Source organism: Mirounga leonina, unplaced genomic scaffold (assembly GCF_011800145.1).
Source record: "Mirounga leonina isolate KUSES-001 unplaced genomic scaffold, KU_Mleo_1.0 Mir_175, whole genome shotgun sequence".
Lineage (NCBI taxonomy): Eukaryota > Metazoa > Chordata > Mammalia > Carnivora > Phocidae > Mirounga > Mirounga leonina.
In genome coordinates, this window is record NW_023270453.1 from 4961236 (window position 1) to 5033324 (window position 72089).

Sequence of the window (72089 nt, forward strand, 5' to 3'; positions counted from 1 at the left end):
TGTTCTAAACATTTTCCATTTTGTAACTCACTGAATCCTTGCAAAAACATGGTGCAGGTAACATTACGCTCCCCATTTTAGAAACAGGGAAACTACAACACAGAGTAAGCTCCTGGCAGAGGCAGGGGACTTTCACTTGTGCTTTTATAATCACTGCTACTTCTTTTTTCTTTTTTTTTAAGTAGGCTCCACACCCAGCATGGAGTCCAGCACGGGGTTTGAACCCACCACCCCATGACCAAGACCTGAGCTGAAATCAAGAGCTGGATGCTTAACTGACTGAGCCACCCAGGTGCCCCATATAATCACTGCTACTTAATGCTCATCATGATTTAATGTTTTCTGTGGTCTGCACCCTCTCTGGAAGTCTCCTGGTGGTGGCCGTTTCTGTGTTATTGTTGTGCTCCCAGTCCTGCCCCCACCATTACATGGAGAGTATGGAGTGCCGTTTGCACAGACTGCACAGAGATGACCTGTGCTGATTTGGGAGAAAAGAAGGGGGATCAGGAATGAAAAGTTCAAAGTTGAGATCCCTTCGATCTCATTTCAAAAAAAAGGGGGGGGGGAATGAAAATTCTAAGGTACTTTCTTTCTGAAGTTAAATAGGTTGAGTCTAGAGAACTAGAAAAGAGAGACTCAACAACGTCTTTGCGAATTGAAAAGCTGTGAATCTGTTCCTCCTGAGTAATCATCAGTCTCGGGGAGGGGCGGGGAGGGGAAGAGGTAGAAAACAAGCGTAAGTCAGTTTGAACAACTTAGAATACTGATAAGGATGAACTTTGTAGCTGTAAAAAAAACTATGGATGATTAAAAAGTTTGTTCACAGAAAAAGACACATTGTGAAAATCTCACGGAATCCATCTTTGGAGGATCATTTATGATCCTTAGACCCACCGTGAAGAAAGACAACAGTGCCTCCCTCCTTTTGGCCAAAAACTTTCAGAAGATATTTATTGGTGGTTAGACAGGAATATTGTGAATTGAAAAGCAGAACACACAAACTACAGAGGAAATGCTTCTAAGAACAGAGCAGGGAAGGAACAATGGGACATGAGAGAAGTCAGGAGGAGACGGGGGTTCTGTGGGGCTGGGGGCCAGGTGGCTCCTCTGGCCTGAGAAGCAGCCTCCCTATTCCTGGTCCCTGGCTTCCAGGAGGAGGCAACTGGTTTCCCCACAGAGCCAGTGGTGCAGGGGACTTTTGCTTTCCTCCTCACCACAGGTATTGAAAGGAATCCATTAACCTTGACCCAAAAGGGAAGGTGTGCCATCGCCCCCAGGCCCCAAGTCAGAAAGCTTCCACTTCAGTCAACTTACCCAACAGCTGTACGGCGACCGGAATGAGAGAGAGGAAAACCAGGAGCAGGGACAGCCTCATGTCCCAGAGTTTATCCTTCGCTTGCACTGATGGAGAGGAGGGGGTAAGAAGGAACCAAAACAATGCAGGCACCCAATCACCCCTTCCGCTACTCTGTTCTCAGAGCTGCCCTGCTGAAAAGAGGTGTGGAGGAAGCTCTCACTTTTAAAGGGCTTCTGAAATTAGGGAAAACCTCCAATAAGGAGATATCCTGTCACATGAGGGTAGTTGGAAAAACAGGAATTCAAAGTTACAACTTTGCTTTGTAAGCTAACTTCTGAGAAGAGCAGACACAGAGGAAGGGAAGAAAGGGACACATGTGGGAGAGGGGTGAGGAAGGGGGGGTGGCGAAAGGGTGATGGTGAGAAACGCAGAGACAGGCTGGCCTGCAGAGAAGGGGAGAAGTGAAACAGCTGTTTGCCTTAGGGCTGGTTCAGAAGGGGCTGTGTGAAGAGCAAGCAGGAGGCCATTACCTGGGCTGGAAAGCTCGGGTTCCCTCTGGGAAGCAGCTGAACCAATGGTCCCTCAGCAGACAATCCCAACCTAGAGTGACAGAAATGGCAGGCACTAAAAAGGACAGTTTCATGCTGGAAACCTTTTCTTGAGGGTTGTAGCTGATTCCCCTCATTATCTATATTCAGTGCTTGGAGTGTCTTTTTTTTCTTGGATTCAAAAGACACAGTTCTCACAGAGCTTTGTTCGTGTAGCCAGAAGAAAAGTGAGAGGCTAAACCTAAAAGGGAATCTCCTCAAGGCTGGGAAGCAGAAAGTTCTAGAAGGCTTTCTATGGTAAGTTCTCCAGAAAAACATAGAAAAGAGTGACAAAAGATCCTTGATGCCCAGCCTCAACAATACTGGTTTTCTTCAACTTCAGAAAGGTCCTCTTAGAGGAGAAAATCTGCTCATTTTGTCACAAGGATGTATATTCATTACATGATGGGTGGAATTCTTTCTTTAAAAATAAAAATTGGAGCACCTGGATGGCTCAGTTGGTTAAGCGTCTGACTCTAGATCTCAGCTCAGGTCTTGATCTCAGGGTTGTGAGTTCAAGCCCTGCATTGGGCTCCATGCTGGGTATGGAACCTACTTAAAAAATAATGATAATTTTAAAAATAAATAAAAATAAAAACAAAAGTGTTCATTAAACACAATATTAACCCCTAAACATCTACTTTATTATTTTTCAGAAGTAAAACATGGATTAAGAATATCTTGATGCAGATATCAATAATTAGATAGCCAACCCACACCTAGAATGTGGTAAAGATTAGCAATTCAAAATGAAGCTGCTAGAAACATTGCATTTTCTTGAAAAAAATTTTTTTAAAGATTTTATTTATTTATTTGAGAGAGAGAGAGAGCATAAGTGGAGGAGAGGGGAGAGGCATAGGGAGAGCGAGAAGCAGGCTCTCTGCTGAGCAGGGAGCCCGACACAGGATTTAATCCCAGGACCCTGGGATCATGACCTGAGCTAAAGGCAGACACTTAACCGACTGAGCCACCCAGGCACCCTTTTTGAAATTTTAAATAAGTAGTTTATCATCAAGTGGAAAGCCCCAAGATTGACCATTTTTGTGAAAGTTCTAAAAGTTATAAACTGCTTCCTAGGAAGAAACGTGATATAGTCTGCTTACTGATTTTTTTTAAACATTCTAAATTTAAGATTATTCAGACAGGATGCAAAAGGCGATAAAAATGTAGGACACAGGACAAAAGTTTGGGGGTTTTTTTCATTAAGCTAAGACTTGACTGACAAAGTTGGTTATGAAACAGATGAGGGGTGCCTGGGTGACTCAGTCATTAAGCGTCTGCCTTTGGCTCAGGCCATGATCCCCAAATCCTGGGATTGAGCCCTGCATTGGGCTCCCTGCTCAGAGGAGGGTCTGCTTCTCCCTCTCTCGCTTCCCCTTCTTGTGTTCTCTCTCTCTGTCAAATAAATAAATAAAATCTTAAAAAAAAAAAAAAACAGATGAAACAAAATGGTTGTTTCTGAAATACTGTTTCACTGATTTATCACACACACACAAAAAATATTTTAAATGAATCATTCATGGCCTTTAAATGTAAATAATTTATATAAATTCAAAAAATTTTGCCTAATTTGGATTTATATCAATTTCAGAAGCAAAGAAAATGTAACTGTATTCTCTCTATACTCACCCTCAAGGTTTTTTGAATTACACAAATGTGTCTGTCACATGGCCAACTAAGATCAGTGGTAAATCTGTGACTTTGAAACAAAAGGAAGCCAACTGTCCCACAAAGAATTTACCCCAAGGCCTTGACCTTATTGAAACAAAAATATATCAGGCTAGAAGGGGTGGACAGGCAAAAAGAAATCCAACACAGAATATGATGGAATAGGAAGCTCTAGGAATACATCATTTCTTCTAAACAACTATTGAACTGGCAGGAACTGTCTGAAGTAACTATTTTGGAACTCTGGACTCTAGTAGAAACCTTGGAACACCCAGTGGAGAGCTGGTAAATTTCAATGAATTTCAACCTTTCCCTTATGGTAGTGGCTACCATCCTCCATCCCCAATCTTTGTGGTTGGTGGTGTGAGGGTGGCATACTGAGTTTCTGGTGCAGCTTGCTAGAGCCAGGGTGGATACTAAGGACGTTGTCCTTCAAAATATCAGTTATGGGTTCTGAAGCTTGACCACTGCTTTTAATTGCTTTCAACACTTTTATTCGACATAGTATTAGAAGTTCTAGCTTGAGTAATTAGGCAAGAAAAAAAAATTAAAAGTATCAAACTGGAAAAGAAGTAAAAGTATTTCTCAAGAAGTGAAATTAACTCTTTTCACAGATGGCATGATTTTATATGTGGAAAACCCTAAAGCTTCCACCAAAAAAATTGTCAGAGCTAAGAAACAAATGAAACACAGTTGAAAGATACAAAATCAAAACACAAAAATCAGTTGTATTTCTATATACTATTAATGAAAAATCTGAAAAAGAAATTAAGAAAACATTTCCATTTACAATAACATCAAAAAGAATAAAGTACTTAGGAATAAGTTTAACCAAGGAGGCAAAAGACTTATACAATGAAAGCTACAAACATTGCTGAAAGAAATTAAAGAAGACCTAAAAAAATGGGAAGATATCCCATGTTCATAGAATTCCATGTTCGTAGATAATAAGAAGACTTCATATCATTAAGATGACAGTACTATCCAAAGAGTTCTATAAATTCATGCAATTTCTATAAAAATCCCAATGATACTTCTTGTAGAAATAAAAACAACCATCATAAAAATCACATGAAATCTCAAGAGATACCACATAGGCAAAACAATCTTGAAAAAGAATATAGTTGGAGAACTCAATTCATACTTCCTGATTTCAAAACTTACCACAAAGCTACAGTAATCCAAATAGTGTGGTGCTGGCATAGGGGAAACATGAGACCAATAGAATAGAATAGAAAGCCCAATTCTCACATATGCAGTCAATTGATTTTTCACAAGGGTGCCAAGACCATTCAATGAAGAAAGAAGTCTCTTCAACAAACTGTGCTGGGAAAACTATATATCCACATACAAAAGAATGAAATTGGGCTTTTATCTTATACAAAAATTAACTCAAAATAGATCAAAAGCCTAAATTTAAGAGCTAAAACTATAAAACTTTTAGAAGAAAACATCAGGAAAAGTCTTCATAACATTGGATTCAGCAATGAGTTTTTTGGGGGTGGTGGCAGATATGACACCAAAAGCACAGAAAATAAAAGAAAAAATACATAAATTGGGCTTCACCAAAATTTAAAAAATTGTACATCAAAGGATACAATCAAAAGAGTGAAAAGACAATCTAGAGAATGGGAGAAATTATTTGCAAATCACATATCTGATAAGGGATTAATATCCATAATATATAAAGAAGTACAACTCAATAGCAACAACGCAATCAATTTTAAAAGTGACAACGAGCTTGAGCAGACATTTCTCCAAAAAAGACACACAAATAGCCAATAAGCACATGAAAAGATATTCAACATCAGTAGTGATTAGGGAAGTACAAACCAAACCACTGTGGCATATCACTTCACACCCATTGGGACAGCTACTATCAGAAAACCAAAACAGAAAATAATAAGTGTTGATGAGGATGTGGAGAAATTGGACCCCTTGTGCACTGCTGGAGGGAATGTAAAATGATATAGCCACTGTGGAAAATAGTTTGGCCCATTCCTCAAAAAGTTAAACATATCATTGTCATGTGATCCAGCAATTCCAAAGAACTGAAAACAAAGACTAACACAGGTATTTGTACACCAACATTCATAGCAGCATTATTCATACTAGCCAAAAGATAGAAGCAACCCAAGAGTCTATCAGCAGATGAATGGATGAACGAAGTGTAGTGTTTGTCACTCACACAATGGAATATTATTCAGTCGTAAAAAGGAATCTGATACCTGCTACAAGAAGTACAACCATGAAAACACTATGCTAAGTGAAATAATCCAGGCACAAAAGGGCACATATTGTATGATTCCACTTATATGATGTATGTAGAATAGGCAGATTCATAAGAGACAGAAAGAATAGAGGTTACCAGGGACTGGTGAGGAAGGGAGAGTGAATGTTCTTGTTTAGTGGGTACAGAGTTTCTGTTTGAGATGATTAAATGTTCTAAAAATAGATAGTGGTGATAGTTACACAATATTGTGAACATATTTAAAGCTACTGAGTTGTACACATAAAAACAGTTAAAGTGGGAATTTTTATGTTATGAATATTTTACCACATTAGAATAAAATCTGTTACCATATTCTTCTACTAAGTTTTGGTTCTGGTTTTTGCTTAGCTGTTGATGATGGTGGTAGCTTTTAACTAGCACTTCCTTCAAGCTAATGAAGTATTTCTACAAAATTAAGAAAATTCTTACTTTTTTAATTGGCAAGATAATTGCTGAACGATTTCATTTCCTCCTAGACATTCTCTTTCTCAAGCATCACATACTTCACACCCACTCAATTCCATGAAAGATGAACTTGATGACTCTTTTGCTCTGAAACAGTTCCAAGAAAATTAGCTCAACACATTCTTTGTAACCTGTTGTATCATTTCTCATTCAGAAGTTTGTTTTGTTTAAGCAAGCCTGTCTTTTGATGGGCAAATTTGCTCAAATGGTATCACAATAATTATGACCCAGAAAAAAAAGAAGATGTAATGATGCAGCTGAGTATAAACTTAAAAATTTAAAGTATGGAACACTGTTTCTTTATGTTCTTATTCCTCATATTTTCCAACCCTTACCAAAATATGTCAAAACATCAATAATGCATTTGCAGTTTAATAGAAAACAATTGCCTTTCTGCAATAAAAAAAAATCTTTGTATTGGATTATTTATCTAAAATTTGACCTTAATTGTAATTCTCTTCAGATAGAATATTTAGATTGATTATAATTTACAGTATATATATGCATATGTATATGTAATGTAGACTATTTGAGGGCCTGTGAGTTTTACAGTTCTCTAATTGGTGTTATATTTTGTTTTGTTTGGCACCACACACATCTTTATAATAAACTTATTTAACTTTGCAAAATAATTTAATTAGAATGTTACTTGATCCATTTTATATTTGAAAAAAAATTTAAGAATAAGATTAAAAATGTACTTTATGGTCTGAAAATGACCGAGACTTTATAGTTGGAAGCCAAGGCAAAAACATTAGATTTCTTCTCCAGAACTACACAAATGTGTAATGTTACCTATAATATTTAGCAATACAGAATGTAAATGTTATATCTATTCACTGAAATAATCTGTGTTCTCTAAGGTATGAAATGTTCTCTAAGGTATCTAAATCTTAAAAAAAAAAAAAAGAAATGCATTGTAGAGGAAGAAGGCATTTCTGAAAAATCCATTAATATTTTAATTTCAACACATGAGAAATTATGAGTTTTTTAATAGGCACACCCTGAAAAATTAAGATTTGTAGATACATAAATGCAAACTTTCACAGCAAATATTACTATAGTAAATATTATCCCAAGCACATATAAAATCATTTTTTTATATATTTAAGACTACACTACCTTTTTTTAAGATTATTTTTTAAGACACTTAGTTTACAATAAAATTGAGAGGAAGGTACACAAATTTTTCATTTACTCCCCTGCCCCTACATGTGCATACCCTCCTTGATTATAATCATCTTCTGTACTCTGCTTGTTCATCTTTTTTTTTTTTTTTAAGATTTTATTTATTTATTTGACAGAGAGAGATACAGCGAGAGAGGGAACACCAGCAGGGGGAGTGGGAGAGGGAGAAGCAGGCTTTCTGCAGAGCAGGGAGCCCAATGCGGGGCTCCATCTCAGGACCCTGTGATCATAACCTGAGCCGAAGGCAGATGCTTAACGACTGAGCCACCCAGGTGCCCCTGCTTGTTCATCTTCTTATATTGTCCATGTAGTTTTGGCTTTCCTAGAATGTCATATAATTTGAATCATACAGCATGCAGCCTTCTCAAACTGGCTTCTTATATTTAGTAATATTCAGGTAAGTTTCCTTCATGGCTTTTCATGGCTTGCTAGCTCATTTCTTTTTAGTGCTGAATAATATTCCATTATCAGAATTACCACAGTTTATTTAACCATTTTACCTACCTATTTACCTATAGGAGGACATATTTCTTGCTTCCAAGTTTTGACAATTATGAATAAAGCTGCTAAAAATATCCATGTTCAAGCTTTTGTGCTGACATAAATTTCCAACTCCTTTGGGTAAATGCCAAGAAGCATGATTGCTGGATGGTATGGTAGGAGTATGTTTATTTTGTAAGAAACCATCTTTCTGTCTTCCAAAGTGTCTATACCATTTTGTTCTCCCACCAGCAATGAATGACAATTTCTTCTGTTCCATATCCTCCCCAGCATTTGGTGTTGCCAGTGTTGTGATTTTGGCCATTCTAATTGAGGTGTAGTAGTTTCTCATTGTTGTTTTAATTTGCATTTCCCTGATGACATATGATCTGGAACATCTCTTTCTATGTTAACTTGCCATCTGTGAGGTGTCTATTCATTTGGTGAGGTCCTTTTCCATTTTTAAATTGGGTTGCTTGTTTTCTTTTTATTTTAATTTAAATTCACATATCATTAGTTTTTTATATAATGTTCAATGATTCATTAGTTGCATATAACACCCAGTGCTCATCACATCACATGCCCTCCTTACTGCCCATCACCCAGTTACCCCATTCCCCCACCCATCTCCCTTTCTGCAACCCTCAGTTTTTTTCCTGGACTCAAGCATCTCTCATGGTTTATCTCCAGGGTTGCTTGTTTTCTTAGTGTTGTGTTTTAAGAGTTCTTTGTATATTTTGGATAACAGTCTTTATCAGATATGACTTTTGCAATTATTTTCTTCCAATCTGTGGTTTGTCTTCCAATTTTGATAGTCTATCACAAAGCAGAGGCTTTTTGTTTTTTTATTTTTATTTTTTAAATTTTTTATTGTTCTGTTAATCACCATACATTACATCATTAGTTTTTGATGTAGTGTTCCATGATTCATTGTTTGTGCATAACACCCAGTGCTCCATGCAGAACGTGCCCTCTTTAATACCCATCACCAGGCTAACCCATCCTCCCACCCCCACCCCCAGAACCCTCAGTTTGTTTTTCAGAGTCCATCGTCTCTCATGGTTCATCTCCCCCTCCGATTTCCCCCCTTCATTCTTCCCCTCCTGCCATCTTCTTCTTCTTTTTTTTTATTAACATATATTGCATTATTTGTTTCAGAGGTACAGGTCTGTGATTCAACGGTCTTGCACAATTCACAGTGCTCACCATAGCACATACCCTCCCCAATGTCTGTCACCCAGCCACCCCATCCCTCCCACCCCCCACCACTCCAGCAACCCTCAGTTTGTTTCCTGAGATTAAGAATTCCTCATATCAGTGAGGTCATATGATACATGTCTTTCTCTGATTGACTTATTTCACTCAGCATAACACCCTCCAGTTCCATCCACATCGTTGCAAATGGCAAGATCTCATTCCTTCTGATGGCTGCATAATATTCCATTGTATATATATACCACCTCTTCTTTATCCATTCATCTGTCGATGGACATCTTGGCTCTTTCCACAGTTTGGCTATTGTGGACATTGCTGCTATAAACATCGGGGTTCACGTACCCCTTTGGATCTCTACTTTTGTATCTTTGGGGTAAATACCCAGTAGTGCAATTGCTGGGTCGTAGGGTAGCTCTATTTTCAACTTTTTGAGGAACCTCCATACTGTTTTCCAGAGCGGCTGCACCAGCTTGCATTCCCACCAACAGTATAGGAGGGTTCCCCTTTCTCCACATCCCCACCAACATCTGTCATTTCCTGACTTGTTAATTTTAGCCATTCTGCCTGGTGTGAGGTGGTATCTCATTGAGGTTTGATTTGGATTTCTCTGATGCCGAGTGATGTGGAGCACTTTTTCATGTGTCTGTTGGCCATTTGGATGTCTTCTTTGGAAAAATGTCTGTTCATGTCTTCTGCCCATTTCTTGATTGGATTCTTTGTTCTTTGGGTGTTGAGTCTGATAAGTTCTTTATAGATTTTGGATACTAGCCCTTTATCTGATATATCATTTGCAAATATCTTGCGCCATTCTGTCGGTTGTCTTTTGGTTTTGTTGACTGTTTCTTTTGCTGTGCAAAAGCTTTTTATCTTGATGAAGTCCCAATAGTTCATTTTTGCCCTTGTTTCCCTTGCCTTTGGTGATGTTTCTAGGAAGAAGTTGCTGCGGCTGAGGTCGAAGAGGTTGATGCATGTGTTCTCCTTTAGGATTTTGATGGACTCCTGTCGCACATTGAGGTCTTTCAACCATTTGGAGTCTATTTTTGTGTGTGGTGTAAGGAAATGGTCCAGTTTCATTCTTCTGCATGTGGCTGTCCCATTTTCCCAACACCATTTGTTGAAGAGACTGTCTTTTTTCCACTGGACATTCTTTCCTGCTTTGTCAAAGATTAGTTGACCATAGAGTTGAGGGTCCATTTCTGAGCTCTCTATTCTGTTCCATTGATCTATGTGTCTGTTTTTGTGCCAGTACCATACTGTCTTGATGATGACAGCTTTGTATAAGAGCTGGAAGTCCAGAATTCTGATGCCACCAGCTTTGCTTTTCTTTTTCAACATTCGTCTGGCTATTCGGGGTCTTTTCTGGTTCCATACAAATTTTAGGATGATTTGTTCCATTTCTTTGAAAAAAGTGGATGGTATTTTGGTGGGGATTGCATTGAATGTGTAGATTGCTCTAGGTAGCACTGACATCTTCACATTATTTGTTCTTCCAATCCATGAGCATGGCACGTTTTTCCATTTCTTTGTGTCTTCCTCAATTTCTTTCATGAGTATTTTCTAGTTTTCTGAGTACAGATCCTTTGCCTCTTTGGTTAGATTTATTCCTAGGTATCTTATGGTTTGGGGTGCAATTGTAAATGGGATCGACTCCTTAATTTCTCTTTGTTCTGTCTTGTTGTTGGTGTATAGGAATGCCACTGATTTCTATGCATTGATTTTATATCCTGCCACTTTACTGAATTCCTGTATGAGTTCTAGCAGTTTTGGGGTGGAGTCTTTTGGGTTTTCCACATAAAGTATCATAGCATCTGCAAACAGTGAGAGTTTGACTTCTTCTTTGTGGATTTGGATGCCTTTTATTTCTTTTTGTTGTCTGATTTCTGTGGCTAGGACTTCTAATACTATGTTGAATAGCAGTGGTGATAGTGGACAGCCCTGCCATGTTCCTGACCTTAGGGAGAAAGCTCTCAGTTTTTCCCCATTGAGAATGATATTTGCTGTGGGTTTTTCATAGATGGCTTTTATGATGTTGAGGTATGTACCCTCTATCCCTGTACTCTGAAGAGTTTTGATCAAAAAAGGATGCTGTACTTTGTCAAATGCTTTTTCTGCACCTATTGAGAGGATCATACGATTCTTGTTCTTTCTTTTGTTAATGTATTGTATCACGTTGATTGATTTGTGGATGTTGAACCAATCTTGCAGCCCAGGGATAAATCCCACTTGGTCGTGGTGAATAATCCTCTTAATGTACTGTTGGCTCCTACTGGCTAGTATTTTGGTGAGAATTTTTAAAGCAGAGGTTTTTTAATTTAATGAAGTCAAGTTCATCAATTATTTCTGTATGGATCATGTCTCTGGTGTTATACCTAAAAAGGCATTACTATACCTCAGGTCATCTAGGTTTTCTCCTATGTTATCTTCTAGGAGTTTCATAGTTTCATATTTACCATTTAGATCTATGATCCATCCTGACTTAATTGTTGTGAAGGGTGTAAGGTCTATGTACAGACAAATGATTTTTGCATGTGGATGTCTAGTAGTTCCAACACCATTTGTTGAAAAGACTGTCTATTCTCCATTTCATTAATTTTGTTCTTTTTTCAAAGATCAGTTGACTATTTTTATGTGGGTTTATTTCTGGTTTCTCTATTCTGTTCTATTGATCTGTTTGTCTATCAGTTTGTCAATATCATATTGTAGGTTTATAGTAAGTCTTGAAGTCAGGCAGTATCAATTCTCCAATATTGCTCTTCTCCTTGAATATGGTGTTGTATATTCTGGACATTTTCTCTCTCCATATAAACTTTAGAATCAGTTTGTCAATATCTGCAAAATTACTTGTGAAAACTTTCATTGGAATTGCACTGAATCTCTAGATCAAGTTGAGAAGAACTGACATCCTGACAATATTGAGTCTTCCTTATCCATGAACATGAAATATCTCTCCATTTATTTAGTTCTCCTTCAATATTTTTGTTGGAGCTTTATAGTTTGATCGATAGTATTCTTGAGTTCAACTATGTTCTTAATTCTGCCTGCTGGAACTGTCCACCTCTGAACAGGGGTGTTGAAGTCTTTCACTATAATAGGAGATTCATCTATTTCTCTTTGCAGTTCTATCAGTTTTTGACTCATGTAGTTTGATGTTGTTTTTAGGTTGCATACTGTTAAGAATTGTTATGTCTCCTTAAGAAATCCACCCCTTTATCATTATGGAATACCTTCCTTAATCCTGATAACTTTCCTTACTTTGCAGTCTTCTCTTTCTGAAATTAATATAGCTACTGCTGCTTTTTTTTTGTTAGCATAAACATGATGTATTTTTCTCCATCCATTTACTTTCAATCTATCTATGTCCTCATATTTAAAGTGGGTTTCTTGTAGACCAGATAGCTGGGTCATATTTTTTGATCCACTCTGACAATCTCCATTTTTTTTTCAAGATTGTATTTATTTATTTGAGTGAAAGAGAGAGCACGCATGCACACATGAACGGGGGAGGGGCAGCGGGAGAAGCAGACCTTGGGATGAGCCGGGAGCCTCAGGCGGGCCTTGATCCCATGACCCTGAGATCATGACCTAAGCCATAGGCAGAGCTTAACCATCTGAGCCACCCAGGCTTCCCTGATAATCTCTGTCTTTTAAATGGTGTATTTAGACCAATGACATTCAGAGTGATTATTGATAAAGTTGGATTCATATCTATTGTATGTATTACTGTTTTCTTTGTTGCTATTTTTGTCTTTCACTCTTTTTCTGCCTTTTATGGTATTAATTGAGCATTTTATATGACTCCATTTTGTCTCCTTTCTCAGCGTATCTGTTATGCTTCCTTTTTTAAACTGTTTTTAGTGACTGCCCTAGAGTTTGCAACATACTTTTACAGCTAATTCAAGTACAGTTTCAAATAATGCTATACCACTTAACATGAAAGTATCTTAAAATTTAAAAAAATTCCTAATTCCTTCCTCCCATCACTTGTATCATCACTGTCACTCATTTTACTTACATATAATTTTATAAAGCATGCATGTATATACTATATACATAAGCATACATAATTGAATACATTGTTGCTATCATTATTCTGAACAAACTTACCTATTAAGTCAGTTACAAAATTTGTTATAATTTTTATTTACCTTCATCTATTCATTTTCTGATGCTCTTCCTTTCTTTATGTATCTCAGTTTCTGACCAATATTTTTTTTCCTTCTAAGGACTTCTTTAAGCATTTCTTGCAAGACAGGTCTGCTGGCAAGAAATTTCCTCAATTTTTGTAAGTCTAGGAAAGTCTTTATTTCTCCCCACCTTTGAAGAATGATTTAACAGGGTACAGAATTCTAGGTTGTTAGTTTTTTCTCTTAACCCTTTAAATATTTCACTGCTCTCTCTTCTTGCTTGCATGGTCTCTGAGAAGGTGGATGTTAGAGGCAAGGTGATTTTTTTCCTCTGGCTTCTTTCAAGATATTTTGTCTTTGACTTTCTGTAATTTGAAAATGATATTCTGAGGTGTAATTCTTCTGCAGTTTATCCTATTTGGTGTTTTCTGAGCTTTCTGGATCTGTGGGTTTGGTGTCTCACATTAATTTGGGGAAATTCTTAGCCATTATTGTTTCAAATATTTCTTTAGTTCCTTTCTCTCTTTCTTCTGTTCTAGTATTCTATTACTCATAACTTATGCCTTCTGCAGCTGTCCCACAGTTCTTGGGTACCCTGTTCCATTTTTTTCAGACTTTGTTTTCTTTGTTTTCAAAGATTTTATTGCTCTATCCTTTAATGCAGAGATTCCTTCCTCAGCTGTATCCAGTCTACTAATAAGTCCACTGAATGCAGTCTTCATTTCTGCTACACTCTTTTTTGCTTCTAGCATTTCTTTTTTGGTTCCTTCTTGAGATTTCCATTTCTCTGGTTACACTGCCCATCTATTCTTGCATGCTGTCTACTTTATCCATTTGAGCCCTTATTATATTCACCCTATTTGTCTTAAATTCTTGGTCTGATGATTCCAACATCCCTGACATGTCTGGTTTTGATGCTTGTTCTCTCTTTTCAAGTCATACATATATATATATATATATATATATATATATATATATATTGCCTTTTGGTATGCCATGTAATTTTTTCTTGATAGCTAGACATGGTATAACAGGTAAAAGGAGCTTCTCTAAACAGGGCTTTAGTAATGTGGTGGTGAAATGTGTATGTGGGGGGCATTTTATAATTTATGACCAGGTCTGAATCTTTAGGGAGTCTATGCCTCTAGACTGTGACCTTCACCAGAGTTTCTCTGTTTTGTTTTGTTTTTTCTCCCCTTATCCTTAGGTCAACAACATAGCTAGAGTGGGCTGGAATTGGGTATTTCCCTTCCCTCAGGTCAGCTAGACTCTGATGATTACCCCAGCATATTAGGCTCTGGTTAGCTAATTTCCCCTGAGGGCAGGCTTTATTAAGAACAGAGTGCTCTGGCTTATTTCAAAAAGGTTCCTTTCCCCCTCCCCTTGGTGGAAGCATGAGGGAATTTTTCTCCAATATTTACTATGGAAACTTGGTCAAGCTTCTGGAGGTTAATCTCACAATATTATGGGGATCCCCTATGACTGGGTACCTCTGGAGATTTTAACTCAGTTATCTCCACCGAGCCTCCAGCAATTCATCAATTATAGTTGAGGTTTTCCTACCTGGGTGCTGGTGAGTATTTCCTTCAGGAAGCTGTGACTCCCTGTCTCTCTCTCCAATCTTGGAAAAATCCCTGATGTTCTTCTTCCTTGTTGCAGGTAAAACCCTTTCTTTTCCTATTCTTTGGATTGGTTGTATCTTTTGGCTCAACACTCACCAAGAGGGGAACCCACTTTGGAGTAAGTTTCTTTTTTTTAAGGCCATTGCATAAGGATGTGCAGATGGTTCACTGCTAAACCTAAAGGGATGCCCTTCTAATTGGCTACCACAATCATACATGGCAGTCCTGAAAAATACATGGAACAGCATGATTTAGAGTTCATGAATTAATGTCTCTTTGTGATATAATGACACACCTTCCCAATGCAGGTACAGCAGGGGGGCCCACCCACTAGTATGCCCGCGATAGTTGCAGCTGGACCTTGCAGCCAGCTGCATCAGGGGCTAGCTTTAAACACAAGCATACCCACAGTAGCCACAGTTGACCTCTTATTCAGCCACATTAGGGCCAGGCTTGCCCACCAGTCACAGCACAGCCATAACAGGAGGGCACATGCAGACCACACAGGGGACACCTCTGGAGTATTTAGTTCTGGTGACTGGGAGGATTGTACTTCTGAGTCTCACAGGAAATCTGCATAAGGCCACCTCTTCAAGGCCAGGAGATGAAGCTGATCTACCTAATACATAGAAACCAACAAGGAGAGTCAGGGAAAATGAGGAAATTGAGGAATTTGTTCTAAACAACAACAAACAACAAAAAAGACAAAACTACAGAAAAAGTACTGAATGAAATGAAGATAAGCAAGCTACCTGATAAAGATTTGGAGGTAATGGTCATAAACATGGTCACTGAACTAGGGAGAGATTGAACGAACACACTGAAAACTTCAATAAAGAGATAAAAAAATATAAAAAGGAATCAATCAAAGCTGAAGAATACAATAACTGAAATGAAAAATACACTAAAGGGAATCAACATCAGATTACAGAATGCAGAAGAACAGATCAGTAATCTGAAAGACAGGGTAGTGGAAATCATCCAAAGTGAACAACAAAAAGAAAAAAGAAAATTAAAAAATGAGGATAGTTTAAGTAACCTCTGGAACAACATCAATGATACTAATTTTTTTTATTATAGGGATTCCAGAAATAGATGAGAGAGAAAAGGAGCAGAAAACTCATTTGAAGGTGTAATAGCTGAAAACTTCCCAAATCTGGGAAAGGAAACAGACATCCAAGTCCATAAAGCACAGGGAGTCCCAAACAAGATACCCAAAGAAATTCACACCAAGACACATAATAATTAAAATGTCAAAAGTTAAGGATAAAGGAAGACTCTTAAAAGCAGCAAGAGAAAAACATCTTGTCGGGGCACCTGGGTGGCTCAGTCGTTAAGCGCCTGCCTTCGGCTCAGGTCACGATCCCAGGATCCTGGGATCAAATCCTACATTGGGCTCCCTGCTCAGGTGGGAAGCCTGCTTCTCCCTCTCCCACTCCCCCTGCTTGTGTTCCCTCTCTCGCTGTGTCTCTCTCTGTCAAATAAATAAATAAAATCTTAAAAAGAAAAAGAAGAAGAAGAAAGAAAAACATCTTGTCATGTACAATGGAACCCCTATATGACTATCAGCTGATATTTCAGCAGAAACTTTATAGTCCAAAAGGGACTGGCATGATATAGTCAAAGTGCTGAAAGGGAAAAAAAACCTATAACCAAAAATACTCTACCCAGTAAGGTCATCATTCAGAAATGAAAGAGAGATAAAGCACTTTCTGAAGAAACAAAAGTTAAAGTTTATCACCACTAAACTGGCCTTTCAAGAAATATTAAAGGAAATTCTTTAGGTGGAAAAGAAAGGCCATAACTAGAAGAAAGAAAATTATGAAAGGAAAAATCTTACTGGTAAAAGCAAACACATAGTTAAGGTAGTAGATAAACCACTTATAAAGCTGGTATGAATGTTAAAAGACCAAAAGTAGTAAAACCAATTATATTTACAATAATTAGTTAAGGGATACACAAAATAAAAATATGTAAAATATGGTTCAAATACATAAAACATTGGGGAAGGAGTAAAAATGCAGCTCTTTTAGAACATGTTCCAACTTGTGTCCATCAACTTAAACAGACCTGTATATACAAAGGGTGCTAAATATAAATCTCATGGTAACAACAAACCAAAACCCTACAACAGATACCAAAAAACAAAGAGAAAAAATTTCAAACATAATACTATAGAAAATAATCAAAACTAAGAGAAAAGATTAAGAACAAATGGAGAATAACTATAAAAACAACCAGAAACAATTTTGAAAATGGCAATAAGTACATATATATCAATAATTACTTTAAGGTAAATGGACTAAATATTCCAATCAAAAGACATAGGGTGACTGAACAAGGGGAAAAAAAAAAAAAAAAAAAAGACCAGGGAGCTTGAGTGGCTCAGTCAGTTAAGCTGTCTGACTCTTGATCTCAGCTCAGGTCTTGATCTCAGGGTTGTGAGTTCAAACCCCACACTGGACTCCATGCTGGGCATGGAGTCTACTTATAAATAAATAAACAAACAAATAAATAAATACAGATATCTACAAGAGACTCACTTCAGACCAACAGACACACAGAGACTGAAAGTGAAGGGATAGAAAAAGATATTCCACGCAAATGAAACCAAAAGAAAGCTGGGGTAGCAATACTTAGACAAAATAGACTTCAAAACAAAGAGTGTATCAGGAGACAAAGATGGGCATTTACATAATGATAAAGGGATCAGCCAAATACGGATATATAACACTTATAAATATGTATACTACCTAGTAGGAGCACCAAAATATATAAAAGCAAATGGTAATAGATCAAAGGGAGACAGTAATACAATAGTAGAAAAATTTAACACCCCATTTACATCAGTGAATAGTTCATCCAGACAAAAAAATCATTAAGAAAACAGTGGCCTTAAATGACATATTAGACCAGATGTACTTACCAGATATATACAGAACATCCAATCCAAAAATATCAGAATACACATTCTCTTTAGGTACATATGGAACATTCTCCAGGATAGATCACATGTTAGGCCACAACACAAGTCCCAATACATTTAAAAAGATTATAATCATATCATCATCTTTTGTGACCACAATGGTATGGAACTAGAGATCAATTACAAGAAAAAAAAACTAGCAAAACACAAACACATCCGGCTAAACAACATGCTACTATAAACAACCAATGAGTCAATTAAGAAGTCAAGGAGAAAATAAAAAAAATACCTTGAAACAAATGAAAATGAAAATAAAATATACCAAAATCTATGGGATACACCAAAAGCAGTTCTAAGAGGGAAGTTTACAATGATATGGGCCTACCTCAAAAGTCTCAAATAAATAATCTAACCTTACATCTAAAGGAAATGGAAAAAAGAAGAACAAAAAAGGGGCACCTGGGTGGCTCAGTTAGTTAAGAGACTGCCTTAGGCTCGGGTCATGATCCCAGAGTCCTGGGATCAAGTCCCGCATTGGGATCCTGGCTTGGTGGGGAGCCTGCTTCTCCTTCTGACCTTCTCCCCTCTCATGCTGTTTCTTTCTTTCTCTCTCTCTCTCACAAATAAATAAATAAATAAAATATTTTTTAAAATTTAAAAAAAAAGAACAAAAAAGCCAAAGTTAGCAGAAAGAAGGAAATAATAAAGACAAGAGCAACAATAAATGAAACAGAGACTAAATAACAATAGAAAAGATCAATGAAACTAAGAGCTGGTTCTTTGAAAAGATAAATAAAATTGATAAACATTTAGCCAGACTCATAAAGAAAAAAAAGGCGACTCAAATAAAATCAGAAAGAGAAGTTACGACACCACAGAAATACAAAAGATTATAAGAGAAAAACATGAGCAATTATTGTACAACAAATTGGACAACACAAAGAAAATGGGTAAGTTCCTAGAAATATACAATCTTACAATCTTCCAAGACTGAATCCAAAGGGACTAGAAAATTTGAAACAGACTGAGTACTAATAAGGAAATTGAATTAATAATAAAAAAACTCCCAACAAACCAAAATCCAGGACCAGATGGCATCATAGGTGAATTCTATTGAACATTAAAAGAGGAATTGACATCTATCTTCCTGAAACTGCTCCAAAAAATTGAAGAGAAAGGAGTGCTTCCAAATTCAAGAGTCCAGCATTATCCTGATATCAAAACTAGACAAAGATAGTAAAAAAAAAATTACAGGCCAAATATTCCTAATGAATGTAGATGCAAAAATCCTCACAAAGTATTAGTACATTGAATTCAACAATAAATTAAAAGGATCTTATACCATGATCAGGTGGGATTTTTCCCAAGATGCAAGGATGGCTCAATATCTGCAAGTCAATCAACATGATACACCATATTAGCAAAATGAAAATAAAAATCATATCATCTCAATAAATGCAGAAAAGGCATTTGACAAAATTCAACATCCACTTATGAGTAAAAACTCAACAAAGTGGGTATAGGAGAACATATCTCAACATAATAAAGGCCATATATGACAAACCCACAGCTAACATCATACTCTATAGTGAAAAGTTGCGAACTTGTCCTCTAAGATCAGGAACAAGACAAGGAGGCCCACTTTTGGAACTTGTATTCAACATAGCACTAGAAGTCCTAGCCACAGCAATAAGACAAGAAAAGGAAATAAAAGGCATTCAAACTAGTAAGAAGTATAACTGTCACTATATTCAGGTGACATAATTACACATACAGAAAAGGCTAAAGACTCTACCAAAAAATTGCTAGAACTAATAAATGAATTCAGTAAAGTTGCAGGATACAAAATTAATATACACAGATCTGTTGCATCTCTGTACACTAATAATGAATTATTAGAAAAAGAAATTAAGAAAACATTCCCATTTACAGTTGCACCAAAAAGAATAAAGTACCCAGGAATAAGTATTTTAAAATACCTATTTAACCAAGGAAGTGAAAGACTTGTACTGTGAAAAATATAAGATGTTGATGAAAGTAATTGAAGATGACACAAATAAATAGAAAGATATGTCATGCTTCTGAATTGGAACAAGTAATATTGTTAAGATATCCATACTACCCAAAGCAATCTATAGGATCAATGTAATCCTATCAAAATACCAATGGCATTTTTCATAGAAATAGAACAAATAGTCCTAAAATTCGTGTGGAAGCAAAAAAGGCCCTGAATAACCAAAGCGATCTTGAAAAAGAACAAAGTTGGAGGTTCATGCTTCTTGACTTTAGAATATACTACAAAGCTTTAATAATCAAAACAGCATAGTACTCACTCACATACACACACACACACACACACATACACACACAAAATGGACACACAAATCAATAGAATAAAATAGAAAGCCCAGAAAAAAGCCTACAATTATATGGTCAATTTATCTATGACAAAGGAGGCAAGACTATATGATGAGGAAAAAGACAGGTTCTTCAATAAATGATGTTGGGAAAACTGGACAGCTACATGGAAAAGAATGAAACTGGACCACTTTTTCAACACATATACAAAAATAAAGTCAAAATTAATTAAAGACATAAATTTAAGACCTGAAACCATAAAATTCCTAAAAGAAAACATAGGCAGTAAACTCTTAGACATAGGTCTTAGCAGTATTTTTTTTCTATCTCCTGAGGCAAGGGCAACAGAAGCAAAACTAAACAAATGGGACTACATCAAATGAAAAAGCTTTTGCAGAAAGCCATCAACAAAATGAAAAGGCAACTTACCGAATGGGAGAATATATTTGCCAATGATATGTCTGATAAGGGGTTAATATCCAAAATATATAAAGAACTAATACAAGTCAACACCAAAAAAAACCCCAAAAAACACAATTTAATTAAAAAATAGACAGAGGAGGGAGGTGAAGAGGCATCTTCCAAAGAGGGCATACAGATGGCCAACAGACACATGAAAAGATGCTCAACATCACTAATAACCAGGGAAATGCAAATCAAAACTACAATATCACCTCACACCAATCAGAATGGCTAGTATCCAAAGGACAAGAAATAAAAAGTGTTGGTAAGAATGTGGAGAAATGGGAACCTACAGCTGTTGGTGGGAATGTATGTAATATTGTTCAGCCATTATGGAAAACAGTATGGAGATACCTCAAAAAATTAAAAATAGGACTACCATACAATCCAGTGATCCCACCTCTGGGTATTTATCAGAAGAAAATGAAAACACTGATTCAAAAAGATATGTGCACCCCTATGTTCATTGCAGCACTGTTCACAATAACCAAGATACAGAAGCAGCCTAAGTATCCATCAACACATGAATAAATTTAAAAATGTGATATATATACAATGGAATATTACTCAGCCATTAAAAAAATGAAATCTTGCCATCTGTAACAACATGGATGGTTCTTGATGGTATGATGCTAAGTGAAATAAGTCAGACAGAGAAGGACAAATACCATATGATTTCATTTATATGTGGAATCTAAAAAACAAAACAAATGAACAAACAAAACAAAACAGAAATAGACTCTTAGATACAGAAAACAAATTGGTAATTGCCAGAGGGGAAGGGTGGGGGTGGATGGGTGAAATAGGTGAAGAGGATTAAGAGGTGTAATTTTCCAGTTATAAAATAAATAAGTCACGGGGATATAAAGTACAGCATAGGGAGTGTAGGCAATAATATTGTAAATACTGTGTATGATGACAGATGGTAACTAGACTCATTACTGTGATCATTTTGTAATGTATGTAAACAAATTACTATGTTATACACCTAAAATTAATATTGTATGTCAACTATTCTTCAATTAAAAAAATTTTAATTAAACAAAATACTGAAAAGCATTAAATATAAAAAAATATAGACTTGAACTTTATAAACATGTGTATACTCTTGAAATAAAATACTAAATTAAATTAGTTACTCAATAATTTTCCCCCTACATGTACATGACTTTACTATTTGGATAAAGTGTTATGACTTCCCAATATATCAGGTACATCCATATTCAAATATTAGACACAAAATGCATTCTAAACTCAGTAATATTTAGAGTTTGAGCACTGTTCACTCTACAAATTCCAACATAAAGATAAATATAAATGTATGTAAAATACTTCATAAATAAGAATATTACAAATCAACTACCTCATCATAGGTTTTCCTTAATTAAAAAAGATTATCATAGCATTATTTGAAAGAAATGATTTCAATTCTCATTTTTTAAGAGTTAGAAGTATTAGAAGTTCCTGTTGGATTGACAGATGAGGTGAGAGATACATTGTTAAACAAGATTAAGGACTTAAACATTAATGGGGAACTCAATAAAGCCAATCCATAATGAAAGTCTTAACCGAGTGCTACAATTAGGCTCTATGAAAACTCAGGAGGGACAGTCAAATGCCTGAAGAATCAATAGCCACAACAACTTTAATCTGTATATTTGCTCATTTTGAACCTAATACTACTTGGTGAAAAATTATAATCTGAGGTAATCTTAAAACTTTACATATTATTTTTCACAAATGCATGGTTAAAATTTTTATTCCCAGACAGTAAACAGGGATGCAGCAAAGAATGAGACAGGAAAATTAAAACAATGCATTTAGCTACTTGTTTCTCTGGGATTTGGTATATTTGAAATATTGAGAATTTATCGGGTTATTATTGTTTGCCAGACAATGTCATGAGAGCATTTCCTATCTCATATAATCCTCTCAATTTTCTTAAAGTACAATTCTAACCTACTAAGGTACTGTTATTAGTCTTATGTTTTAGATGTGGAAACTAGGGCTTACGGTGGTCAAAGAACTTGCCCCAAGTCATAAAACTAGAAGCTAAGCTTTTAATAACTGTGAATAGATCTTTTTTTATAGTGTGAGGAAAAACCATAAAGCACAGGGGGCCACTGAGACTGGGGAATTTGGTGGAGAGTAGGGGTGGCAGGTAAGTTATCTATCCTTAAACTATTTGTTGCCACAGATCACTGAAGAGACTTGCTAGTTTAACACATTACTCTGCACACATAAGCCTCCCAAATTTTTCTAGCAGCTGAATATCCAAGAGTGTCCCAATATAGTGAAAGCAAATTTCACAATTATGTATCTAATCACTTAATATCAAGATATTCATTACATATTATCACATAAAACACTAAGCATTTGCTGCTATGTTCATAAGCTGAATGTCTAATTCTAAACAGGGTGTGCAACTGTTTTTAGGATGGTCTGAAATTCCACAAACAAAATATTCTTTGAAATCCACATCTTCAGTGTATGGCTTCTTCCTATTATAAAACTTCAGGTATTACTGATGTACCTAGACTTCATTCTACTAAACAGTATTTGCATTAATACTTCAGTACTAGTGAAGGAACTGTGCCTCAAACTGAACCAAACATCTGTTAATCTGAATTGCTGTTTATGCTGAAATTCGTCGATTACATAAAAGTCACTTGCCACAGTGTATTAAAGAACATAATCCCATGTGTGAAGAAGACCCTAAAACTACAATTCAAATTGTTAAAAAGTATAATCTAAAAAGTATTCAAGAACTTGAGGTGTATTTTCTAAAAAAACAGTTCTCACTAAGTCTTGTAATGCTCTTTAATTTATATAAATGATAAGAATCTCATTCTTGGGCTAACTTAGTGGGAAAACACGTTCTAATTTTTTTAAAGCTTTAATGAAGAGCGTTTTGAGAAAAAGTGTGGTATACATAACTAAAATGACTCACATTTTCTAGAGAAAAAGGGGAGTTAACATCAGAATAAAACTTTGCTTAAATTTAACATCATTTGAATATATTTTTTTAAAAGTGATATGCTACAGTTATTTAAAATAGTGTATTCTCTACAATGTATTCATTTCTTTACACAGTACAAAAACTTATGCCCCAGAAAAAAAAAATTACAAATGTGTACACATGCATAATGCAGAGGTTTGACTATATTACATTTTCTCTTTAAAATGAAGACGTTTCAAAAGTAGAGAAAGCCCTGAATTTGGTTACGTGATTGAAGTACACATAAGAGAGAGTTACCAGTATGTTTTTACAAAGGCCCAGTACAGGTGTGATAGTTCCCAGGGCAATGACTAAACTAAGTCTAACAAAAATAAAGGGTAAATCCTGGAGAAGGATGCCCAGGGAATTCAGAAGAGGGTTCTGAGGAGTTAATATAATTCGAAGGAGAGAAATAAAACTGAATATGTAGACTGGGTATAGCCAGCCTGACTTATACACGGCGGAGTGGCCAGCCACGCGCACCATTTCTATGGTGTCAGACCACAGCACAAAGCTCCACAGGAAGATCTGGGCACGGTCGTCCTGCCGGGACATATTTCCCAGGACTCCCGAGTGAAAGGAGGGCTCTTGGGGTCTCGCCAGCACTGGAGCGGGGTTCTGCATCCTTGTTGCCGATGGCCATGATGCCTCGGTCCTCCTAGCCGGCTGAGGAGGTGAAGTGCTTTCTTCATTTTGCTTCACTTGGTCCGTCACAGTTTTTATTTCCTGCAAAGTAGCTGTATGACCGTGCCTATCATCGTTACCTGCAACAAATGGATTTATTTGAATTTAAAAATGGTTTAAACTGTATGTAAATTAAAATTTTATTTCAATTTTACTTAAGTTTTAAAATTTAAAGATAAAATTGTAAGTGTTCTCTCGTTTGACACCTGTTTTACACATGGAACTTCAGACAACAATGGGAGGCATATGACGAAAAAATAAAAAACAAACAAACAAAAAACCAGAGGCAGAGAAGGTTCTGCATATTTTTGTATTTTTCTAGATATGGATTCCAAGTCATTTCACACTACTAGCCATGACTGGTTAGTGAGCTAAGCACTTCCACACATTATCTCATTTAATCCTCAGAAAAAAAGTGGACAGATGGGGATCACTATCCCATTTTATAAATATAGAAACTGCAGCCCAAGAGGTGAAATGACACACCAATTCAAATACACAGTTAGTAATGGGCAGAGTTGGAATTTACACCCAGATCCGTTTAACCCCAATTGACAATCTCTTAACTTTATGGCTACTATTACTGTCTAGAGGCAATACATCATGTACTAATTATAAAACATACAAATATCATAAAATCAAATGACTCTAAAAGTCCAATGGTCCAATGCTGTCATTTTTACAGGAAGTCCACAGGGATCACTACAATCCAGATCTCCCAGCTTGGAGTTTGGTCTCTCCTGAGAGGGAATCTGATGGACCATGAGAAAGTCTTCATGAAGGTTGCCACTCAATCCAAGTTTCTTTAAACTGTACTATCCTCAGGGTTTTTGAACCAGTCAGTACAATTGATCAGACTAAAGCAATTTGTCTGTGGCCACAAGGCTATCCCTGATCAACACAACAGGCATCTGAATAAGGAGGATATTTTCTCATGAACTTCACATCGTGTGTGAGTGTGTGTATGCACTCACACACATGCCTCTCTGTGCACACATGGGTGTTGAGGTTGGGGAATTATGGAGGGATCCTCAAATCTCAAAACTTACTACCAGTGTTGATGTTGATAGTGTGGTTCTTATGCATAAATGGTACAGCACATTATTTCTCAAACATTCACCTAGTGAAGCACCATTTTTTTTTCTTTTTGCTAAGAATTTGTTAGGTCTTAACAAAGCTTACTCAGCAAGCACGCTGAGTTGTCATATTACTTGATAAGACAAAATAGCTCTAAAGGTTAAAGACACGAAGTCAATAAATATTTGTTGAACTATATTGAACTGATGTGAAACATTTTAAAATAAATAAATTATTATGATTAATGACTAATAAAATGTTTGATTACTATAAATAGGAGCTGTTTAAAGAACAAACAAACCTTGGTTTTCTTCTTTAAAATTTTAAGTGTGAATTGAGTAAATCAATAAACTAAAAAGATAATCTAAATTCTTGATGAAATAGTATTTTTTTTAAAAAAAGATTTTATTTATTAATTTGACAGAGAGAGACATAGCAAGAGAGGGAACACAAGCAGAGGGACTGGTAGAGAGAGAAGCAGGCTTCCCACAGAGCAGGGATCCCGATGTGGGGCTCGATCCCAGGACCCTGGTATCATGACCTGAGCCGAAGGCAGACGCTTAATGACTGAGCCACCCAGGCACCCTGAAATAGTACTTATTTCTGATATGAATCATTTATAAATAAATGGTAGGACCCTTAGAAACTTCTTTACCAACCTTAGCATGAATGAATATCATTTTAATAAATAATAGTCAGGTAAGAAAGAAAATTATATACTAATTACTATTATTTTAATATTCATAAAATCATCTCTTTTTAAACTCAGATGCTCACTGGCAGCAGTTATATCTCTCATTTTACAAAAGAAAAAAAAACATGGAAATTATGTTTCTTAGAGTATGTCATGTCCTGGAGAACTCTCCTTCACCTGTCTTAGTAGATAAAACTGTTTGAAGGGAAATCCAAATTCCTTTGTCAACACAAATAATGCAGTGTATAATGTGGGCTTTGGAGGATGATTGCAAATTCAGCACTGTTTCAATGCCAGTAAGTGGCAAGCTAAGACATGACACTTTAACATTTTTAAACAGTAAGAATCTTAATATCTGTGGATAAGAGCTGTGGGATGAACAATGAATTCTTAGCTAGAGTTCATTTTTAATAAGCTACTAAAGTCCCAACCCATGGGTATTTGGTGAAATTGGGGCTGGGAGCTTCATATCTCTCCACAGCTCAATAGAAACTAGCTTAGATTTGGGGGTACAGGGACTCTGTTGTCTTCTTTCCAAGGGAGAAGTACTAGAACTATTGGCTGGAGAGTTCTGCTGGCCTGCCAGAGGGCAAGGTAGTGTTGAAGAAGCCAAGAAACGGTTGGTCATTCGAGTAGACCCCAAATTTACCCCCAAGTAATGTAAACTTTCATGTACTCAATACTATTCCATTTGATTCAGTAACTAGTTCCCCTCCAAATTCTTATTTTAATTTCCACTTTGTTCTTTTGTTGTTGTTGTTGTTAGTGTTCTATTGGGGTAAAAGGATATTTATTTGTGCAAAATCCATAAAAGATCTAAGCATGAAGAAAGAGATCTACTCACTTTCCTAGAGGTTGACATTTCCCTGCAAAAAGTAAAAGTAACAGCCATTCTGTAGCTCCCTACATCTGATGCCAGTCGCCAAAACAACATTGTCTTCACTGTGCAAGCTAAATACTTAAGAACATGTAATTTTAATCATAGGTAAATGTTTAAGTAGGTAATTCACATCTATTTTTTAAATTACTTATTTATTTGAGATAGAGCGTGCATCAGCGGGGGGGCGGGGTGCAGCAGATGGAGAGGAACAAGAAGACTCTGCACTCTGCACCCAGAGTGGAGCCCAACAGGGGACTTGATCCCACCACCCCGAGATCATGACCTGAGCTGAAACCAAGAGTCAGTCGCTCAACCAACTGAGCCACCCAGGCAACCCTTGATTATTTCTTTGTATTGATGTATTTCTACCTCTAAATTGTTCCCCAAAGTTTTAGATAGTTTACAGGGAAAACCTAAGAACAACATAACAAATCAGTAGTGGAGAATTTTCTAAAGTGAACGTGTATGCCTCTTGCAAAGAGAATAGGAAAGAAATAAGAGTTATTTAAATATAAGAGAAAAAGAATCATAAGGAAAGGCACCTAAAGCCAAGACAGGAATGGAGCTGATACTAAAAATGCACTAATGAGGCTCCCAGTTGTCTGTTAGGAGCAGACAGATTTTAGAGCGCCATACCAAGCTTCAACCGGACATAGAGAATGGTAGCAAATACTGTGAAAACAGTCCCACCTTCACCATGCTGTAACCTGTGATCACATCAATAAATACAGAAGAATAAAATGTGGCAGGGCTTTAAAAAGAAGGTCAGTTCTGTGATGAGAGACTCTCGTATGGGTCTGAGTGAAACTAGAGGTCAGGAAGGCTCATTCAAGAAGTGAGAGTTAAGCAGCAACCTGAAGAATAAGTAGGAATGAATTAGGTGAAGAATGGAGAAAGGAATATTCCTGGTAGTAGAAAGAGCATGTGCAAAGATCTTTCAGCCAGAGTGATCGAAAGAGGGAAAGTTTTGTAAGGAGTTGGGGAAGCAGAGGGGGAAGAAGAGGAGAGGAGCCCAAACCTAGTAAGTGCTCTCTATATACCAGGCACTGTCTTAAGCCCTTTCTATGCATTAATTCACTTAATCCTTAGAATAACTCTATACCATAGATGCTGTTATTTTCCCACCTGAAAGATGAATAAACTAAGGCACAGAGAGATTGACTATTGTTTCTAAGGTCACACAGATAGCAAGGAAAGAGACCAGAACTTGAACCTCAAACGCTTTGCCCCTAGATCACGCTATCAGTGGCAGACTCAGACTGTGTGGCACCTTATGGGCCATGATAAAGGCTTTGTACTTTCTTCTGAGCTCAATGGAAAGCCGTTGAAGAGGGAGAGTGGAAGGCAGAGGAACCAGAAAGGACATAGTCTTGATTAACAGTCCCCCAAATCTATTTTTCCTGAGAGAAAATGTTCTAGAGAAGGTGAAATGCTAATGAATTAGAAATAACACTCTGAGGGAAAAAAAAAATCTAGAAAAGAAGAAAATTAATAGTCATTACAAATATCTTAAAGTATTTTAAGCACACAAAGCACTTTTGGTCATGGAAAAAAATGTAATAAATTAAAATACACAACAAGGCACTTATATACATTGTTATTTTGATGCGATCTACCCACTAAACTCAACTGGACTGTGTATAGTTTGTTTCCTTTCAGCAGCACATCTGAGCTCTGGAAGACAAGTAACTTCATTGCCAAGTAATAAATGATGAAACCAGCATCTACTTCACAGGGTGGTTATGAGGACTGAGCAAGTCAATATATATAGAACATTTAAAATGGTGCCTGACACACAGCAATAGCCATATGTGTGTTAAATGAATCAAACACAGCAATCACTAAATATAAGAATGCAGTAAATAGTAAAAGTGATTACAGTTTGTTAAACTTTGGTTATAGTTACACTGTTACCCTCATCCCATTTATGGGGGGGGCGGGGGTCAAAAAGTTTGAGAAACTGTGTCATACTAGAGAGCCTTCATGAGGTCAGGACTTTAATTCTCATATTTGCCTGCTCAGATCACACAGCTTACAACAGCTAACAAGAGTCTATCATGTGCATCTCTTCCCAGTTCCATGATCAGTGTTCAGTGACATCACCTTGGTAGCTTGAAAATGGTCATGGAAGGAGTAATTACACCAGAGAAATGGACAAAGGCTACAAATCAGGGCCTTCCCCTGCATTCCCTGAAGAGACGGTGGTTTAAACATTGACCAGCATACTACTGCTTGTGTTCAAAATGGTATGCAAGTTTTCACCAAATAATAATAATTCATAATAATAATGAATTCAAGACAAATATTCAACCCATCATCAATTTTGAAAGAACTCATGGACTTTCCTTAGAAAAAGCATTATACTGTTTTCCAGTACATTCCAAAGCCTATTCACTGCCAGTTCCCTACCAGGCATGAGAATAAATAAACGTATCATTTCTGGATTTTAGGCAATGTAAAATATTAAGAAAATTCTTTTGTCTGCTGCAGCTTGAAGGCTGGATAGTTTAAAGACCACCTTCCTGGACAAGATATTATATTATATATAATAATATAACCATTATAATATATTAAATATATGGACAACTATAAATATATGATATATATTAATATATGATAATTATCTATTATATAATATTGACTATATTTAAATAAAACATAAATAGTAAAGTAAAATGCTGAAAAGCATATGGGTATCTTATTTCCAAATATAAATAATTATAGACTTTGAAATGCCTCTACTAGTAAGTGCTTGGATATAGAACAAAGCGTGGAATCCCAGCAGGAACACAAGCTGGGTGACAGAAATGGACACACATGGGAATGAGCCTATTTTTAGCCTTCAGAGCACTTGCCTCAACTTTAATTATATACATTTGCTAGTGTAATTTATTGATGTGCTATTATGTCCACTAAACCGAGAGCTCCATAACAGGGGGACTCTGCCCGTTTTCACTCACCACTGTATCTGCAGGACCTAGCAGAGTGCCTGGTATGCAATAGATCCGCCCTAAAGATTTGCTGTATAAAAGATGGGAGACATTCCTGTTCAGGAGTCTGTTCACATAAGGGAGCAGTGGGCATCTTGCCGGGGGAATGTGCATGAAGGCAAGTAAGCCAAAGCATTAAAGCCAGGTGGAATAACAATGCACCCCCCCCCCCCCCCGCCCACCTCCTCCATTCAACAGGAAGAAGGTCTCCGGAGTTCTGCACAGGGTCTGCCCTAAGATCGTGGTCTAGATCCTAGAGAGAGCTCTTTAAGTGAGACCATGCAACTGACACAGCTAACAAGCCCTGGAGAACATTAGGAGGTCATGCTCAGCTCACCAGTGAGAGAAGACGTCACACATGGCTTTGGGCCCAGGATCACAGCCAGAGCAAAGTGTCCCCAGCATCGCCCAGCAGGACCGGGACAGACATCAGCGGGAGATGGCTCCTACAGCAGCAGGCTGATTCAAGACATTGCAAAGGCTTCCCAGGCACCGGCGGCATCTGGGGTCACCAGTCAAGGGACAAAAATGCCCACGCGTGATTCTGAGAAGACAGTGTTTCTGAGTTCATAGGACACAGACTAAGAACACCACCCCCATGCAGAAACAGGGGGACTTGGGGTTCTGAAATAGCAGGTACAAAAGCAGAGCCACAGCAAAATGGTGCTCCATACAAAGGACCCCATGATGTTTAACACAAAATGACCAAGAACATCCATACCTTATGCAGACCATCAGCTCAACAACCTACTTTATTCTCTCTTCACTCCAAGACAAGAAAATCTAGATTTTTTAAAAAAGATTGTATTTATTTATTTGACACACAGAGACAGAGAGAGAGAGGGTACACAAGCTGGGAGAAGAGGAGAGGGGGAGGGAGAAGCAGGCTCCCTGCTGAGCAGAGAGCTGACATGGGGCTCCATCCCAGGACCCTGGGGTCATGACCTGAGCTGAAGACAGACGCTTAACTGACTGAGCCACCCCCAGGCACCCCAAGAAAATCTAGATATTGAAAAACAACGACCTATGCCTTTACTTTCAATCTGGGGCCATAATCTTTGCTGACTAATAATGATAGGAAGAACAAGGCTTGGTATTGTAACAAGGTAATGCATGCTGAGTTCTTCATGCTCCCTTATTTCTATCAGTCTCCCTAAAATATTTACTTTGAAAATATCCTGCAACTCTCAAGAATCTCACTTGAGATACTAACATTGTTCATAAATTTTCCCCATGTAGGAAGAAAGTAACAATTAAATGCCGAATTGCTATAACCATGTAAAGTTGTCCTAATCAAAGGGTCACAATTTTTTTTTAAAGATTTTATTTATTTATTTGACAGAGAGAGAGACAGCGAGAGCAGGAACACAAGCAGGGGGAGTGGGAGAGGGAGAAGCAGGCTTCCTGCCGAGCAGGGAGCCCGATGTGGGACTCGATTCCAGGACCCTGGGATCATGACCTGAGCCGAAGGCAGACGCTTAACGACTGAGCCACCCAGGCGCCCAAAGGTTCACAATTTGATAGCACCTGATGTCTTATGTCTTTTGGCATGAGGATTGCTACAATATAATTTCTGGCCCAATACCCACTGACCTAATCCTGACAGCTGGTACTTCATTAGAAGGTATAAATCAGAAATTCTACTCTTCTCTCATCCCAGTCTGGTAAATGGCTACTTACTTCTTGAGAAGGGGAAAAATCCTAGAACTAATGTACATACTTTTCTGAAACTTCCTTCTTCTAAGTAGCAAAAGGAGGGTGTGAAGGAAATACTCCCCCTTTTTGGCATGGCCCTGAACACAGTGTTCCTCATACGCACTCTCTAAAGCCATTGCAAAATACATTATGGAAACCCAGCTCACACGCTGGGCTCATATTGTATAATAAGCTTTTTCTTAAAAAGAAACAAAGGGGAACTCAAAGTGCCATTTATTTTATTCAGAGAAAAGCAGCATCCCTTTTTCCCCCCCTTTACTGTCTGTGGCATCTCTTACATTCTATCTGGTTAAAGTGTGTTGCATTCCATTTCAAGGAAATCTGGAAAGCAAATAGCTTCAGGAATTTGGATTTGGGCTCTCAGCTTTTAACCTGGTATATGTCACAATTCCCAATACTTCCTATCATGAGGGGCTCTCTGTCAGGGTGGGTATCAGAACTGTTTGCGGAACTTTTAAAAGTTGCGGATGCCAGGCCTTGCATATACTTCAAGCCAGAAATTGCTGGTCTAGGCATATAACCTGAAGAAGTGAATTGTATATGCTGAGACCCCAACAACTGTCCCCTGGTGTACTGATCAGTAGATAGTGATCACGCATATGTATTGTGAAAAGATGCCTCTGGTGAGTACCCAACAGGTGAGTCCCTGCATATATGTCCACAGGTGGCCCATGATTCACCGGAAATAGCTTAGAAGTTCAATAAAAATCATCATTGTCATTCGTTTAAGAAATTGTATAATTCAATAAGAAGAAATAACTAATAAAGTAACAGATCCTTTTCCTTCTTCCATTCATGCTCTGCAAACCCCTAAACCTGTATCAGCCCTCCACTTCCAACTTTTCTACAATCAATGCCCAGATTTCTCAGTATCATTGAAGAAAGCTCTCATAATCTTGATTGGTCACAGGACAAATTCCTGGTTTCCATCCTTTGCTGAACCCTATGCATCTCTCATCCATCCATCTCCCTGCCCTTGACCCTCAGCAATTATTCCAAACCTTACCCATCCTGTTACAGATTCTCTCCCTTCCATCCATTCCCAGTGCTCTCTGCAGGTAATTTTGCTTCCTATTTCACAAAGACATTGGGGTGTTAACAGGTATAAACTGCCCCTGCTTGCTTTCTGCCCATCCACTTGAATAACATTCATAAGTGTAAATCACCTGGGGAGTTTTAAAAATTACTTGTGCCTGGCCCTATCCTCCACCAAAATTATGATTTAATTATCTAGGGTTCAGTCTGGGAGTCAAAAAAATTTCAAGCCCCTTAGGCAATCTGAATGTGTAGTAAAAAAGTGAAAACCACTGCTCACAATTGGGGATACCAATCAGAATTCAATGAGGTTTTGTTTTTAAAAATTTAAATATGCCCAAGTCCCATCCTCAGAAATCCTGATTCAGTTTATCTGGGGTTGCTATGACTGGCACTGACATTTTTAAAGCACAGTATTAAGTTCTTCTTTTTATGTTGGAAATATCAGGAGAAATGGAAAGAAATACAATAAAGGCAGGGTCTAAAAGCTTTGCCAGATCAAGTGAATAAATATACTGATTATCATTCCTGATTTATTGGTTACCTATAAATTAATGAGTTTATACCCTACAGAGATTCCAACTTCTCTTCATGAAACATTTAAGTGTACAAAATTTTTGAGAAAATAATTGGTAAATATTTATATCAGCTTGGAGTGAAAAAAAGATTTTTAAAGCATAACTTCATAGAGTCCAGAGAGGAAATATTTATAGATTGGATTATGTCAAAATTAGAAATTTCCTATATCAAAAACAGTATAGTAAAATTAAAAGACAAATAACTGAAATATATATTTCTGACAGGGAAAGTTTAATGTCCTTACTATTTTTTTTATTTTTTATTTTTTTATTATGTTAGTCACCATACAGTACATCATTAGTTTTTGGTGTAGTGTTCCATGATTCATTGTTTGTGAATAACACCCAGTGCTCCATGCAACGCGTGCCCTCCTTAATACCCATCACGAGGCTAACCCATCCCCCACCCCCCTCCCCTTTAAAACCCTCAGTTTGTTTCTCGGAGTCCATAGTCTCTCATGGTTCATCTCCCCCTCCGATTTCCCCCCCTTCATTTTTCCCTTCCTTCTCCTAATGTCCTCCATGCTATTCCTTATGTTCCACAAATAAGTGAAACCATATGATAATTGACTTTCTCTGTTTGACTTATTTCACTTAGCATAATCTCCTCCAGTCCCATCCATGTTGATGCAAAAGTTGGGTATTCATCCTTTCTGATGGCTGAGTAATATTCCATTGTATATATGGACCACATCTTCTTTATCCTTTCGTCTATTGAAGGGTATCTTGGCTCTTTCCACAATTTGGCTATTGTGGACATTGCTGCTATGAACATTGGGGTGCATATGGCCCTTCTTTTCACTACATCTGTATCTTTGGGGTAAATACCCAATAGTGCAATTACTGGGTCATAGGGTAGCTCTATTTTTAATTTTTTGAGGAACCTCCACATTGTTTTCCAAAGTGGCTGTACCAACTTGCATTCCCACCAACAGTGTAAGAGGGTTCCCCTTTCTCCACAACCTCTCCAACATTTGTTGTTTCTTGCCTTGTCATTTTTTGCCATTCTAACTAATGTCCTTACTATTTACAGAACTCATGAATCAGTAGTAGAAACAACAAAGGAACAAACATATCAACAGAAAAACAGATCAAGGACAGAAAAATATGATTTTTAAAAAATACAAATAGCCAAGAAACCTATGAGAAAATGCTCAACACAACTACTACCTTAAGTAAATTATTAAAACAATAAGATACTGTTTTTGCCTATGAAATTGGCAAAGATGAAGAGGAATATATTATCCAAAGGTACAAGGTTGAGAAGAAACAGGTGTTTTCTTACACTACTGTTTAGATGGCAAATTAGGGCATTCTTTATAGGGGGTCATTTGATTGATTGACGCCTGTCAAAAACCTTAAAAGCTTGCATATACTTGGAGCCAGAAATTGTACATCTAGGCATTTAACATAAAGAAGTAATCATCTATGTTGTTAAGATCTGGCAGCACTTGGCCCCAGTCTCTGGGTATTAAAGAGACTACACAGTAAGAACTGGACTAAGGCCACTGAGAGCAGATTTATTTGAAAACCTTACACTGCCAACATCATACCTGGCACTTCTGACTGATGTGACAGTGGAAACCACCTCCTCTGCAGAGCTCTGATGTTTTCCACTCAAATATCCTGTTGATCTCACCTCTAGCAAGTCGTCTCTGACTGTGCAGATATCCCCAATGCAGCCAAACCATCTTGCTATCCCGTTTGTACAATCCCCTATGAATGACCCCCTCTGTATTTGTCTGCATGTGCAGCCAGTCCATAATAGTCCCATTTCTTCTGGCAAGTGTTGTTGCCAAGGAGTCTGGGCATGTGCAGATGCTCAGGGTCTTCCGAGGACACTCTGTGGTCATCCTCCTGGTATCATTCGGCTGTCATCCAGTGGCCATTAACTCTCTCTGTCCCTGGCCACTGCTTGGCCAGTCACCTACAAGTGGCTTCTAACTCTCATACATAGCACAGGGTCCTGCAGACACTGACCACCTCTACCATCCATGCATGTGCGCTCCACACATGGCTTGCCTCCCCTGCTCATTCTCACCACATCCTTCTCCTTTTTTCTGCAACCCTTTTTACTTCTGCACAAGAGTCCTAACAATAGTGCTTTTATAGTTAAAAACTGGAAAAGAATCTAGTTGTCCAACAACAGCAGTTAGTTAATGAATCATGGTTAAATAAGTTAGGGTTTGTTAGTATAACGGAATATTATTCAACCAATAAAAACCATGTACTGAAGAAGATACAATAATAAGAATGATATCCACCACAAACTGTTAGGAAAAAAGATACAAAATAGGTTTCCTTAAGTGAAGTATGTCCACGAAGATGTTATCAGTTCTAAATCTCTAGTCTACAAGATCATGGTTGATTTCCATTTTCTTCTTTTTCGCTTATGTTTATTTGACAATCTTTTTAAATGAATATGTATTATTTTGGGAAAACAAAACATTAGAAATAAAACAGTTCGAAATGGAATGTTAAAAATTTTATCTGGTTTTTATATGTTGAGCCTCAAAACCTGTGTGTGCTCTACCCTGATGAGCCCGCTCTACCTGCAATGCTGTATTGTAGTGCATTTTAGTGTGTTGTATTGTTGTATTGTATCACATCCCAGAGCAACGGAAGTCACAACACCTCGGATGAGGGTACACTTTGTCCTTTGGGGGTGAAGTGTCAAGATTCCCAGGAAGCCATGGGCTGGAGAGGCCGAGAATTGGCCACCTGAGTTATGGTACTGCCTTAGAGAAAGCCAAAGCCTATGAATCTAAATGAGGTCCTGGGTTAATGGTTTCTAGACAGTTAGCAGAAGAACCATTCTTTTTTTTTTTTTTTTCCAAATGAAATCTTACATAAAATATCAGCTCCTAAACAGACAAATGTTGTATTGATCTGGTTCAAGTAGGAATTGGGGCAACCAGTGACTCCAGTTAAGCCTCCCCTTTCTGCCCACACCCCCCTACAAAGCAACTTTGTAGGTTTCCAAATTCACTATTTGAGAAACAAACAAAAGTTGGTTTTAATAAGGCAACTTCCATTCCAGCAATAGGTTTCTCCATTCAGAGTATGAAATCCAACTGGTTATTTTTGCACATTTATTACATGTATACCTAGATTTCTTGAGGCCCAATCTTCCTTTCCATGTAGAAAGCTTTCTTTACCATGCCTGCCTAAACTCCTACAAATCCCAGATATTCCCTTTAGATTTTTCTGACCTCCAACACCCTAGATTAAATGAAGTATTCCTTCACGTGTCGCCCCATAGTACTTTAACTATTATACGCTGTTATACCACTTGTAATGTGGCGCCTGAGCTAGGCTTATGCTATTCAAGTGAGTCCTTGTAGGTAGAACTGAAAATCTGCATCCTAACCATGGACTTCTTTGTGGGTCTGTTTGCATTACTGGCTTTTATGAAAGTTAAGGAATCTATGTGGGGGCAGGGGGGTCTAATGGTGACCATGATTTGGGGTTCAGACAATATAGGTAAGGCTGATGTAAGGAAACTGAGATCCCATGGGAAAAAAAAAAAAAACTACCTCAAGAGAAGAAGGAGTCTGGCTCTACCAGAATCAGCCACGAGAACTAGTGATAGGAGGGGAAATGGTGATTTCCACTGGAGTGGGATGGCCATTACTTGAACTTGTCGAATCCCAGCCAATCTGTTGGAACATATACATTCTGGGCATAAAAGTCTTGTGTTCCCAAAAGAAAATCTATTGTTCTGTTTGGGAGCTCTCTAAACAAGTAGATCTCTGTGGAGGGAAGTCAGTATTCCAAATGTCAGAAGAAAGGCAATCAGTCTAAAGCACCAAGAGAACATCAAACAATATCCCAGAAGCAAATAACAGCAGTACAAGCATTTAGAGGAGAGTCAGTCCGAGAGTGGTGGACAAATAGCATATGCCAGGTTGTTTGTGCGTGAGAATGATGACTGAAAAAAAAGCAGGAGCAATGGAATACTTAGCAGTCTGGACCAACAAATGAGACCACAGGAGATCACCTTGGGTCTGGCTTAAAAAAAAAACGGGAGAGGGAACAATATGGAAGAGGAAGAGGGATGGAGGTCCAGTCATTCATTGGTTGGGACTGAGCTAGCAAAATTCAAATAGAAATATCAAAGTGTGCTCCTCAGGACCCACACACTAGTAAGAGCTGGGGACATTCAGGCTATATATTGTATTCCTATTATTTGTTCCCATGGCTGGGACGTGACATTATTAGGTACGACATACATCTGTGAGGCGGCTGTGCCTCAGGGATCTGTGTATCAGAAAATATTCCCTTGTGAGGCTCAGGCTATGTGAAATGATGCGCTTGGATGTTATGACATAGTAATCGCTTGATACTGAGATGTTTCAACTGGTAATGGAAAGTTAGCGGAAAGGACTCCTTGATCCAGTGTGGATTGCTTTAAGCATAAGCATATTTTTTTATATAGAATAACTTTTATTTAAAATTATAGAAAAGGAGGAGCTACACAAAGATCAAGCTTTTCTAGCTTAGAATTGGGATGGTTGAGATAGCACGAGAGTGTCCAGAAATCCAAACATTGTAGATGACCTTAGTTTCTTCAAGTAGAAGGTCATAACTGCTACAAGCTGATGGGTAGGCATTTCAAACTCTCTGGATAGAGCACAGAACAGAATATATTCCATTTCCTAACATTTTTTAAAGGGAGCCAAATGTTTCTAAAGCTTAGTCACCACCCACTCCTACTGTACTTCTTGGATTCTGAAGTACCACATGCAGTGACAGCATATTTTTAGCATACTGGCTTATGTTCAGATTTATGTACTATAACTTATATGTTTATGAATTTATGTATTAAATTCCAGAGAATGAGAATATGCCATACATTCAAAATTCACATAATCTATTTTGTTAGTATGCATATTCAAAAGCTTGCAAAAAATTAAATTGACATAAATTAATATTTGCAAAGGTATTTTGAGGGAATGCTAGTTTTTTTTTAAAGCATGATTTAATCAAATGGTAGAGCTATTAAACCAGATATTAACTCTCCCAAGTTTGGGCAGAGAAGCTCAAGAAGAAGGCTTTTCAAATAAGAAAAAGCAGTTGTGCAAGATGTTCTCAAGTCTTGTCTCCAAGACTGACTTCTTTGGGGTTTTCTTATTTCAATTCTGAGTGTCATCATCATTGCTGGATACGGGGAAAATGCCCCTTTGACAATCCAACTCATCACTTAAAATATAAGATGCCAATAACTTATTCCCAAAAATATACATGTGTATTTTTTAGAAAGAGAATTTTCACTAAGAAAGTAAACAGAATGTCCACATTAACAGGGAAGGTACAGCATTATCAAAAACAATCCAATTTCAAAACAGGGTTGCATCAAGGAAGAGTCTAGAGAAGGAGCAAAGGATGTGACAATCCCCAAATCTCCTCAGTCTGAGACAAATACACTTGGCTCTGGAAGGCAGATATAACTTGAGGATACCCTGTCCTCAAAAGATGGCCACTAGCTACCATCTTTCCTACCTCGTACCCTGCGTTGTTAAACATCACAACCGTCATTTCCTACCTGAGGACAGAGTGCAAAACTTGAAACTCAGAGTCTCAGATTTCCTGGTGGCCTCCCAACTTGGTTTTATTTTTCAAATTTGAGGAGTAAGAGTGACTGGAAGGCTGGTGGCTCATGATCCATACATGATTCTCTAGTCTTTTCCTTCCTGGCTGTAGTAGTCATCCCTATTACTGTAAAGCATTCCCCAGTGACTCACTCAATCTAACCCCTCCACTCCACCAGGAAGTGATTAGACAAAACCTACCCATTTCAAATATAAACTCTTAGTCATACAAGAACTATCGCATATATTTACTATAAATTAAACACAGATACTATCACATGAAATTAAGTGAAAGTTGAGAAAATTTAAGACCAATCATAATATTCAATTAGCATAATACCTTTTTCCTTTTTTTAAGGCCAACCTAAATTTAGTTTTGACTAATCCCTTTGGAAGAGTATTTGTGGCACATCTTGGTTTTGTTAGTGTGATTGTTAGCTTTTTGACAATCCACAATTAAAAACACATAATTCTCTAAGACATAACTGCAGTAGTCACATTAATTTCTGTATCAAAGGTATCTAAACCTAAACTATTTATTTATCTAAACTTAAGGTTTTAAGAGCGTTCCTGAAAAATATAAATCTATAATAATTTACTTAGATAATTTTCTTGTTAGAGTAAACATTAAAGTTTTTGGTATTAAATATTTGGTAAGTTTATTCATTTATCAGTACTACCAAAATACAAATAAGAATAACTGCCTATCAAAGTAGGTTTTAAAATAACTATATTTAGATATCTTCATTTCTGATCTTCTAACTATAATGTTAGCTGTCAGAAAGGGTATCATTAAACATGTCAACAGGTAACAGGGTGACAGAAAGGTGAACAATCTGTCAAACTTCTAAAAATATTTATATTTAAAAGAATACTTACTCTTTAGCCGCCCTCTAAGAGGATATATCCTGAGTTTTTCAATAATATCAACCACAATCAAGGAAGTCAGAACCAGAGAAACTGGCAGGTCAGGTAAATTATCAGGTAAGATATCCACAGGACCATTAATATTTTTTTGAACCTGTTTTCAGAAAACCATTTAGAAGAATTATATTTTTGTGCTTTCTTTATTTAAAATTCTTTTAATAGTCTGAAAGTAGCAATAAATTAATTATAAAGACATTTGCTAAAAGACTAGAAGGATGATTTCCAGATTTTCAGGTGTTCAACCCCATAAGCTTTTGAACAATTTGTAAAGATGTAACAAAGATTCCTATCAGTGGAAGAGCTTTCAGTTCAAGATAGAGCTTGGTAAATACACACAAAAATACAATGGCAGGCTCCTGGTAATGGTGGGATGTGCAATTTCTTCCAACTCTTCTGCTAAGCAGAGCTTTTGGGAGTCCTTAGGTCAGAGAATGAGGGGGACAGATATTGGATGGAGTTCAGGGTTTTCCAAGAAGGGAGAGCCCAGGTAAACCCAGGCAGGTTTTGGGATACTTCCTTCATCTGATTAAGGTATCTACAAAAAAACCTATGGCAAGCATCATATAAGTGGTGATATGTTGAGTTTTTCCTCTGAGATCAAGAAGAAGACAAAGGTGCCACCATGACCAATTCTATTCAGCATCGTACTAGAGGTCCTAGCTGGTATAATGAGGGAAGAGAAAGAAAGAAACACTGTTCATATATATATATATATATATATACATATATATATATATAATTATTCCACATATATATATATATTTCCATAGACTACATAATTGTACATGGGGAAAATCTCCCCAAAATAGATAAATTATTTCTAAATACCAATAAAGCGAAAATGCAATTTTAAAAAATGATACCATTCAATGCAACCTCAATCAAAATTCAAAGTTTTTGTGGAAAATGACAAGCGGACTTTAAAACCCATATAGAACTACAGAGGGCAAGACATTTAGATGAAAAAGATATAAAGATTTACTCTTTTGGCTATAAAGAGCTATTCTACAGCTAGAAGAATTAAATCAATGTGATGTTGGTAGAGGTATATAAAAGTAGGCAGTGGACAAAACAAGGCTTGAAATAGACATGTATATATACACGCCTGATTTACAACAAAAGCAGCACCACAGAGAAATGTGGAAAGACAGACTTTTTAATAAATAGTGCTCAGTCCATTAGACATTAATTGGGGGGAAAAACAGACTCCCCACTACACAACATATACAAAAATTAGTTTCAAATGGACTGTGAATCCAGAAGAGGATGTAAAATAATACAGGCTCCAAAATATAATATAGGAGGACATCTACAGGTCTTTGAAGTTCAGATTCACAGTATGACAAAGTCTTTTCAAGTTACCAAAATTATTATCCATGAAAAAAAGAGACTGATAAACTGCACTGTTTTTAAATTAAGAACTCTTCATTCAAAAATGGCATGAAAAGTATTGTCACAAAGTGTGAATATATTTGCAATACATATGATCAACAAAGGGCTTGAAATCTGAATATATAAATAACTTCTGAATCAACTCCAAAAAGATAAATAACACAATAGGAAAAAATTGGCAAGATGAGAAAACACCCAATTTCATTAATTATTGGTGAAATGCAATGTAAAACTACAATGAGATTCAAGAATATACCCATCGGAATGGCTAAAAGACTTACAAGGTAAGGCTAGCGAGGATGTGGAACAATAGGTATGCTCATTCTCTGCCAGTGTGAAGTCTAAATTAGTAGAATCTCTTTGGAAAACTGGCATCTTCTGCTACAGTTGAACATTTGAATATCTTATGACCCCTCGATTATACTCCTGCATATTTAACCAACTGAAATTCTTGCCTATGTGCATCAATAGACACATTCAAAGATGTTCACAGCAGCATTATTTGTAATAACCAAAACCAGACACAACTGAAGGTGGGCATCAAAAGCAGAAATGTAAACTGTAATATATTCATAATAAGAAATACTCTACAGAATAAAAATGAATGGAATACAGTTGTACACAAAAACTCGAATGAATCACACTTTTGAATAAAAGAAGCCAGACATAGATTAGGTAGATAAATAGAAGATAGATAGATAGATAGATAGATAGATAGATAGATAGATAGATAGATAGATAGATATTATATATATATATATATATATATATAATTGTATTTCCTTTTATGAAAGATTCAAAACCAGACAAACCAATATATGGCATTAGAAGTTAAGACAGAAGTTACCTTTGAGGAGGAGGGAAATGTTGTCATTGCAAAAAAACATGGGGGTGGCTTTTTGGGAGCTGGCAAAGTTATTTTTTGACCTCAGTAGTGTTTACACAGGGTTTTGCTCTGTGCTATTTCATTAATATTGTATACCTTGTGCTTTGTACACATTTCTGTTTGTGTGTTATATTTGAGTGAAAAATTAAAGAAGGAAAAAATGTGCAACAGTGGATAAGGACATAATAGAAAAGAACCAAAAAGGTTCTTTTTGCCCCCAAAAGGTCAATCAAACTACAAATACACCATCACTTTATGATAATAGGGTTCCTTAACAGGTTGTAAACTGAATTTTTAAGGGTCTTGGGGACCTCCCAAGTGCTTTACAAAGTCTTTGGGGAGGAGGGAAGAGAAAAAGATAAATCTAGATAAAAATATTCACATATTGTTGTTTGATGGAAAGTACCTCTGTGGAGCCTTCTGAGGTTATTCTAACACATTCATATATTGTCCTAATGTAGCATCTAGGACATATTCCAACAACCATGTATTTCTAATGATATCATACACTACCCAGTACTCACTTCTTTCACTAAGCCTAGCATAACTATTCTGATTGCCTGTTTATTTTTCTCTCTACTGTTGATAAATTATTACTGAAGGCCAGAGACTCCATCAAATTTCCTGAGTGTTTTATCCCAGTACCTAACACACGGCCTGGCATGTAATATGCACTTAATAAGTATCTATTCAACATATTTCATCTATGAAATATAAAGTAATTTAGGTCACTCACTTTGGGGAAGTGAAAATTATCTTTCACAGCATCATCCAAATTAATAAGGTTAATAGGGCATTCTTCTTTGAACCTTTTTTAGACAATAAAATTCTCACAACCTAAAAGTTCTGCCTATAATATTCCTGTCCTGTAGATGCTCATCTATCAGAGTCCTTTTGAAGCTTCATTAAGTCAAAACATAAAGTCAAGTTTATTTTCAAACAAATATCATGTGCAAATGCTTTGCCAATGGATACATTATCAAAGGTTTTAGAATGAGTGGTTGTTCCTTTGGATATTGTTCAGGACTGAGGACACTCAAAAGACATCTAGTTAAAAGAAACAAATGTGGGTCTACTTTCAAATTCCTTGCTTTTTTATTATTTTGAAATTAACATTCCTGTCTCTCACACACAAACACAGAAGGCATTTTTTTTTAATTGGCTGCTAGACCTTCCTTCACAATTGCAGAGGTAACAATGATCTTAGTACTTTAAATATATACATTATAACTTGGAAAAAGATTAGATAAAATAAACTTTAAGAAAATTTTCAGGCACACTGTTCTATCAAATTCCAGTAACAGAGGAAATTTTAAAATCTCAAAATCTTGCATCAAAAGAAATAAAAATTCCATACCTCGGTCATTGCGATAGAAAAGCTGAAGCTGGGAAGTGTGGTGAGTATAACACACATCATCATAACAGGTCTCCTAGCAAAGGAGAAAAAAAATAAGCAAAAGCAATAATGTACCAGATCAACAGTTCCTGTTACATTTTGCTAATTTTGCAGTTCCTGTTCCATTCATCTATAGTTTTTCTAAGAAACTACTGCTTCCTTATTTCCATTTCCCAAATGTTTGAGTATGGCAAAGGGCAACACACACAAAAACCGGAATATTTTTCTAGAACAAAGGGGTGAGAGATTTCCAAATAACTAGCAAACCATGGACTTCTAAGAGCATTTCTGTGCAAGACAAGACAAGTGACATTCAACATTTTCATTATTATTTGGAATCCTGCCCAAGAGTTTTGGCTCCAGTGACCAACTGAAAAAAACAAAACAAAACATGACTTTCTTAAGTATTATATTATATCCTATGTCTAAAATTGATTTTGCAAAAAAGACATTTAGAGATTGTATACCAAGAGTGACTTCAAGTGAAAACATTTGGATATTTCTTACTTGAACCAAAAAAATTATATATATATAAATATATATAAAATGAAATGTGTGATTTTATATATCATATATATACATATATAAAATCACATATATCACATATATATTATATACACAAAGATATAAAATTTTATGTCTATCGCATATATATAAAAATCACACATATATGTATGTATATATACATATATATGATATATAAAAATCACATGGGGCGCCTGGGTGGCTCAGTCGTTAAGCATCTGCCTTCAGCTCAGGTCATGATCCCAGAGTCCTGGGATCGAGCCCCACATCGGGCTCCCTGCTGAGTGGGGAGCCTGCTTCTCCCTGTCCTTCGCTCCCCCTGCTGGTGTTCCTGCTCTCACTATCTCTCTCTCTGTCAAATAAATGAATAAAATCTTTAAAAAATAAATAAATAAATAAATAAATAAATAAATAAATAAATAAATAAATAAAAATAAAAATCACATAAATTTTCACATTTGTTTTTTGGACCACTTCTTAAACCTTACATGATCAATTAATCAAATAGTTATTGTTATATAATACATATATAATACATAAAATACGACCGAAAGAATTAAAATATATATTTAGCATCATTAATTTATGGTAAGACAAAATATACTCAAAGCTTTTGTATAATGAAATACTTACCTCCTCTTTCCTTAAATATTCATTTCACTAATTACACATTTTACTAATTACATTTATATGATAATGTGTTTCTAAGTACAAAAAGTGTTGAACTCTTTCAAATAACTAAGGATTTCTCCTTGGTACTACCATGTTTCCGTCGATCCCAGCCTTCTAGGTATAGACATAAATTAGAGGGCAGGGTAGACACCTCTCCCAACCAGACCCAATATGACCTGCTAAAACCAGAGGTACAATGGGGCTTTTAAAGGGTAGCTTTGCCTCCTTTTCTGAGCCCAGATCTAGGTTCCTGCAGCACCTGGTTCTCTAAGACTAGCTAGAGCCTTCATGGAGCCCTCTTCTTCTCAACTTGTGCTCAAAAATAGACAGGAGTGCTCCAGGGATTACTCCCATTGCTCTTCTCTATCTATATTTTCTCCCTCAATTATCTAAGCCAATCCCATGGTTTTAAATACCACCCACTTATCCATGACTTCCAAATATTATATATTATTTATATGTTATATAAATATTTATATAAATTATTATATATAAAATATATATTGATATAGAAATTATACAAAATATAATAATATGATATATAAGATATAAATTATATGTGTGTGTGTGTGTGTGTATGTGTATATATATATATATATATATGATTTTTTTGGTTCAAGTAAGAAATATCCAAATGTTTTCACTTGAAGTCATTCTTGGTATACAATCTCTAAATGTCTTTTCTGAAAAATCAAAATCAATATTATATATATATAAATATTCCTGATTCTGGGCTTGTATGCCCAATTCTGTTTGTTACCTCCACTTGGATGTCTCATAGGCAATCCAGATTCAACATGCCTGAAAAAGACTCCACAACCTTCTCCAAACCTGTTCTGATTATCGTCAAATGCTGTCTGGTTTACTGCAAGTAGATTTACTGAAAACACATTTCCAATCCATCCTTTGCTAACACTGTAGCTCATCCGCTGTCATCTCTCATCTGACTTCCTAACCGATTTCCTGTTAGTGTTTCTATTCTTGCCTAGCAGTGTTTTCTCCACAGAGCAAACAGTTATATTTTTAAAATGTAAAACACATCTTATCACTGCCCTGCTCAAAAATCTCCAATGATGAGGGGTGGGGTGAATGGAGAGTTCGTGTTTGGTGAAGACAAAGTTTCAGTTTTGCAAGATGAAAAGAGGTCTATGGATGGACGGTTGGTGACCGCACAACAGTGTGAATGGACTTAATGCCACTGATCTATACGCTTAGAAATGGTTAAGATGGTCAATTTTATGTTATGTGTATTTTTCAAAAAACACACACATTTGTGCATTTTACATAATTTTTAAAAATCTCTGATACATGAGTAATGGAATTAGAATAAAACTGGAACCTATTACTCTAGCCTACATGTTCTATATGATGTGGTTTCTCTTCTTTCTCCTACTCGTTCTCATTTAGAATGGCCTTCCTCTCTCCCAAAAACCACTTAACTCCAGCCATTATGGCCTTCTAAGTTATTTCATGATCACAGCAACCTCACCCCACCTTCAAATTGCATACTGGCTACTCCTTTTACTCCCAGATCTTCCATGTCTGACACCCACTGTCATCCAAATTATATAAATTTACAGCCCTATGACTATCTGAAATTCTGCTGATTATTTCTTGTTTACCATTTTACACATTCTTCTTTGCCAATCCCCCAAACTAAGTTCCATGGAAGCAGAAAACTTATCTCAGTGGTTTCACTACATTATCTCCACTGGCTAGCACAATGTTTTTGAACCATTTTTGTAGCAGTGAAACTTCTGGGAACCTGGTAAATCCTACGGGCCTTTCTCAAAACATAATTTTTAAAAACAAAACAAAGCAATTATGTTGAAATACAGTTATCCAAATTCTTTTAAAATTTTGATATAGTAATATATGTCCCTATCTATGAACACATTCTCTTCTTATTTCCTGTGGAGTACTCAAGATCTAGTGGAAACTGAAATCATTCATAAACCATAATAGGAAGTACCTGCAATGTGATATGAAAAGACCTATGTAATGAAATTACAGGTTCTGGTAATACTACTGTGGTTTGTTACCAACATTCAAAATGGAAAGAAATGATAGCTTTCAATTAAAGGTTAGTGAAAATAAAGATGTAACCTGTTTCTAATCCAAGTTCTGTGTTTTATGTAACCAGAAATAATGATAATTTGTATTTAAAAATCTTGACTTACTGCTAACATGTGTTTATAATTTATTAATAAGTGTTGTGTGGGTTAAATTCTGTTCTCCTCCCCCGCAAAGATATGTTGATGTTCCAACTCCTGGTACCTTACAATGTAATCTCATTTGGCAATAGGGTCTTTCTAGAGGTAGTAAGTTAAAATGAGGTCATTAGGTGGCCCCCAATCCAATGTGACTGGTGCCCTTATAAAGTGGGAAATTTTGGAGAATGTACAGATGAAAGGTTATGTGAAGCAACATAGTGAGACACCACATGATGATGAAGGCAGAGATCAAGCAGGGTGATGCATCTCTAAGGCAAGGTATGCTGGAGTGCCAGCGAACCACCAGCCCTCAGAAGGAACCAACCAACACAGTGATCTCAAGACTTCTAGCCTCCAGAACGGGCAGACAATACATGTCTGTTGTTAAGAAACCCACTTAGAAGTTCTTTGTTATGGCCACCCTACAAAACAAATGCAGATTGTGCTGTAAGGAGGTGGGGTACCCCTGTAACAAATACCTAAAAATGTGGAAGCAGCTTGGAAGGGGGTAATGGGTTATCTGGAAGAGTCTGAAGATTGGTGATAGGGAAAGGCTAGACTGTTAGAAAAACATGGGTGTTACAGAAGATTCTGGTGGAAGCTCAGAAAGGAAAGAGGAGAGCTGCAGAGAAAGCCTCTATCAACCCTAGACAGTACGCACATTGTCATGAACAGAAATGCTACAAATACGAATGTTAAAGGTGTTTCTGGTGAAGTCTCAGGCAGCACTCAGGACCATGTTATTGGAAACTGGAGGAAAGGTGATCCTTTCTATAAAGTGGCAGAACACTTGGTGGAACTGTGTTCTGCTGGGTAGAGAGTGGAACTTAACAGTTGATGAACTCCGATACTTAACTGAGATTTCTATGCAAAGCACTGAAGGCACTGCCTGGTTTCTCCTTGCTGCTTAGAGCAAAATCCAAGAGGAGAGAGAGAAATTGAAGAAGGAATTGTTAAGCAAAAGGGAACCGGAACTTGAATATTTGGAAATTTCAGTCTATCCATATTGTAAAAAATGAGAGGGGCATCTGGGTGGCTCAGTCGGTTAAGCATCTGCCTCTGGCTCAGGTCATGATCCCAGGGTCCTGGGATCGAGCCCCACGTCGGGCTCCCTACACAGTGGGGAGTCTGCTTCTCCCTCTCCCTCTGCTCCTCCACCCCATTCATACTGTCTCTATCTCTCTCTCAAACAAAATCTCTAAAAAAAAAAGAGAGAGCATGTTCTAGAGAGGATACTAAGGGTGTGGCCTGTGAATCCAATCAGCTATCTCAACAGAAATACTGCCACTGACAGTCAGCTTGGACAAAAAGGGGACAGAGATGGGACAAAAGGAAGGAAAGCTATTAGCCTTCTGGGATTCAAGAGGCAGGAAGTGGGCTGCTAGAGCTATTTGGCCGTGAACATGTATTATCCTTCAAGAAAAGGGAAGAATGACTCTGACAGTGCTTTAGAGGCCCAAGAGGCCATCACTGCCACCATGGGCCCAGAGGTTTCCTCCTCGGACGTGGAGGCCAGGAAAAGGATGGAGCCCCCAGCGCCTGATACACCCAGAGGACACAGTGTCCAGCCACAGAGGATTATTCTCAAGCCTTAAAATTTAGTGACATTTGCCCTGTTAGATTTCAGTGAATCTACTTTGCATGTGAGAAGGACATAAATTTTGGGGAGAGCCGGAGGGTAGACTGTCATGGGTTGAAGTATGTTCCCCCAAAAGAGACATGTTGAAGTCCGAACCCCCAGGACCTCAGAATGTGAGTGTATTGGAAAGAGTGTCTTTCCAGAGGTAATAAGTTAAAATTAGGTCAACAGGGTGGGCCCTAATCCAATGTGACTGGTGTCCTTACAAAAAGGGAAAATTTGGAGACAGACATACACAGAGGGAAGACTATGTGAGGAGACACGGGGAGAACACCATGTGATGATGAAGAGATCAGGGTAATGCATCAATATGCTAAGGAAAGCTGAAGAGTACCAGCAAACCCCCAGAAGCTGGAAGAGAGGCCTGGAACAGATTCTCCCTCACAGCCCTCAGAAGGAACCAACCAACACCTTGATCTTAGATTTTTAGTCTCCAGAATTAGGGGATAGTACATTTCTATTGTTTAAGCTCCCAAGTTTGTGGTACTTGGTAACAGCAATTCTAGGAAATTCACACAATGAAATTTATGTTGGAAATCCCATAGACAGACACATCTTTGAAGGTGTACTTATGCTAAGACTAGTGTAAGGCTGTAACCAGAGTAGAGAACTGCTGAGGAGAAGTACTTGTGGACATGGTGTAAGTTCCAGATGGAAGGATGAGTCAGGGCACTACCAGGAGAGCTCTGTGGGCATCTGGAGTAAATTAGAAAGAAGGACTCCCCGAGAAGTAGGCCTACAAAGGCCTACTTCTGAGCTCAGCCATGGTGAGTTAACGATTCATATTTGTGCAGCAAGAATTCTGGCCCTGAGATTTTTCACAGACAAAGCACGGTGAGTGGAACAGGTCAGATAATGTGGGAAACCACTCTATGCTCAGAAACTCATACACATTCTCTATCATTTAGCTCTTCAAGTCCAAGTTCCCTTCCTTGTCTTTCAAGACTTCCCACAATCTGCCATTAACTTCCCAACAAAAAATAACCCTCCTACTTGACACTAAGCCCAGTGAGCTCATACTATAAGCCAAGCTCTGCATTCATCCATTCACCCATTCATCTAAAATGTTGTTAAATGTGTGAACTACACTCTGTCCTGGGATGGAAGGCCACGTAAGACACACTCTGACTTTATGGCACTTACAGGCTCGTGGAAGTTGCCTAAGCACAAGATGAGGTAACTGCAATGACAGCAAGTTTTTCGAGAAGTCACACCCTCAGTGATGAAAGTGACACAGCTGTAGTTGAAGTCAATACATCACACCAAGAGCTGAAGTTGACAGCTGTATCCATAGGACATCAGAGTATCAATGAGATCACCTGAACATTAACAACTCAGCCATCATCCCAAGGAAATATCCAAAAGGGTAAAAGGTCCAGAAATTATAGAACAAGAATACCTGATGAAACCTGCACACCATAGAAGACTTAGCAGAGCGCTTGAGATGGCAGAGTGATGTAACTACTTTTAATATTAGAAATACTTTAATATATACACTTTCCTCTGAGGTCACTGATGTCACTCAGAGGAAAGTCACCCCCAGAGACACAGTTTTGGGAACCACCATCATATAAGTGGCAGTTTATATTTTGAGCCAATGAGAACACTTGCAAAGCAATAAAAAGGGGAAGTGGGGGGGGCACCGGGGTGGCTCAGTCGGTTAAGCATCCAACTCTTTTTTTTTTTTAAAGATTTTATTTATTTATTTGACAGAGAGAGACACAGCAAGAGAGGGAACACAAGCAGGGGGAGTGGGAGAGGGAGAAGCAGGCTTCCTGCCGAGCAGGGAGCCTGATGCAGGGCTTGATCCCAGGATCCTGAGATCATGACCTGAGCTGAAGGCAGTCGTTTAACCGACTGAGCCACCCAGGTGCCCCAAGCATCCAACTCTTTACCTCAGTTCAGGTCTTGATCTCAGGGTTGTCAGTTTAAGCCCCACACTGGGCTCCATGCTAGACATGGAGCCTACTTAAAAGGAAGGGGGGGGGGGTTCCTAGAGAATTGGGTAGAGCTCCTGGCCATGGCCAAATTCACTGGCATATAAAGGGAGGGCAGAGGACACGAAGTCTGAAGAAGATGGGGAGGAACTTTCATGGTGGCAGATTTTATTTTCATATACAGAAATAAGGAAGACTATTCTCAGAATGAGAGACACAAAAACTAGTGCATTCCCCTTAAAATCAGAGGTCCATTGTCTATCTGTATTGTGAGAAATAGCACAGGAGAAGAACTCTAAGGTGCCTTCTAGCTTTAGGATTCTGTGGTATAATGTCAATACCATTGTACAAGCAAGAGGGAGATTAGATTTTTAAGGGGCAGGACTAATGTGCAGAGAACATTTTTCAAGAAGATTATTATTCTGTCAACAAAGACTGTAAAGGAGTGGGGGGGCTGTGGGGAGAAGAAGCAAAAGACAAGGACACCAGCTGGTGAAGGTTATCAGAGCCACAGCATTAGTTAATAAAATGTTCTTCATGCTTCCTTGAGCAAAACAACCAGGATAAATAATCTGATAGTGGATTTGAACACAGGAAAATTTGGGGAACCATGTCCATGTATGATGGCCCTGGAAATTAGTGCCTAACCGGGGTGAGGTTAACAGTCATGGAGAACAAAGAGGTGATGCAAGAGAGATGAAAGAGGAAGAATTAATGGAATCTGGTGACTTATTGCACAAGGTGGGAGAGAAAAGCAAAAGTAAATATATTCTTGATTTACTGGGTATGGTGGGGCAAGGAAGAAAAAGCCTATAGTCAAGTATCACAAAATTCTTGCAAATGAATAGAAGATGGACAGATCCACTGAAAGAAAGAGGAGTGCTCTGGGAAGAAGTAACTTAAGCACCAGTGTTGAGTTCATGGTAACTTACTGATGACCTTCCCAGGTCTGAAAAGAGCAACCTCTACCTTCCTTCAGTTTAACCAGCCTGTCCAGCAGTGCCCAGGCATTATTACCACTGTGCACATGACTTGTGTATGCCACTGTGGAATAGTAAGGTGCTCAAGAGACCAGGCTCTGGAGACAGAACACCCCATCGTCAGTGATGGCTCCACAGCACACTGGCTGTGTGGTCTTGTAATTTCTGTGCCCCAATTTCCTCATTTGTAAGATGAACACTGTAAGTGTTTACTTACATATAAAGGTCAGAGAATTGGGGCACCTGGGTGGCTCAGTCATTAAGCGACTGCCTTCAGCTCAGGTCATGGTCCCAGGGTCCTGGGATCGAGCCCCGCATCGGGCTCCCTGTTCGGCGGGAAGCCTGCTTGTGTTCCCTCTCTTGCTGTGTCTCTCTCTGTCAAATAAATAAATCTTTAAAAAAAATAAAAAGATAAAGGTCAAAGAATTAACTAAAATAATACAGGCAATGTGTTTACCACGATGTTTGGTACATAGTGCTACTATTGAAGAGCTTTCAATAAGTACTTCTCTTATTTTACTATGACTACAACTACTACTACTATTACTACCACTATCTTAAACAAATCAACAGCAAATCATGTCTAATAGGCTAAGAACTTAAGCAAGTAGAATGCAGTCCAAAATGTTGGCATGTTTCAAACATGGCACTGCCTGGAATTCATGACATGTCATGATTTAAGTAATTGTACTCTGAAAGATGAGAGAATTCCTGAAATGCAGCCCTGGGTCCCAAGGCATTCTGGGAATCCCCACAAATCCTCCATTATTATCCTATCCCCAGGTACTCTCTTCATTGAGATAGGCTCCAGTTGCAGACTAGTCTTGTAGCTCAGTGGTTTCACTCATTCACTGATATCCCAGGAAAGGGATTTCTCTTATTTACTGGGATATACAATTTGGTGTGTATATAAATAGCTTTTCCTCATTCCTCAACCATCTCCCTAGTCTATTATGAATTATGACAGGCATCTCTAAAAAGGAACAATCATTCTAAAGAGAATGAGGAGGTGTTTCACAAGAGTAAAGGAAAGAGCACTGGATTAAAGTTGAGACTCTACTGTTGATTTAGTGTGCATGTCTTAAGATCTCTGGCATTGTTTCCTCCCTTACAAAATAGGAATTATATCCACTTGGTCAACTTCACAACACTGGCATGCAGGTCAAGTGAAAAAATAAAACATAGAAGCACTGTATAAGTGCCAAATACTTTATGAGATATTCATGATATCACTATATTGGCCTTCATTTTTCTCAAAGGATAAAAGAGACCTACAAGGTTTTCCAAATTCAACGAATATCACTTTTAGCATATAATTTTCTTCATCCTCACTTCTCAGAGTCATTCTGAGGATTAAACAAGATCATGTTTTATTTATTTATTTATTTGGTTTTTTTAATTAGAGAGAGTGCACAGGGTGGGGAGGGGCAGAAGAAGAGAGAGAATCTTAAGCAGGCTCCACACTGAGCTCAGAGAATCATACGCAGGCTCCACACAGGGCTCAGTCTCACAACACTGAGATCACGATCTGAGCCAAAATCAAGAGTTGGACACTTATCCAAGCCACCCAGGCGGCCCTAAACAAGATCATGTCTTAAATGGAAATAATAAATTCAGCCTGAGGTAATAACAATAATATTCATTGAATCCATACTACGTGCCAGGCATTATGCTTAGAACTTTATGTGCATAATTTTATTCAGTTTCTTAAAACAGCACTCAAATGAAAAAGATATGGTTGTCCCTGTTACGCTCATGAGAAAATTAAGATTCAAAGAACTTAATTAACACACAAATCCTCACAGTCAATGTCAAAGCTGAGATTTGAACTTAGGTCTGTACCTCTCAGCTGTATGGCCAGGGCACACTCTTTACTAGCTGTATGACTCATTCTCTACTGAATACCAGCTTCATGGGGTTAATAATGCCATCATGAACTTACAGGGATGTCCTCAAATAGGCTCATAACAATCTATCTGTGAATGCTAAGGATCTTTAAGATTTTGTGTAAACAACTATTTAAGCATTCTTTAAAAATCATTATTTCAATCCCTACCTTCTATAATACCAATTGTTTTTGCATCATCTTCATCTAGCAATTAAGATAAACACTCTGCCTTACCACATATATTAAAATATCCATATACACAATGTTGAGAATCATATAGAATATCCAAATATACATCTTTGGAGGGAATATATCTTAATGACACCAAAAGAGTTGCGTTGATCTTGAAATACACTTGGCATTCAAAGACAGAAAAAAAATAAAGGAAAAGTTACACAAGATAAAGGAAAGAGCACAGATTCAGACCAATCTGGGCTTAAAATCCCAGCTCCACCACTTATGAATTTATTACCTGACAAAGTTGATCACTTGTTAGAGTTTCTGTTTCTTTATCCCTAAAATGAGAACACTAGCACATAGCTTGCCAGGCTGTCATAAAGCTTAATTTTAATAGTACAGAATGTGTAAAGTTTCTAGAATAGTGCTAGGTAACTCTTCTCTTCTATGCCAGTAAGAGATAGCAATATGACAGTGCTCACGAAGGAGGCCATGAGGAAACAGTTTCACAGTTGCACTAAAACTAAACAACCTATCGTATATTATTTAAGAACACCTGTGGCCAGTCACACCTACAAAGAAAATGAAAGACCAGAAGAGTATTTCCCCAAAGAATTCACTGGAACATATAACTGTGACACAGCCCAAGACTCATTAGCACAAGGGGAAGACATGGACCAGACTTGTAAAACAAAATGTGTACTGGGGAGTAGAAATGAAAGACTACTCTCTTCCTTACCCTCAATTTACCCCAGCAGATTGGGATCTTGTCATTCAAAGACACAGATTAGGAGAGTGGTTAGAAGTACCGATTATGGAGTCAGATGGATGGAGGTCCAAAGTCTGGTCCTCTCACTCACTAGTTAAATGACCAGGGAAGTTGCATAACCTCTCTAATCATAAATTTCCTCTTGGGAATAATAATGATGAACTCAGGAAAATACCTACTTTACAAGGTAGTATAGAAGGAAATGAAATTCACATGTAAATCTCTGAGCACATACATGATCGGTAAAGAAGCAGTTATAACTTAATGATGATGATGATAACTCATATGGCAGGTTTGCTGCCTGAATGATATTCAGAACTTAGAGTCCCAGAGATTTGAGTCAATGTAAAAAAATATATGGAGTGCCTTTCTGGGCTGGAGTAAACCAATGGTTTCTACAGTTATTTGGATATTCCATCCTTCCCTCAAAACTCCCAGCCCAGCCAGGAGTCCTGAACCATCAAAGTAACTTCTAGGTGCTGTGAGGAGTGAAGGGCCCAGCTCAGCTCCAAACCTACTCCATAGGTAATCCTGAGACTTTGGGTCAAGGTTTGGAAAATCCCTAAACCCCATTCATAAATGCAGTGTCAACCAAATGGTTTATTTCCAGAAACCCTTCAATATATTTGCCCTCAGGGAACTGAAAGTCCCCTGGCAAGGTTCGTGAAACCACATCTAGAATAGGCACCCAGAGAACACCTGTGAACTCCACACTTCAGTTTTCCCCTTCTGTACCCTCCTGATACAACTAGACTGCTGTCTCTATGACTTTTACATTTCTGCCCTTGTTAAAATTCCCAGCTGCTTGCTTTTCAAATGTGTTGATGTTTTTTTACTTTAAAATAAAAGATCAGTATGAGGGATGCCTGGGTGGCTCAGTCGGTTAAGCGTCTGCCTTTGGCTCAGGTCATGATCCCAAGGTCTTGGGATGGAGACCTAAATCAGGCTCCCTGCTCAGCAGGAGCCTGCTTCTCCCTCTCTCTCTGCCCCTCCCCCTGTTGTGCTCTCCCTCTCTCTGTCATACGAATAAATAAAATCTTTAAAATAAATAAATAAATAAAAGATCAGTATGAAAGAAGGTTTAATGAAGCAAAGAAAACAAAAAAATCTCAGATGAGTAAAAATCAGATCTGAAGCTCTAAAAGGAAAAATATATTAGTACCAGAGATTATTTGTACTTAATCCATATAGGTGATATGGTCATCAAATTACTGCTGAACCAACATTAAATCTTAATTTATTTAAAATATTTCTATATTATTATTGAAGCAGTTCCCCCCCTCCCCCCCCCACACACACCAGGGAAACAGAATTTACTAACATAGTAAAGTATTATTTTTTAAATCTGAGTAAAGAGACTAGTTGCTTAAAAATCTCAGTTGGTTAAGAGTCAAAGGATGCTTTAGACCTGCAAAACAATGCAATATAAACATTTCAGAATAGACATTACTTTGTTTTGCACAAAAGTAAAATTCTATGTTATAATCTTACGATTATGATTTCTATAAATTAACTGTGTTAACTTTATGCAGTTCAGTGTACAGAAGAATTAGGTCCAACATTTAGTACTCAGGATATCAGACTCATGCTAACTGCAAGCTTATAAACACATGTAACATGTTGCTATCAGTCAGGAAAAATGCCCCCCCCCCTTTTTTTTAAAGGAAGATACCATAATATCAACACATTTATAGAAATGGTACTAATTACTTCTCACTAATCATAATGCGCATACATTATGTACATTTGTGCTATGCTAACATCCTTACCTGTAGTACCTGAGAAAGTATCTTTGAAAGCATCACAGAGCTCCCCTGCTTTAGAACGCTTTTACTTACCATCCTTTAATTTTTTTGGAAAGGTGATGCTTCTTGTATAAGAAAACTTTTATGGGAACCCAAATCAGTAGAGTTACCAAAGCCACATAGGCGATTGAAGAGGAAACAATCAGCCAATAATGCGTTTTCTCGGGGCTGCCCTCTCTGCTTTGATAGGCAGTGGCAAACTGTTCCACAATCACGAGCGTGGGAATGGAGAAAGCAGCAAACTCAAGAAGTTCAAAAGCCAGGAGCTTGATTAGTCTTCCAGAAGCCATCCTGAGGAAGGGCAAGCTGCTGAGGATCAAACACTCCCCCTCTGGTTGTAAGCAGCATATGGACACCAATACTGAGCTGGGATCAAGTTCCTTGTACTGAAATCACTAACCAGTGACTTTTTATTCTTTTATTGACCCTCACTGGGTTCAATGATCTTCCAACTGAACAAGCGAGGCCTCTTAAAGAAACAGAACAGTTGTGGAAATGATCACTTAATGTGTTTGCACGCCCATTATTCAAAGTCAAATGAATTCCTGAATATGCTTTGCAGCACTGGTAATAAGCAGGGCTTTCAGTGTAAGCTCGGATTGCCAATTGGAGCACCCAAAAAATTCTGTGCAATATTTAACATTTGTTCAGTAGAACCACTGGAATTATATAATTTTAGAGTTAAAGGAGGAGGAGAGCTATAATCCAATCCCCGATTTCTGTATCTAAGCAGATCCAGGCAAAAAGAGATACCCAAAACCTGGGTCTTCATCGTGGAAGACTACCCCTTGTTTTTATTCAAAGTGCTTGAAAAAGGAGTTTGGATTCACACTGCCAACCTCCTAACCAGATTGCTTCCTGGTACTCGAACTATTTTTCTTGCACATTAATTGTTATGTAACCCAGATTAACATTTTTATTTTGCTGGTGAGGAAACCAACATATGTTGGAAACTTGTTATCAGGATTGACATATTAAGAGCTGTCTATATCTAGTCCAAAAGCATATCAAATATTTAAAAGACAACAACTGTCTCCATGATTATCCTCCCTTCAAACACTACTTGTGAGCACCTGCAATGAGCACTTTGCCTTTGCTAGGTGCTGGGGTGTGAAGGTGAATGGACAAAAGATTTCTGCCCTAAAAATGCTCAAAGTCCAATAGAGAAAACAAACCTGTGAACAACGAAAATCGCTGAGGTCGGAAGTACAACTTAAGTGCTATGGTAACACAGAGGAGAACTTCCTCTTTCGGCTGTGGGAGGGGAGGGAGAGATAGGGATGAGGAAGACAGATGGCAGGTTTTGGGGTGTCGGTAACATTCCAGACACAAAAAAAGAAGCCAGGAGGCTGGTGTGGTTATGAGAATCTGGTGTCACATGGCAGGAAGTAGAGACAGGTGATGTTAGAATTGGCTGGGGTCAGAATGTAAACGTTCCTTGAGGGATTTGGGTGTGGGATGGGGTGGGGTGGGGTGGGGTGTGTGTGTGTGTGTGTGTGTGTGTGTGTGTGTGTGTGTGTGTGGCAGTCAGTGAAAAGGCAATGTTTTCTGGACAGAAGAGCCACTTAACTTGATCACGTGGAAAGCGTAGTGAGTGCTGCTGGTGTGGAGGAAGGACGGGAGCAGTGTTAACCTGGAGGTGGGGAAGCCAGGGGGGAAGCCACAGAGCAAACTGGGCAGGAGGGAGAGACTTTGCTGCAACCAATGAAGCAAGAACCATGAGGGAAGCACTGATCCTGATCCCTTCCACATGCTTGCTTCTTTAGATGGCTTCCCCTGTGCCTGCTGGCAGCCTGACACATGCCAGTATTTCTCTGGGTTCCTCTCTGCACAGGCAGAAGGAGCCCTGCGCTGCCTGGCTCCCCGGTGCACCTAGGATTCTGGTAGCGGCTCTGAGGATTACGGCCTCCTGCCCTCCCACTGCAACACAATTAGTCAGCCGGTTCCTCAAGCTATTTCATTTGAACTTGAATTTCCAATCTGCTGATGTTTAGCAGATGTCCTCTCAAATGAACGAAGAGACCTGGAAGACTGATACCAAGAACAGGAAAGGACAAGGTAGAAAAGCCATCCAACCCGTAGTTCTGTCACCAACTGTTTCTAATATCACATAATTGTCATTGATTCTCTGTATCATCCCTGACAAAACTTTCAATTTAAGAGAGACTGGATATAAATTAGACTCTAACCTCCTAGCCCTCTTGAGTCATCAGTGCTATGTTGTGTTATAATTTCTTCTACAAATTCTGTGTATTAACAGGAATTGTGACCTGGGCATTTGAAGACAGTTGTTGAATAAAATTGCCTGGCTCCAAGCAAAAGGACTCTGGCCCAGGTCTTTAATTCCATTTTAAATACTCAATTTTTATTTCCATGTATGGGAATTTAAAAATGGCACTCACTTTATATTTCTCACATATAATTTTCCTCCAGTTCCTAATCTCTCTTCACCTTTACCTTCAAAGACAGCATTCATGTGATGTGACCTGCAGTTCTCTATGGCATGGAAAGCTCTGAGAACTAGCTGTGCTTTCTCTGAACAGGAGGGAGGTTGTGATGGTCGCCCACTACCCACAACAAGCCCACCTCCACGTAAAGGAAAGAGCACCTGTGTTCACATTGTTTATAAACACTTCCTGTGAGCAGATCATGGTAGAGATACAGTCCTTCCTGACTGATATTCCGGTTAGGGATACGTCACCAATGCACAGGTAAGACCTGAGAACATTGATGGAGTGAACTGGGCATGTCAGGGCTGTGAAGGGCTCTCCCAGCACCATCCTCCACGCCCCTCTCCAGCCACATCTGGTTGAATAGGCCCTGGGCCGCAGAATGTCCCTCCGTAAACTGGGCCACGTGATCCAGCTTAGAAATTTGAACCAAGAAACGTGGGAGAATTTGGTAAGTGGAATTAAAGGAGGCCATGATTTGAAGTCAGGATTAAAACGACCCAAACTGTATGTGCTAGAACTCCCCCTGGCATGTTGTGACACTAGGTACTTATTTGCTGAATGAACCAAGAAACAAATGGAAGCCAAGTGGTGAGGGAAAGGAAGAATGAGTAAAGAAGCCAACACAGAGAGTGAAAAGACTGGAAGAGATCAACAGGGAGAGGCAACCAAAGGGCTTACAAAACGGGCTCTTCGGTCTTGGCAACCAAAAGGGCTTGAGTACAAGAAAGGAATATGTTTATGAGCAGAGGCGAAATATTATACAAAAACAAGATGTAAGGCTACTGGATGATTCAGAAGAAGGGACTGAAAAAAAAAAAAATCAGAGTAGAGTTGATCAGAGAGGGCTTCTCGCAGGAGGTAAGTTTTGGCCAAACTGATTTTTCGATTGACTCAAAGCAATATCCATATATTACTACAGCAACCTTCTCTGTGTCATATAATGACATTTTCTTTGAAAATTAGTTCTAAGACTGTTCATGATATAGTGAGTCAGGAGAGGGGTAGGAGAGAGAAGCAGGCTGTAGATGCTATGTATACCAGTGTGAATGGCGCAATCTCATTTTTGTTTTAAAATATCATAGCTGTGGATTTAAGCATAAATAAAAAATCCAGAAACATACTCATCAAACTAACAGTGCTGCCCCTGGGGAATGGGTGAGGTGGGGTGAAGGGGTTTTCACTTTTGATTTATTAATATTTGCATAACTGTAATATTTCACCAGCATAAAAATTAGAAAATAATTTTAGCTTAGTAACAATCAATTAAACAAGGCAATTCTGGCTTAATAAAAATTTAATGTTCTATTTTTTAAATCTTTCCTCCACCAGTTTGCTTTCCCTAACTTCTCGGCAAAAGCAACATAAATAAATTCCACTTCCGGGCGCCTGGGTGGCTCAGTTGGTTGGGCGACTGCCTTCCGCTCAGGTCATGATCCTGGAGTCCCTGGATCGAGTCCCGCATCGGGCTCCCTGCTCGGCAGGGAGTCTGCTTCTCCCTCTGACCCTCCCGACCCTCCCCTCTCTCATGTGCTCTCTCTCATTCTCTCTCTCTCAAATAAATAAAATCTTTAAAAAATAAAAAAATAAAAAAAATAAATTCCACTTCCATTTATCCCTTAGACAGCAGCACTAAAGAGCAATGAAGTAGCCAAGAGGCAAGCAGATGGGGAGAGCCTTGAATAACGGTTTGCGGGCTGGAGAGTGTGGGCAGAATTTTATTGCCTTCTCCTGATCTCACATAAGAGCAGGAAGAACATAGCCTTCCTCCCGCAGGCCCCACTCTAAGAGTTTCCTCCCCACTGAAAACTTTCCCTACTCTCCTCCTCCAAACGGAAGCAAGCCTTTCCTCCTTTGAGTCACAACACCTACTGAATCCTTCTGGATTCACCCACATCTGTACTGTAGCACTTGTTTCCCTATGTGGTTTGCACACTGGGTCCCCTACAAACTGGAAGCTCCCTGAAGGCAGAGAACACTTGCTTTCATCTTTGTGTCATCATACCTCAGCACGGCACTTCTAGCACGTCATAAGCCCTTGAAAGATCTTGTGGAAGGAATGGATGGAGATGAAGGGTAAGAGAAGTGGTGGGCAGGAAGGGGAATGTGCCAAGCTTTGATAATGGCTAATTCATCTTTTATTACAAGGGAATCCTGGCTCTCACACTGACCTTTCAGAAGGAGAAATCATGTATTACCTGTCCCAATACAATCTGTCCTCTCAGCCTACGAGATTTAATTTCCTTGTGTGGTCCAATTACAGCCCCCAGGTTTCCTTCCTGCACAGCCATGGCTCTGTAAGGTCTCTACAGAAGAGAGAAAACAAAGACTCTGGGGATTGCAGTTTCTTCATCTCAAGATGCATGTTAGGAAAAGACCATGCCTCTTTGCAAGCATTCACAAAGACTTAGGTCTCAGTGTTACAGTATCTTTCCCAACCTTCTCTAATCCGTATGCCCTCAAAAAAGCATATTCCATAATGGATTTGAACCATTAACAAAGGAGACTGGGGAGGACCGGCTGGTATTTGTCTGAACCAAGGCATAACCTTTAATTATTTAAGAGTCCTCAGCTCTTCTAAAGTATCTATTTGTCTAAAATTTCTGTAACAGATTGGGAGGCAGGGTAGATTCCTTCATCAGGGATAGAAAACAAGCTAGCAACATTAAGCTACTGGGAGGAAATAATGCTAGACCCCTAACTTAGAGACAAAGACAAAAGGAGATTAGAGAGGGTTTGAAATCACCTACCCTTCAGCTGAGACCAGTTTATGCCAATCCTGATTCTTTCCCTTCTAAGTCCCCTGATGAGTCCACCATGCAAGTAACTGGAAGGACACGGAGGGGGACATTTTCACATCCCCAAATTCTTTACTTGGATTAATCCAAGACTGATTCGAAGAACTCTGCCCCTTACTCTGCTTTTTAATGCTGGGTTTAACAACTTCCTGGTAGGAAACAGATCGGGTTTTCTGGAGCTGGGTCTGTGGTGGAAAGACTGAGTCTTGTGGTTAGAACTCACTTCCACGTAGGAATGTTGATGCAGTGGTTTTTATTTTAGTAAGCAGAAGATATCATGCTGTCCAGGGTAACACCTGTTCCCCACACTTCCAACTGTCATTTCCTTCCTGCAGGCAGGAAGTTAAAAATTCAAAGTCTCTTAAATTGTTAGTAAGATCATTTGTAATCTCAAAGTTTGTTCATTGTTTTCAGGGTAGGGTCTGTGAAACAAAATGTACAGACAGCCAGGAATGTTCTGGCATATCTGTGGTTTGTTTCCTGTAATCGTATGGTGTTGATGTGCAGAACGGCAGGGGCTGGTAGCAGTGAAACTGTTCTGCAGATCAAGCTGGATCTATGGAGAGCCTAGGGAAGAGGCTGGACCTAATCACTGATTCTTTACAATTTCCAAAGAGTAGTTCCAAAATACATTACTGATCCTCACAAGCAGGTGTCACCAAACAAATCACGTGAAGTGAATTCGGTAAGATTATATCACCAACTGATTATGCCCCTTTTATCAACGTTATGCTATCACAGTCCAGACAACATTCAATTTATATTATAGGAAAAAAAGTACAATTTCATCTTCTTGACTATTGAATAAAACAACTTTGTAAGAGCAAGGACAACAGCATATTCACTTATGCAACCCTTTTCATATCTGGTATTTATTTAGTGACGCTATTCTTGAAATTAAAATTTGGAGAATGTCCTTACTTTTTAAAAAATAATCATGCTCCCCTGAAATATTTTTTCTATTAAAATTGTCCAGATCTCAAAAATTTAAAGAAGGGAAGGAAGGAAGAAAGGAAGAAAAATGATTTAAGATTTCCCATTACACAAATTGTGTGTAGTGGCATATAAATGGGAGCTATTAAAAATAGACCATTAAAGAAAAGAGGAAGTCACTTCATTCTGTACAATGATCCTCAGATTTTATTTTTTAAGAGACTACAACAATCTGGGTTAGCCTTTCAATATTCCAAAGTAACAAACTTAAGCAAATAAATAAATCCTATTTAAATGTAGATGCAGCCCTAATTAATTACTGTATATTCATCCCAAAGTTCACAAAAATGGGCGCCTGGGTGGCTCAGATGGTTGGGCGTCTGCCTTCGGCTCAGGTCATGATCCCTGGGTCCTGGGATCGAGTCCTGCATCGGGCTCCCTGCTGGGCGGGGAGCCTGCTTCTCCCTCTGCCTCTGCCTCTCTCTCTCTCTCTGACTTTCATGAAGAAATAAGTAAAATATTTTAATAAAATTAAAAAAATGATTTAATCTATATTTCCTAAATCTTCGCTGCTAAGGACTTGGTAAGTTTGTAGCTCTTCAATTTTTTCTTACTTAAGATAAAATAACTTGACAACAATGTTAGTAGACATGGCCATATCTTTGCCAAGTTCACAGAAATGACAACTATCCAGTTATTTTGGTTAATGTAGATAAAAGATAAAATTTCCAAGTGGGTTGCCTAAATGTAGTGCTCCCTAACTCCACTGGGTGGTGCAAGTTTTATTTTGTTTTAATCACCGATTTTAAGTCAGTATTTTAAAAATGATATTATGGGTTTGAAATCTTCTAACCTAAATTACTCATTTAAAAATTTAGACTATAAAGGCATACAAGTTATGTGTCTTCTTGTACTATGCATATTTGGCCCATTTAGTTCCAAAAACATTTAAGTTCGCTTATCTCTTCTCTGTCCAAAGCAGCCCACTGGCTCCCCATCTCATTTTCAGTAAAAGCCCAAGGCTTTACCAGAATTTTCAAGGCCTTCCACAATCTTTCCCAACCACCTTTCTGTCTAACTTAATTTTCCATTACTCTCCCTCTCACTGTTCTCTTCGATGTTCTCCAAACATGCCAGACATATAGGCTTCACCCATTATGAAGCCTTTGTCCTTGCTATTCTCCCCCCAAAAAACATCCTAAGAGCCAACTACCTCATTTTCTTTAGGTCTTTACATGACACTTTTGCTGCCAGACTGCTTATCCAAAATTTCAACACACCCCCCTCCTCAATTTCCTAATCTTTTCCCTCCTTTATTTTCCCTCTCATTACTTAACAACATGTTTATTTGACTTACTTGTTATATTAATTGCTCTCTCAACTGGAACGTAAGTTTCTTTAGGGCAGAAACTTACCAGTTTTGGTCTCTGTTATATACTCAAACCTAGACTAGTGCTTGGTCCATAATAAGATCTCAATAAATATTTGTTGACTGAGTGACAAAATGAATTCACAAATGAACTGAGTGGACCCTCCATGCTAGCTATTGTGCTTATGCCAGGGTATAAAGATGACCAAGACACACTCTCTGCCCTTATAAGCTTACAGTCTAATTGAACAGACATTTCCGCAAGTAATTTCAATAGAAGCACAATGAGAGATGTACACCCAAGTTGTTATGGAAGCAAAGAGGACAGCAACATGGAGGTTTGGGTAAAGCTTCCTGACAAAAAAAAAAGAAAGAAAATAGGCACATTTTCTGTGCTCAGGAAACTAGTCTAGCTACAGAAATACGATACTCAAATACAAAGGTCAAAAGGGAAGTTTTAAAATATCTTGAGACTAATGAAGACAAAAACACAACGTACCAAAGCTTAAGGGATATAATAAAAAAGGTACTAAGAGTTTACAGGGATAAGATCTCAAACATACAACCTAAATTTATACCTCAAGTAACCAGAAAAAGAAGAACTAAACTCAAAGTTAGTAGAAGGATGGAAATAATAAAGGTCAGAGAGGAAATAGATAAAATAAAGAATGGAAAAATACAAAAATAAATAAAACTAAGAGTTGGTTTTTAAAAAGACAAAATCAACAAACCCTTAGCTAGACCAAGTATGAAAAAAAGAAAGACTCAAATAAATAAAATCAGAAATTAAAATATGAGACATTACCATTTATGCCACAGAAGTAAAAATATCATAAGAAACTATTATGAACAATTATATGATGAAGAGTTGGACAACCCAGAAGAAATGAATAAATTTTTAGAAACATAAAACCTAAGAATAAATCAAGATGAAACAGAAAGGGCGCCTGGGTAGCTCAGTTGGTTAAGTGTCCAACTCTTGATGTTGGCTCAGGGCATGATCTCAGGATCATGAAATTGAGCCCTGCATTGGGCTCTGTGCTGGGCATGGAGCCTGCCTAAGAATCTTTCTCTCCCTCTCCCTCTGCCCCTTTCCTTGTTCACATGGGTGAGTGCATTCTCTCTCTCAAAAAAAAAAAAAAAAAAAGGATGAAACAGACCAATAACAAATACTGAGATTGATCAATAATCAGGAACCTCCCAGCAAAAAAAAAAAAAAGAAAAGAAAAAAGCCCAGGAGCTGAGTGCTTCATAGGTGAATTCTATCAAACATTTAAAAATAATTAATGGTAATCCTTTTTAAACTCTTCCAAAAAATAGAGGGAACACTTCCAAATTCATTTCATAGGCCAGCAATCACCCTCATATCAACACCAGATGAAAACACCACAAGAAAACTACAGGTCAATATACTTGATGAACATGGATGTAAAAATCCTCAACAAATGGGGCGCCTGGGTGGCTCAGTCCTTAAGCATCTGCCTTCGGCTCAGGTCATGATCCCAGGGTCCTGGGATCAAGCCCCACATCGGGCTCCCTGCTCAGTGGGAAGCCTGCTTATCCTTCTCCTGCTCCCCCTGCTTGTGTTCCCTCTCTGTCTCTCTCTGTCAAATAAATAACATATTTTAAAAAAATAAAAAAATAAAATCCTCAACAAATTATTAGCAAACCTAACTCAACAGCACATTAAAGGTATCACATACCATAACCAAGTGAGATTTATCCCTGGGATGCAAGAATGGGTCAACATACATGGATCAAACAATGTGACACATCACATTAACAGAATGAAAGACAAAAAACAATCACATGATCATTTAAATAAGTGCAAAAAAAAAATTTAACAAAATTAACTACCTTTTCATGATACTCTAAAAAAAAAAAAAAGTACAGAAGGAACTTGCCTCAACTCAATAAAAGCCATATATGAAAAGGCCGAAGCTCACATCACACTCAATGGTAAAAAGCCAAAATCTTTTTCCCTAAAATCTGGAACATGACAACACCTGTTAGGATGGCTATTACTCCACAGGTACTTTAAAAACCAGTGGGTTTAGCCCAGGGAGAGCCAGAGAGCAAGAGGAAATGGAGTCCCTGCCCTTAAAGAGCCAACATAATAAATAACCCTGCTGAGACAGCACAGAAACAGCAGTTTGAAAAGTGCCTGTGGTATTACATAAGATAGATTCATTTACTAATCTCAGAACATGCCCTATAGGGGAAGAGATCTTCAGGAGACTTCTCCAAGAATAAAAGTGCCGGCTGGTGCCATTTCTCTTCCCAACCCCTGCCTAGATAGTCATACATTTGTGGGAACCAGTGTAAACATTCTCGACCTATTTTGTTGGCACTTCCCTCACATTCCCCTGTGGTCCTGCCTTATCCAACCCACCATTTTGGCTGATATCCCTCCAAAGCCCTTGCCCTCACCACACCCTATAAGCTGCCCCAGTAGGGACTAGTGCCACTCCAAAGTGATTCCTTCCCTAGAAAGAGGGGGAGATAACCCCACACACCAGTGTGCCCACAGTTCCAGCAGGTGAGACTTTCAGCTGGCTGTGCAGGGAGAGAGACCTGCTGTTCAGTGCATATGGCTAGTATGCTAGTCAGCTAGTCTAACTAATGACATCACCCACCTACAAGCCCATGGTGACCTCAGAAAGGCCACTCAACAATGCAGGACCGAAGCCTGCCCAGTGTACTCACAGTAGGCAAAGTGGGTCATTGCAGCTGACTGGAATGAAGCAAACAAGGTTCAGCCCTAACAAAAGAAAGCGTGTGGCCCACAGAGGGGACGCATCCGGAATGCCTGGTTCTGGTGGCCGGAGAGCACTGTGCTACAGGGACCTCTTCTACACAAGGCAACTACTTTTAAGACCAGGAGATGTAGCTAACCTTCCTAATACACAGAAACAAACAGAGAGTAAGAAAAAATGAGGAATATGTCCCAAATGAAAGGACAGGTCAAATATGCAAAAGAGCTAAATGAAATGGTGATCATCAATACCTGATAAATAATTCAAAGTGATGATCATAAAGATACTCACTGGACTTGACAAAAGAGTGGAGAATCTCAGTGAGACCTTCAACAAAGAGAGAGAAAATACAAAAAAGAACCAGTCAGAGATGAAGAACTCAATAGCAGAAATAAAATCTACACTACAGGGCATCAACAGCAGATTGGAGGATGCAGAAAAACAGGCTGGCAATCTGGAAGTCAGAGTAATGGAAAGCAACCAAGCTGAACAGCAAAAAGAACAAAGAATAATAAACAAAAAATGAGAATAGGTTAAAGGAACTCAGTGACATCATCAAGTAAAATGCAACAACATTATAGAGATCCCAGAAGGAGAAGAAAGAGCGAAGGGAGCAAAAAACTTTTCTGAAGAAATAATAGCTGAAAATTTCCTTAATCTGGGAAAGAAGAGACATCCAGATCCAAGAAGCACCAAAAAATCCTAACAAAACCAACCCAAGGAGGTCTGACTCTTGATTTTGGCTCAAGTCATGATTTCAGGGTCCTGGGATCAAGCCCTGCATCAGGCTCCCTGATTAGCGGGGGTGGGGTGGGGGGTCTGCTTGTCCCTCTCCCTCTGCCCCACGCCCTCCGGTTGTGCTCTGTCTCTAATAAATAAATTTAAAAATTTTTTTTTTAAAAAGAAAGTATAGGGATGGAAAAACATATACCATATAAATGAGAACAAAACAAAAAAACATAAAAAAACAGGAAGCAATACTTATATCAGACAAAACAGACTTTAAAAAAAAGATTGTGGCAAGAGACAAAATGGAGCACTACATAATAATAAAGGGAACAATCCAACAAGAGGATATAACAATTGTAAATATCTATACACCCAACAGAGGAGCACCTAAATACATAAAACAATTATTAACAGACATAAAGGGAGAAATTGACAGTAATACAATAATAGTAGGGTACTTTAACACCCCACTTACATCAATGGATAGATTATCCAGATGGAAAATCAACAAGGAAACAGGGGCTTAGAATGACACATTAGACCAGATGGGCCTAACAGATGTATATGGAAGAGCCCAGCCAAAAACAACAGAATACATTCTTTTCAAGTGCATATGGAACATTCTCCAAGATAGATCACATGTCAAGATAGGAAAAAAGTCTCAATAAATTCTAGAAGACTGAAATCATATCAAGATCTTTTCTGACCACAGTGGTATGAAACTGGAAATCAATTACAAGAAAAAAATCAAAATAACAGAAATACATGGAAGGTTAAAAAAAAAAAAGTCTACAAAAAAATGAATGAATCAACAAAGAAATCAAAAAGGAAATAAAAAAATACATAGAGACAAATGAAAATGAAAAAACAATGGTCCGAAATCTTTGGGATGCAGCAAAAGCAGTCCTGAGAGGAAAGTTTATAGCAATACAGCCCACCTACCTCAAGAAACAAGAAAAATCTCAAATAAACAACAACCTTATACCTAAAGGAGCTAGAAAAAGAACAAAGCCCAAAGTTAGTAGAAGGAAGGAAATAACAAAGATTAGAGCAGAAATAAATGAAATAGAGACTAAGAAAAGCAATAAAACAGATCAATGAAACCAGGAGTTTGTTCTTCAAAAAGGTAGAGAAAATTGATAAACCTTTAGACAGACTCATTAGGAAAGAAGAGTGAGAACTCAAATAAATAAAATCAGTAATGAATGAGAAATAACAACCATACCACAGAAATACAAAGAATTGTAAGAGAATATTATGAAGAATTATATGTCCACAAATTGGATGTGTAAGAATTGAATAAATTCCTAGAAACATACAATCTTCCAAAACTGAATCAAGAAGAAATAGAAAATTTGAACAAACTGATGACTAGCAATGAATTTGGATCAGTAATCAAAAAACTCCAAACAAACAAAAGTCCAGGACCAGATGGCTTCACAGGTGAATTCTACCAAACATTTAAAAAAGAGGTAATATCTATTCTTTTCAAACTATTCCAAAAAAACATAGAAGTTAGGAAAACTTCCTAAGTCATTCTACAAAGCTAGCATTACCCTGATACCAAAACCAGATAAAGATGCTACCAAAAACAAAAAACAAAACAAAAAAAAAACAAAACTGCAGGCTAATATCTCTGATGAACATAGATGCAAAAATCCTCAACAAAATAAAAGCAAACTGAATCCAACAATACATTTTAAAAAATCATTCACCATGATCAAGTAGTATTTATTCCTGGGATGCAACAGTGGTTCAATATTCACAAATCAGTCAATGTGATACACCACATTAATAAAACAAGAATAAAAGTCATATGATCATCTCAATAGATGCAGAAAAAGCATTTGACAAAGTACAACATCCATTCATGATAAAAACTCTCAATGAAATAGGTTCAGAGGGAAGATACCGCAACATAATAAAGGCCGTACCTGAAAAACCCACAGCTAACATCAGACTCAATGGTGGAAAACAGAGCTTTTCCTCTAAGGTCAGGAATAAGACAAGCATGCCTGCTCTTGGAACTTTTATTTAACAGAATACTGGAAGTCCTAGCTGCAGCAATCAGATAATAAAATGAATTAAAAGGCATTCAAATTGGTAAGGAAGAAGTAAAACTGGATGTGCAGATGACATGATACCGTATATAGAAAACCCTAGAAACTCCACCAAAAAACTTACAAAATGAATTCAGTAAAGTTGCAGGATACAAAATTAATATACAGAAATCTATTGTGTTTATATTCACTAATAATGAACTATCAGAAAGAGAAATTAAGAAAACAATCCAACTTATAATTATACCAAAAAATAAAATACCTAGGAATAAACTTAACCAAGGAAATGAAACATGTGTACTCTCAAAACTATAAGACGCTGATGAAAGAAATTGAAGATGACATAAACAAATGGAAAGATATTCCATGTTTGTGGGATTAGAAGAATTAATATTGTTAAAATATCCACATTACCCAAAACAATCTACAGATTCAATGCTATCTCTTCACAGACCTAGAACCAATAGGACAAAAATTTGTATGGAGCCACAAAAGACTGGGCAATCAAAGCAATCTTGAGAAAGAAGACTAGAGATGGAGGTATTACAATCCCAGATTTTGAGATACATTACAAAGGTGTAGTAATCAAAACAGGATGGTTCTGGCACAGAAACAGACACATAAATCAATGGAACAAAACAGAGAACCCAGAAGTAAGCCTACGCTTACTGCAGCATTATTTACAATAGCCAAAATATGGAAGCAACCCAAGTATCCATCAATAGATGAATGGATAGAGATATGGTATATATATATATACACACCCAAAAGAATATTACTCAGCCATAAAAAAAAAGATGAGATCTTGCCATGTGCAGCAACATGGGTAGACTCAGAGGGCATTATGCTCAGTGAAATAAGTCAGAGAAAGACAAATACCATGTAATTTCACTTACAGGCGGAATCTAAAAACAAAAACAAAAACAATCAAACAAAACAGACTCTTAAATGCAGAGATCAAACTGGTAGTTGCCAGAGGGGAAGTGTAGTGGGGGGATGGGTGAAACAGATAAAGGGGATTAAGAGGTACAAACTTCTAAAGTATTAAATAAGTGCACAGAAAAGTACAGCACAAATAATATAGCCAAAAATATAACAACATTTAGTGACAGATGGTGACTACACTTGTGGTGAGCACTGAGTAATGTACAGAATTGTTAAATCACTACGTTGTACGTCTTAAACGAATATAACACTGTATAATTAAACTTCAATTAAAAACGCAGAGAAATGTAATAAATAAGTCAAATTATACAAGTAGAAAATAGGATGGTGGTTATCAGGGGATGGAGGGAGATATGGAAAGTTCATATTCAATGGGGATGAAGCTACAGTTCTACAAGGTAAGTCCCAGACATCTGTTGTTCATTATGGCAATAGTTAGCAATAAGGTATTTTGCACTTATACGAGGACAGATCTCATGTTAAGTGTTCTTACTACAAAAACAACAGAACAATTCCAGGAAACTTTGGGCAGTGATGGATATGTTCATTACCTTGATTGTGGTGATGGTAATATATATGTGTACACCTATATCCAAACTCACAAATTTGTCTCTATTTAAATATAAATATAATTATTTATATGCCCGTTATCACATCAATAAGCAGGGAAAATTTTTTTGTTCCAAAGCATTAAAATGATTAATGCTTATATCTACCTGACTTCCCAGTTGCAATATTAGCACCATCTCCTTACAATACTTAACACATTACTAAACTCCTCCCTGTGCTGTACTTTTAAATGCATGTGTTTTATTTCCTTATACATTTATGACATCCTTAAAGGCAGGTAGAGTATTTTGCTGCATTTCAAGGACCCCACCACCACCCCCAGTTTTAATGGTTTACTAGGAGGACTCACATGTTCAGCATATTGTACTCAAGGCTATCATTTATTACCCCAAAAGGACTCCAAACCAAATCAACAAAGGGAAAAGGTGCTTGGGGTCGTGAAGTCTAGGGGAAACCAGGTACAAGCTTCCAAGAGCCTCCTCTCAATAGAGTTAACACGGGATGAGTTTAATTCCCCAGCAACAAGATGTGACATGTGTGAAATGTTGCCAACTAAGAAAGCTCATTAGACTTAGTGCCTGGGGCTTTTATTGGGGGCCGATCATGCCATCTGCCTGGCATATGCCCAAATTCCAGACTTCCTAAGGCAGGCAGGTGTTCAGCATAAACCACATCATTTGTGCAAATAGTTTGGGCACAGTGGGCCACTCTTACCAATTCTGGGAATGGTGGGAACACTCGCCAAATCCAAGCCAAGGGCCAACCTTGTAAATGGGACTTTGAAAAGATAGCGGTCAGACCTGCTATGCTTTTTTCTTTCCACTTGGTCACTGTTAAGTCCCACTAGTGTTCAAATATTTGCTGAATTCCATTCCCAGTATTGATAAAATGAGACAACAGGAATCAAAGAAATAAAAATTTCATACATATGAAGAACTATGTTTACATCTTAAAACTGTCTGCATGTGTTTTTAAAAACTGTCTTGCCACGTAATAGGAGTTTGTTCCAATATTACCTAAACTTGGATAAACCAATTTCCTGTAAACATCTAGCTAATTATAATATAGAAGTCAACAATATGTATTGGTTAAATCACCACAGAGATAATGGCCCAGATATAATATCTATTTTTTTAAAGATTTTATTTCTTTATTTGAGAGACTGAGAGAGAGAGAACACACACAAGCAGGGGGAGGGGCAGAGGGAGAGGGAGAAGAAGACTACCCACTGAGCAGGGAGCCCAACATAGGGCTCAATTCCAGGACCCTGGATGCTTCACCACCTTAGTACCAGAATGACTTTTGCTGTGGTATGACACGGCCACCTTCTCCAAATTATGCTTTAAACAAGAGGCCGGTCTTTGAG

General features: G+C 37.9%; 2 protein-coding genes across 3 annotated transcripts in view; both read right to left on the reverse strand.

The window, feature by feature from the left end:
* Nucleotides 1–1635, reverse strand: part of MRC1 (mannose receptor C-type 1) — a 109329-nt gene extending 107694 nt beyond the window's left edge. Inside the window, exon 1 of one of the 2 annotated variants that reach the window (XM_035021531.1) lies at nucleotides 1315–1635. In XM_035021531.1, coding sequence (XP_034877422.1) covers nucleotides 1315–1375 — 61 coding nt within the window. In that variant the 5' untranslated portion in view covers nucleotides 1376–1635. The remainder of the gene's footprint in view (nucleotides 1–1314) is intronic. The other variant, XM_035021532.1, reaches the window with a different exon arrangement.
* A 20271-nt stretch (nucleotides 1636–21906) lies between these two features.
* TMEM236 (transmembrane protein 236) lies at nucleotides 21907–57569 on the reverse strand. Its single transcript, XM_035021541.1, has 4 exons — nucleotides 56147–57569; nucleotides 43470–43542; nucleotides 39787–39928; nucleotides 21907–24426 (listed from the first exon to the last, which is right to left on the reverse strand). The coding sequence occupies exons 1-4, from the start codon at nucleotides 56401–56403 to the stop codon at nucleotides 23843–23845; spliced, it is 1056 nt and encodes a 351-aa protein (XP_034877432.1). The 5' UTR covers nucleotides 56404–57569; the 3' UTR covers nucleotides 21907–23842.
* Between the last annotated feature and the right edge of the window lie 14520 nt (nucleotides 57570–72089).

Bases quoted from the DNA above. Each gene is read 5' to 3' on its own strand.
- TMEM236 (XM_035021541.1), bottom strand. From the start codon at position 56,403: ATGGCTTCTGGAAGACTAATCAAGCTCCTGGCTTTTGAACTTCTTGAG. The intron at 39,929-43,469 runs GTATGGAATTTT...TTCTGAAAACAG, and splicing joins TTTCTATCGCAATGACCGAG to GTTCAAAAAAATATTAATGG. The intron at 24,427-39,786 runs GTAAGTATTCTT...CATTTGTTGCAG, and splicing joins TCTTAGAGGGCGGCTAAAGA to GTAACGATGATAGGCACGGT.